The sequence below is a fragment of the Telmatherina bonti genome (assembly GCF_933228915.1).
Source record: "Telmatherina bonti genome assembly, chromosome: 21".
Classification (NCBI taxonomy): Eukaryota; Metazoa; Chordata; class Actinopteri; order Atheriniformes; family Telmatherinidae; genus Telmatherina; species Telmatherina bonti.
The window spans coordinates 23,023,853-23,095,941 of record NC_136630.1 but is presented as its reverse complement, the minus strand read 5'-3'; positions in this window follow the sequence as shown (position 1 = coordinate 23,095,941).

Sequence of the window (72,089 nt, the reverse complement as noted above, 5' to 3'; positions counted from 1 at the left end):
TACAGCAACCAGAGTTGTTGCTGAATAAAATATGTGCATGAGCTGCTCATACCTCATTGTAAGAAGTTGGAAAAGTGAACAGAAACACTATCCGCTCAGGTTGAGCCGAAAAAGCCGCAGAGGAGTACCATTTCCCTCCGAAGATATGGCTTGTGCAAACAGCCCTCACTTTAACAATAACAATGGTCTCACCCAGCCAGGCCAAGCTAACTAATGACAGATCCACACCTTAATGCTGAGCAGTTGTTTGGGTTTAGCTTGTGTGTATGTGTGTGTGTGTGCACAAGGGGGTGGTTTTGGGGGTGGAAGGGGAATGGTGGTTGTCAGCGGGTGGCTCGTGCCACTGGAAAACTCTTTCCTCCCTGGACAGACAGCAGCACCCACAATTCAAGCAAAGACATGAGAGCGAAAAGCTCTGACACAGCGAAACGCAACTCTGAGCAGCACAGGACGTCCAACTATAACGCAGCACATTTTTACAGCTTATTGAATTGTGCGGAAGGCAGGTTGGGGGCAGACGCCTAAAACCATTCCTCCTGTGTTTTTGATTTTTCCTCCTCTTGTATTAGAAACAGCTTGTTTCTTGGCCAGCATGCCTTCATTTCCTCTGACTCCCTCTTTGTCTTTACACTTGTGATTGATTAGAACTGGTAGGAAGAAGGTTCTAATGATTTGATGTGCTTACCAGGATTATTTGGTGTCAGACGAAGGTCAATTTCACATGTATATCTGTAACTCTTGGAAGATGACTTATTAGGATGGAAGTTTTATACAGGCCAAACAGAGTGGAGTTCATTTCAACCAGAGCAGGCTACTACCTGAAATCCCAAATGCATATCACATACAGAACATGTTTCTATCATACTTCAGCCATGTGGAGTTGGGAAATAAAGTCAATTTCCCATTAAATCGAACTGGGAACGTGTTCAGCCTTTAGACTGTGCTGGTGCAAAGTGTGTCTCTGCTGTTACTGGTTAAATATGTTTAAATTATGTGATTGATGAGAAGATTGTTGATTATGATCCTTAACAAGCACCTCTGTAAGTTTCCATAAAACTATTCTTCAGCATGTCCAGTGACAGCTGTTACTCCTGAAACTTTGGTTGTATCTCAGGCCTTGGCAACATGCACAGCTCACTTTGGAATTTCAGTTCTCTTGTTTTAATGGTTCCACTGCAATTTAAACAGAAGTTCTGGCACCCAGAGAAGATGCAGTTCTGCAATCCAAACAGTTTCCTAAACTAGTTGCAAGTTTGAGGCTCATAAGCTAATAGGCAGTGGGCCTAGTTAAGACATTGGAGTGTTAAACATAGACTGCTTTGTTGTCACCTCACACTCAATCACTGCAACAAGGATGTGTGATATTTAGATCTGTCTTGAATTCCATTGTTGAAAGGTCAATGACAAACTCCATATATGAGTATTACATAGAACTGCTGTCTTTCAATCTTTGAATTAACTTTACTTGGGCTTAGTAACAGTTAGACATGACAATTTCCATAGCAACATGATGTAAAATTGTAAAAGTGGTAAAATTCACCCCACCTTTGACAGCAGCATTTCTTTAAATACTGTATATTTAGATATATACCTGAAATTGCTGCATCTAAATGGTGATGACAAAGGAGCTTCTGTAGCTGACAGAGCAGAGCAGGATGCAGTTAGAAGTTGTACTTGAGAAAAACTTGATTTATTGTGGTGCTAATGATTTTAATGTGATGTGTTGTCCCTTATAAAAGGCAAGCTAGCAGATGAGTCTGCAGATTTGATGTTGCTGTGGGGCAGTGGTCACCAACTCCTGTCTTAGAGGTCTACCATCACGTGTTTCTCTGCCCCAACACACCTGATTCAAATCAATGGTTCACTAACATGGTGGTGCAGAAGTTGTCGGAAAACCTTGTTGTTGGAACCAGGTGTGTTGTACGAGGGAAACACACTGCACAACCTGAACACAACCTGCAGGATGGTGGATACAGAGAACCACTGCTGTAGAGTTCGACAGCTGCTTTTATACATAGTTGAAATTTGTCTTGATTTTGCCAATTATGTTCTACATTTTTCCAAATGACACTTAGTTCATTATTTGCTTTGAATACTTATTTTCAAGGAGAGTCTTCCGTGCATTAATTTTGTCAAGCCAATATTTGAGAATCTTCTGTTGGATTTTAAAGCACAAAACTTTAAAAAACTGGAAACTGAAAAAGAATTGAAAGCAAATCTGCACCACTAAATTTAGACAGATTTTTCAGTTATGACAAAAGCTTATTCAGCATCCATCTTGCACCCTATCTTTTCTCTGAGCTCTCTCCATCCAGTAAAAGTATGTCTAATGTAGACTGTATTATCTTTTGCTCTGTCACTTTGTCTTTTTCCCTCTTTCTGTTTCTATTGTCTTTCTTGTTTTCTTGTGTTTCTTGGCTGAAAAAGCCATGGTGCACATCCAAAATGACTCATGCTGATATCTAGCTGCTGGCATAATAATGGTTATTATAATGGCAAGTGTATCATTAATGGTCTGATACACTTGCCATATGCCAGATGAGACACCAACAGAGTTTGGGATGTTTAAAGTTTCTCCCAGCACAAATGTTTACATTTTGAATGTGACTGCATGTTTAAAAAAAACTTGAAAGAAAACATAAGATTGGTTGTTTAAAATAGAAAAATAAACTGTAGATTGTTTGAAATATGGTGGTCTCTCACTGGTAGACATTCAGCTTCTTAAGCTTTTCATGTTGAAGAAGTTACAGAAGTTTTGTCTTCTGTCCAAATGATAGAAAATCTGAATTAACTTGTGTATCTTGTCCATTTGGATTCGTGTCACACAGTCCTGACTTACTAGCAACCAGAGTTATGAAGAATTTTAGCATTCTGTTGGTTAGAATAAACAAGCCCCCCTTTAGCATTCCAGGCAGAAGTCAATGCTACCTTGCTGCTTTGCTTCACCACTGCGGTAATGCTTGGCTACACGTACAAAATGCTGTTTACACTGGTTGTTTACTGTGTTAATAAAGAGTGCCAGGCAGGCGTTGTTTATAGCTTTTGTAAGACGACCTGTGTGTGTCAACTCTGGGAAGCTACACTGCAGTCACATGCTGGCTCCAAGAAAGTCCAGGAAGAAAGAAATAAAAAAAAAAAAAGAAAATCTCAAAGGTTTTGTTTTTGGTCAACAGAAAGTTAACACTTTTAACTATGATTGTAAAATCGGACTCTTTGACGATCCAGTTATAATTTTCAGACAAACAATTTACATCGTTTCACTGGGTGTTAAATTATGCTAACCTGTTTACACGGAGCTGCTAATTCCTTTACATACAGTTGCACATGTAACTGCTAGAATGTTTGCACTTTCTGTTTGCACACTGCCAACCTTTTTGCACAACTAAGATTAAGACTAAGACTAAATATTTCATAGTGTACATTCTTTAAAGAGTGTTTATTTCTATTGTATTTTGCATGCTTCTCTTTATCTTATTCATCTATTTTATATTTTGATTTTATACTTGTTTTTCTACTCTCCTGGCATCCAGTGCACATGACAATAAAAGCTTTGAATCTTTGAATCTTGAATCTATATTCAGTTGACATAACCATTGGTATGGTTTAATACTATGTGCATCATTTAAAGTTTTTATTCACACATTTCTCTTTTCATTCGGATCAGCCTTTGTGCACAATAGTTGAAAAACATCAAACTGAAAAGACATTGCTAAATTTAAAATGTAGTTATTACTTAAAAAGCATCACATCTGGTTCTTTGGGTATTAATGAGGGCCTCTCACTTCTGTCATTTATCCAGTTTCTGGTTCTGCAGGAAATCTTAGATTCTTCCTCCAGGGTCTCCCTGCTTGGAAACACAGAGATGTTCATTTAATGAATTGGTGATGATATCTGTGCTTTCGCTGGCTCGCTGCAGCACCTACATGCCACTCAGGCCTCCATCCTGCCTTAACCACAGCCATCCGGATTATGAGACCACTTTTAACGAAAGGAAGACATCGGGAAGTTTAATGACATAAATAGTCAAAGCTCAGTTTCCTGACAGAAGATAAAGTTTGCATACAAGATACAACGGCAGGTTCAGTTCTGCGGGGTCTCCCCACAGACACAGATACTTATAGACACTGTTTAAACTGATGTTATTGGCTATTTTTCCAGTGGAAGAAACATGGTAGTGTCATGGCTGAAGAATGCAAGTCAGATATTTGTAATGTAACACTCACATTCAGTATGTTTGTAGATTTGTTATGATTGGTATGAAATGCGTCAGGATTTGAATCTTTATTAGTTTTCTGAGTTTCTAGCTCTTGGAGTAACAGTTACTGTGCTGTAACTACTGAAGACACCCACGTTGAGACCTCTATGCTTGTGAAAGCACTAAAATCTTTTCTGTTTTACTGTTGTACCTTGTTTACTATGTGTTTGCCTGTGGTGATGCTGAATGTGCATTGTTGAACATGACATTCACAGCTTAGTTTTATCAGTTTTGTCAGCCAAGTTGTCCTAGTTGGGTGATTGTGTTAGAATCTCTCTGTTATTTTTTTTTCCTCTTTTCTCCTTGAAGGGTCACCACAACAAATCATTAGTTCTAATTATCGTGTCCCAGTAAATGTTCCGGTTTAAAAACACGTCAAAAAACGTCTTTGGCAAACACTGCATTAACAGCAATGTTAGATTGAAGAAAGTATTTCTGTATACTTTCCTGTGGAAGTGCAACTGCAAATCTGCACAAGTATAGTTAATATAATTTAGCTTATAACTTTTTTTTCTATATATTCATTTTACAGATTGTCTTATTTGAACTTATTCTGCGTCTCTGAAAGTTTCCGTAAGACAAGTCCTCGTGTTGTCTCTCAACATTTTCACTTCCATTTAAGGAAGTAAAGATTGGATGTGCTGGAGACTACAAACCAAAACAATTTGAATACAAATACGTCACTTGTGGGCACGTGTTTTTGGAACAAGAACACTTTAAAATGAGATATTTGTGTGTTTTTGTTGTATGTGTTGTGATGTAAATTGGTGCAGCTGTGGTGCCATGTTCAAGCTTGATTTGCAACATCTGGTCCCATCCCTCGATGAGCGTTTTCATTGTCAAAGTCTTCCAACTTTCTGATCATTTAATTCCAAACTGAGCTTCTCTGAGCAGAGTTTATCTCACAAATCTCTGTGATTGTGTCCATGAGGCGTAACCTTGGTCCAAATAAGACTCAGATGGAAGCCAGGAGCCAGCAGTCTCTCATTATCTTTACTATAGCTTTTGAATCAAGGATTGGCTTATAAAGTTTTATTTGAACTCTTATACTCTGTGGGAGGTCTGATGGGGTCTTAAATAAGTCTTGCACAGTAAATGACCAAATTTAAATAAATTTCTGTATATGACCAAATATTTTCCATTGTGCTGAAGAGGTAATGAGATATTGTTGTTGTGATTTTGGCTCGAAAGTCCCATCCATAAATGAACACCAGCCATGTTCAGTCTGTTTTACCTTACTGTTATCTCAAAGATTTCTTCCTGCTGTTTGCATTGTGTCCCAATAAAGTCATATTTCTTTTTGTTTTTAAATTCTGTACTGTCTTTGCCCTGCAACCCCCCTGCTGTGCAAGTACTTCATTTGGTAATCAGAAGTTGCTTTGTCTGTTTTTTTTTTGTTTTTTTTTTACAATACCTTGGCACGTTTTGCAGACAGTAAAAGAGATGTGTAGAGAAGAAGGTGCAGTCAGAGGTCATGCTAATGCACAATGCTAATGGATTCAGCTCTTTGGGTTAAAGGCAGAAGTTGGTTGAACTAAGTGCAAGCCATTGCGGTCAACATATTTCTAACCCTTTTAAGGCCTGACCCATGTGAAAGAAGACAAGAAAAGTCCAAAGGTTTTATCATGAAGTGATGTCAAATGTTTCAGAAAATGAAAGTATCAACAATGTCATGTTAGGCTTCATATGGTTGAGTTAAAAAGCATAAAAAATATGAATTGACAAAAGCATAATCTGACACACTAGAAAATTGTGTTTTTACATATTTGGTTTACTTTGTCTTTAGAGAAAAAAAATAAGAACAAACTTAAGTTAAATGGGATAAATGATAAATGCCAGACCCTGTAACTTAAAAGTAAAAAGAAAAAAAAAATGGTAGAAATGGTGAAAATGTTGTTTTTTCGGCTCACTTTGGTTTCAGTACATGGCGAGCTGCTGCTTCGGGGACACTTTTACTGGTCAGCCTCAGTTCAGCATTTCCTGCATGCCAATTAAATTTAGATCCAGTGACCATATCCATAATCTAGACAAATAGTCTGTGATTCCACAGGGTCTTAATTACAGAGGATGGCACGCTCTTTTATTAAGCTGCCTCAATTTGTGATTTTTGGTGGAAAAGATGGTTGTATTTTTACATCAAACCATTGCCAAGTGCTACTTTAAAGCCTACTCTGTGCAACTCAGGAACCTAACTAAACCCCGTTTTTTTTCAGCTTTCTTGAACTTGCAGCCATGAGCTGAGCTGTTCATCGCACCACTGAAGCTCATAATTAAAAATCTCCAGTTACTTCCTCCTTACCTCCACTGACCCCGGCCTCGTGGACCAGCCATACCCAAGTCCAGTGAGCTGCGTCCGGGGAGCCATGGGAGGAACTTGGCCCTGGGTGCTGGATGGAGACTGGACGTCACTGGGAAGTGACGGGGGATGTTGACTCAAGGGTGTCGAGGGTGGGTGGATGCAACCGCTGAAGAAGAGCATGCCAGATACACTCACCATGCCAGAGTGCCTATGGTGCCTGTGAGCTAGGCGTGTATTCTGTGTTATGTGGCTTTATATATCTAGAGAAAATTGCAGAGGTTTTAGTGAAAGCATAGAGGGAAAGAAAACAAAAAATGGAGACAAACAGACGAGATTGAGAAGACAACTTGGCAAAACAGAGACAGGAACACACTGAGAGTGATCGTGTTTCTGTCTCTGGGGTTGTTATTAAAGCAGCATCTTGCAGCTAGGAATGCAGGAATGCCCGCTGACGTCTTTCTCATCAGGTTGGGAGACGGAGACAAGGCGGAGAAAGTGTCAGTTGGTTTCAGGAAGCAACTGATACTGCAGAGCCTTTTGAGGATTCAAATATTGCCACTCAACGGAAAGAGAGGCAGACAGAGGTATAACTTTCACGAAGAATGAAACAGAGTCACAGTGAGGCAGTGACAGAGACGCAGACAAACCTATTTGAATTAAACTGTGATAGAATAACGCCTAAATCCGTCATGGCGAATGGGCCCAGGCTAAAGGTAACACTGGTCCCCCTGTCATTGGGACCCCCTCTTTGAGTACCAGCCCACTGTGGTGAGTGAGTGGTGGAAGACCAGAAGGCCATACGTACAGTACACACTCTGTCTGCCTCATAGGGCCATTCATCTGTGTGGTTTGGCAGGTCAAGCGGCGATGTAGGTGGCTTTGAGAGAAGATAGGAGACCCATGTGCAGAGACCTTAAGTATTCTACCATTAGGAGGCCTTAAACACTGATTCTGTGTGTCCAGAAAGTGAAAGTGTTGGTTTATTGCAGTTAATCCTTCACTACTACCCTTCATTTGACATTGTGTTGAGGCTCATTTATATGCTCTCTAATAAGGAAATCAAAGCCAAAGCTTCTCCTAACTAAGCAGAAAAGCGCCTCCTATCAGGAGACCTAGCATGCAATGAAGGGGAAGCGTGTGGTCCAGAACGGTGGCACTGTTCAAATACATACCCCCCCCCCCCCCCTTTCCCCCCAGCCAAACATATATCAGCACAGTTTCATATCAAAGATCTTTATTTTGGCCATTTCTGCTGTTTGCTGGGAACTGGCACTTTTTTTAAAAATCAGTTCATTTGTACGTAGCATTAATGCACAGGGAAAACATAAGCTAAAACCTTTTGACGTCTGTTGGGATAACATGGGCTTATGGGAAGCTTAGACAACTTTCCGTAACACAACACAGAAGTCTTCAACTGAAAACGGCCTTCATGGGACCCACAGTAGCTAACTGGAAGTCGTAAAAGTTAAAAAAAAAATTATCTCAGAAGAAAGGTCAGTTTGTAGCTGCAGATATACATTCAGGAAACTTTAATAGATACACATTGCAACCAGGTTGGAACCCCCTTACTCCCCTTTTGCCTTCGGAACTTAATTTATTCTTTATGGTATGCATTCAGCCCTGCGCTGGACTGGCGAGCTGTCCAGGGTGTAACCCGCCTTTCACCCAAAAGACTGCTGGGATAGGCTCCAGCTTCCCCGCGACCCTTCATGGGATTAAGCGGTTAGGAACATGAATGAATGAATGAATGAATAGTATGAATTCAAAAAAGTGTTGGAAGCATTTTCTTTTTGATATCACAGCATTACACAGTTGCAGCAGATTAATCATCATGCATCCATGATGAGAATCTCCCGTTCTACCACATCCCAAAGCTGCTTTGTTGTACTGAGATCTGGTGGCTTTGGAGGCCGTTGGAGAAAACTGGTTGGAGATGATTTGAGCTTTTCGACAGGGTGTATTATGCTGCTTCAAGTAGCCTTTAAAAATGGTACACTGTGGTCATAATGGTCAGCAAGAATACTCCGATAGACTGTGGTATTTAGAGGATTTATTAGTAGAGAAGAGGGTGGGTGCTGCTTCTTATTTATGGCCTCATTAGGCAACAAACTGGCATGGTGAGGTGTTGCCAATAATAGCAGCTAAGCAAACACACATTCTGCAAAAACAAAATATATTTCCAGATCTCTTCTTGTTGTTGTCATTATGCTCATGTTAGTAAGTTTACAGATTAAACATATCTCCCCATCTTACTTTACAAAACCCTGCTGTTTAAACAATGCAACAGTCAACCAAAGGACACAAAGTGGGCCAAGAAAATATCCCCCATACCAATAAACCATCAGCAGCAGCCTGAACTGTTGACTGAAGATGGGATAAATCCATGCTTTCATCTTGTTTTCATCAAATTCTGACCATACCATCTGAGTGATTCAGCTGAAATGGAGACTGATCAGACCAATGTAGCCTCAGTTTCCTGTTCTCAGGAGTAGCACCCGGTGTGATCTTCTTCTGCTGTAGGTAATTGGCTTCAAGGTTGAATGTGTCTGTGTGTTCAGATATGATATTCTGCACATCCTGGTTGGAACCAGTGCCGATTTGACTTCCTGTTGCTTTTCAATCATCACCAACCAGTCTGGCCATTCTCCTCTCATCTCTGACTTCTGCTTACTGATATTTTCTTTCTTTCAGACAATTCTCTGTAAACCACAGAGATGGTTGAGTGTGAAAATCCAAGGAGATCAGCAGATTTTGGAATACCAACAAGCATACCATGTTCAAGGTCACCTAAAAGATCTTTCTTCCTCATTCTGACACTGACATTGAACTTCCAATGATTGGCCCTTTAGCTTTTTCCTCTTTACTAGCAGATGACTAGGTAAAAATTTGGATGAAAATTAAACTTTATGGTCAAATCCACCTTCACAACGCCACAGGCTCCACATACGATAGTGTGTTGGTATTGTTTATGACATGTTTTGCCATAAAACTCTTACTTTTTAGTTTCCTTAAAATAACTGCATGGCTACATAGTGTTTATTTAGTTTTTTGTAAAGTATTTCATTTTACATTATAATGTATAACATGGTTTATAAAGTAGAATAATGGTTAACTTTATGTAACGTTAACCATGCAACATGATGTCCGCTTCTGTGTCAATTTCTCAAACCACTTGTCCAAAACAGCAGTCCGTGCAGTATTAGGCTTCAAAACTGTGAAGTAATGATTTCACAGGTTTTATAATTGCTGGATAGGCTCCAGCTTCCATGTAACTGAATTAAAATAAGCAGTATTGAAAAAAATGTTTTCATAGATTTTGAGTATTAAGATGTGTAATTGTTGACAAAAAATGGCTTTCAGACCTTAACTATGTACTTTTGAACATCTAAACCTAACCAGTTAAACCATATATCCACAACCATGATGAGTGTGGGTGAAGAAGAATAGTTTGAAAAAAAAATAGGAAAGGAGCAGAGAAAAGACTTCAACCAGTACTTGGTCAGCTGAGGAGCATATGTTCAGCACCAAATATATTCAGATCATATTTTGATGGTATTTAAAAATGACCATTTGTGGATGAAGTAATTAGAATTCCTCTTTATCTGAACTGACTACTTCAGTCTTTGGACAGACTTTCCTTTTTTTTTGATCGGCCATGCTTTTTTAATGGGTTTGTTTCTCTCTTCTTTTATGCTTGAACTTAATGTTTGCTTGGACTACGGTAACTTAAAATCAGTTTTCTGCATGCCACACTCATCTCATGTCCTATGTCAGGATCCAGTTCCTGGGTGCCTCGTCTGCCCCTCCCTTGTGTGCGGTCTCCTCCTCCCAGCTTCATTATTGCCTCATATGTTTTACCTGTGTGTTCTCTCCCTTGTGAGTATTTAGGTGCCTGGCTGTTTCTGTTTCTTTGCCAGATCGTTTTGTGTCCTTACTGCGCGATCCAGGCCTTTTTCTATGATGTTTTTCTCCAGAGTCCTTGTTTTGTCCTGAACCTTGGTTTCTTTTTGTTATTAAAAGAACTGTTGGAGCTTACTTCCTGTCCAGCATGTGTGTCCACCACCAGACCTGACATCCTACAAATGTGGCCATATCAGAACTCAGCTTACACACTGTTCTAACAGGATATGATCATTTAAAAAATCGCCATTATATCATTTTTGATAAGTAATAGGGTAAAAAAAAAAAATCAGCAGCATTTACACCATTTTCTTTTGCAAAGAATTGTCTTTTTTACACATTGCAAAATAAATTCTTGTTACTTGCTATTCCTGATTTGAGCATATGGATCATTTTTATTGTCCTTGGAGAATTAAAGACACTAATTTATTAAATAGTTTTTCACCTTCAATACTACTTGTTTCAGTCGTATGTATTTTTTGTGCCGTGGTCAGTGTAGTAGTAATATAGCATAGTACGAGGTGGGAAGCGTGAGGGGAGGCCTGAACAGTAGCTGCTTCTGTACTGATCAGACTTTGAAATGCACTTTTTTTTTCTTATTAGAGGACTTCTTACTATTTATTTCCAGTGTTTGCCCGTTTTCCTTCTGAAAATAAAGTTATGAAACCTATTAACCTGGCGGTTAAGAAGCATTGCCCTGATGTTGCTTCAGGCCCATGTGTGGCTTGTCCTCCTCTCCTGCCTGTGTACACTGAGGCTGTGCCAGAGCGGCGCTGCTCTGCTCGCCGATGAGCCTTTCCATTCTGCACTGCGCCGTCCCGCACTGCGATGCTGGCTCCTCGCTAGGTGCCAAGTGATTTTTATCACTGAGAAAACTGACTCCTTCCAATCTCAGCCCTCTTAGGAGCATATGAATACACTTTACACTCACGCAAAGGAAAACAGGTAACTTGAGCCGAGGATTGGGGCAAGAGCCGAGCCTCCAAGTAGAAAGGCAGCAGTGTGTCAGCATGTGTGTGCAGCGTGGCATCTGAGTGAGCGAGCGCTTGGACTTGTTCACACTCTGAGATGTTCTATGAACAGAGGCGTGTCTGCACTGTATATAGGCTTCAGCTTTAATGCTGCACAGACAGCTGCCACCTTGTTTTGGCACAAGAAGCAAGTGGACAAACCAAAGGCGAAGTTGATGATTGCATCTATGAGTGTTGCCACGAGAAGTCTTTTCCCTGTTGTCATCCAAAACAGTTATGTACGTTTTACAAAAAATAGTCTGTAGCAATTCCACATTTCTTTAGTTTGCTTCCAGTCTTCATGATTTTTTGTAATGATCATCGAATCCTTCTCGTGGATTTCACTGCTTTTTTTTTTTTTTTTACTCATTTTAAGTCCAGTTCCTGTACCTAATAATTTTTTAACATGTATGTTTCTCATTTTAAACCAACATCAAGTTATGAATCATGCAAGCATTGGAAAAGGCTTGTAAGTCAAAACATGGACCAGTTTCAGAATGCTTACCAAAAAAAGAAAAAAAAAAAAAAAAAAAGCCAAAATGAAGTTATAACTTTAGTAACTTTATAACTGGCAGACTGTTTATTCAAATGCATGTAAAAAGCATATAGTAAGAAAAGAAATTACTTTATTCTTCTAACACAGTCACATACAAATACTGCTTTGCAAGTTACTTAGCTTAGTCAGAGCTAAGTAACTTGGATATTTAGGATACTACTTGAGTTTCCTTTTCTGCTCCAAAATCTTGATTAACTGTGTTGACATATAGTCCCTTAATACTCACTTAAAAATAAAGATGACATGCTTTCTTCACATAACTTTAAAACAAACTCATTGCCAACAAAGAGCTAAATTAGCCCTGCTAAGACAATGTTAAAAAACCCTTTGCAATTAGTAGCTGTACTTGCACAGGGACATTTTTTTTCTTGAAGTGTGTAGCCAAATGCCAATATTCATAGGGCATCACAAGTTCAGAAACTATATTAAAATCTATTTCACAATGATCTAGTGATCAAGTGATCTAGTGGCCAACACACTAGCTCTGTCATTGGACACATTAGGATTCTGTACCAAGATGATGGCCTACAATCATACGCTGCAAACCAAAAATACTGGCGATCATGTCCATCCCACTGTCTCCAGTGTGCTTGCTCAGGATGGGAGATTGAGTTGGAACCTCCAACTCAATCTGTTGGTTTCCTTATATAGGCTATTATAAATTGGCTTTCATTGTGGGTTTTTTTTTTTTCTGTCTGTAAAGCTACTTGAGATGGCATTGCTGTGATTTGACGCGATATAAATAAAATTGAATTGAACTGAATTGAAAATCCACACACAAATGAATAGGCAAAAAATATATCATCATGAATATATAAAAACATATATAAAAAATATATCCAAAAATCTTGTCCTATGAGTTGATGTAAAGTTTCATTTTGAGTGCCCTAAAACAGTGTTTGCATTTGGACGGAAAGTGAAAACGTATAGAAAAACATCCATTTGTTAAAATATTTTTATACATAGACATAGTATGTCAGTCCTCACCACCTTTAAATCTCGGCTGACAACAACAGTGACATTTCTCTCTGGCATGACAGCAGATAAGCGGGCTATGAGGAGGAGGGTGAGGTCAGCAGAAAGACCATTAAGGGTAAAACTGCCATCTGTTGAGTACCTGGACCATCAACATTGTTTGAAAGGAACTCATTGGGGACCCATCTCACCCCAGCCTGCCTGTTCGCTTTGCTGGCCTCAGGCAGAGGATACCACAGCCTGAGGTGGAAGTCATTGTGGTTCTGTGAGAGCTACTTTCCAACCACCGTCAGACTGTTGAACACTGTAAAATGATAGATATGTGGGGTTCCTGCTTTGCTTAATCTGCTTTAACTGTCAGAAATCATGGTTGTTCATACTGTTTGTGTGTTGTTTTTCTTTTTTATCTGTAATTTCACTCTGAAGTGGTGTTTAAATAACAAAAATCTTGACTCTTATATGGACAAGCCTGAGTTTCAGTCTATCAATATACAAACTAGTTTTAGTGAAAACAATGTTACATGGTCATTTCTTCCTTTTGAGTTGAAACTACATCTATAGATCAAAGTCTTCTTAGTTCTTTTTTGTTTGTTTGTTTATTTTCTCAGAAACTAAGCTTATACATGTATTTTCTATTACAACAATTTAGCTTGTGTAAATAGGATTTAATGTATTTACAGATAGGAACTTTGATTTGTGTCCCTTCCGTTTTTCTGCTACAGTAGTATTAAAAGAAAAAAAAAAAACTCTTGGCAGGTTGTACAACTGAGACTATTGTTACATTTGTATACCACAACAGTCCAAATAAACACATCCAGGGGTGATTTCCATGTTTGTTTCAATCACCTTTTTCTGAAAAGAAGGTTTCTGGAAGGAGGTCGTGCCTAAAACATGGAAATTTCTTGTCCTTGAACACCAACCTAAAGTCAACCACCATGGTTCCTAACCTGATCCTGCCATACAGGCATGGTGATATCCTCTCCTCATCAGTCTCTGTTTATTTCACTTCATATTTTCTTTTTATTTTTTTACACTAATAAAGTAACCTCCCAGTTATTTGCCTCAAATTTCTGCTCCACTCCATCCTCCCCACTTTTCTTTCACCAGCGGTGTTTATTTTAGATTTTTGCAGGAAAAACCTACAGTAAAATGAAAACAAGGGTAGCGTCACACTCATAATATTTGGAGTGGAGGGAAATTTATTTTCTTTTTATTAAATGCTGATTAATATGCAGTGTTGGGGAGGCTAATACTGTGGGTTTTATTTCCCCAGTATCCTGTGCTGTGCCTGTGAGAGCTGGAGATATGAGAGTCTGGTTTGCATTAAAAGAAATAAACTCCTTTTTTTGCTGTTGCACTTTTTTTTTGTCTGTCTCCCCTTCTCGTTTTTTGGTTTTCCTGCACCTGTAACTGTTAAGGCATGGTGTATGTTGGGGCCGTTGTTAATGTGAATCCATGGGATGCCCAACTCAAATTGTACATCACCTGTATTCAACACTGAGTATGCATCTTTGAGGCTGAAAATAGTGTGATAAACTTCTATTTTTCCATAAGAACCCAGTGAATCTTAGTGTGAAGGGAAGGTTTAAGCTTTCTGCTTCCTTTTGTAAAAGTACATGGGCAGAATAGTCAGCTTGGATACAAATGGCTGTTTTCTTCCAGGGTAATTTGCTTGATTAATGATTGGAAGAAGCCAACTGGCGGCAAATATTTGTTATTCCTCATCTGAAAACCATTTATCATGAATAGTAGAACCACACAGTCATGTTACAAAGATATGTTGTGATTATACTTTCTTTAATTAAGAAAAAAAGAAAGAAAGAAAACGAAGGTTTCAACCTGACTCTGGCATCCATTGCTACCCTGTTAGTCATGTCCGTATATCTGGCTTGGCAAATGACGGCCTAAATCTGCCTCATATGATGTACAAAAAGCTGCTTGCTTCATTACTTTATGATAAGAGATCAGTCCAAAGATGATATAATGAGAACATAGTTGAAAACCTGGATACTCTAAACATGACTAATTCTGAAGTATCAGATTCAGAGCAATGGTAAAATAAAATGAGATCAGACTAAACTGTCTTATTGGCAGTTTGGGAAGAGTCCTCTGCTCATGCAATGGCAGACTGAACCAATTTTTGTAAACTAATACCATTAGTCATTATGCTATGCTCATAGCGACCCATCCAGATCATCTGAAGTGTGTCGAACATTAAGATCACTTGCTGCAATCGTAATGAAGCATTTGCCAAATGATACAACAAAAGTGTTTTCCAGAAGTTAGTGGAAACCAAAACAGCTCATCTGTCAGAGTATATTGATACTTCATTCATGATACATATGTAACTTATTTCCTGTCGAGCAGTCAAGTTAGAAGTTGGAAATTCATGCTAGCTTTGCTGTAAAAAGTCCATTCTCAACAGCCTTAAATTTTACATGCCATCAAGAAAATTAGGATAGGTACTATTTACCTGTTTTTCCTATTAAAAAGTGCGACATCAGTGTCTTGAACATGACCAAATAAATTTGGTAATTTTGGTAGAAAAAAAAGGTCAAACAAGGAGCAGCTTTTTACATTTTTTCCCAAACCTTAAAGATGCACCATGTGACTATCTGACTGTAAAACTCTGCATTGCAGATTTGTTGCATGGCACAAAGGCATGTATTATACATGTGTGTCGACCCAGCAACGTCCTGAGACTGAAAACACTTCACAGCTTTTCATCCTGGATCACCACTGGATGTTACAGATTGGTTCCGCTTCACACACCGCGTCAAACGCTAGCAACTAAATGCAAACACATCGGCCATTTTGAATTACAACCGTGGCTGATTCATCAGAAAAATGGAAAAAGACATTACTTGAACAAAAGAATAAGACAAGAGTAACCACAGAACTCAGTTGATTAAGTATTAACGAGTAAAATTGCTTGTAAAACATTTTCTAAAAGTTTTCTGTGTTTGTTAGTTTCCAGGTTTATTACTGAATGTTTCATGTTCCATCCATCCATCCATCCACCCATCCATCCATCCAACCTCTATGACTGCTTTTCCAACACAGGGTCATGGGGAGGTTGGAATCTATTTCAGCAGGTGAGGTCAGGGACAGTGAGAGATGGGGTACTTTGCATGTTTTGTTACATGGTAATACTCACTAATTGTTGAGTATCATCAAGATCAAAAGACGACAATAGAATACAACATGTATCAGTGGAGGCTACTGTACTTGTTGATGCTAGTATTAAGCATAATATTTGAAAAAGAAAAATCAGATAAGTTCAGCGAACCAGTTGATGTTAGTCTCTGCTGCAAAGAGATTTTCTAAAACAATTCTTCAAATACTTACATGAAGATTTTGGGGGATTTTTTAGGCAAAAAATTGAATGAATGCTAGAGCAGATTCTTAATACCACATTTCTTGTCACTATTCTTTAACTTTCTTTAACTTAATTTTGTTTAAATTATTTTATTAATAAACTACTAAAATATTGCATTTTCCTTATGATATGAAGTATGTTTTATTCAATTTCAATTATTTATGGAAAAAACTGCAGGAGATTCACACACAAAGAATCCACCAATGTCTCTTGGCTTGCATGCAAGATGGGGACCCTTGTAAGAAGGTAAGTATGACTCACATGTGCTGCTAAGCAGGTCGACCCGTCACGTGAGAGGCTGTCCTGGAACAACTCTGTAACCATATAACTTGCTGTTTAAACAGGCCTCTGAGAGATGCCCTCTCATTTCCTGCTGGAAAAGCTGATCAATCACACCTCTCATCACCCTAAAGGCAGCGAGGAATGGAGATGCTGGTGGACTGGTTCAGGATGGAGAGAGAAAGGTGAGATGAGGGAAGAAATTACAGCATTCTGAGCTTTTTTTTTTTTTTTTTTTTATTGCATCAGGTTAGCACACTGTGGTATCTTTTTTATTTAGAATATGTTGGAATATGTTGGAAAAGTGATATGTAGCATTTCTTTCTTCCAAGAATAATGAATTGTATCAGACTGCGGTGTTCAAAGATTGCCTAGGATTTCACCAAACTGCCCAGAAAGGCAAATTGTCAGCTTCAGAACCAGATATCTTCAGAGCAAAATAGTGGTATAATAGAAACATTAAATCAAAGAAAATGAAAAGAGAACAATAAGAAGACAGGACTGGAGCAGATTTCCAGCTTTAAAGAGCGCTCGCCCCCTCCCAACCCAATTTGTCTCTCAGTGTTATACAAGGGTAAGATTAATTGTGAGACATTACATCCATCTATCCGTTCCCAAACAGGGTTCTCCTGCTCTTAGAGGTGCTCCCTTTGCTCCCCAACCCCTCCCATCACTTAAAACAACACATTGTGCCAGCAGTTCTTGATTTCCACTGTTTCAACACCATGTCGTTTTTCAAGCGAGGCCTATCAGAAGCGTTTAGCTTGAACGCAGCACAGACCTGGTAGCCAGCTTGCGCCTGCTTTCACTGACTCAGACTGCGCTCAGCTCCAATTTGTCCAGACATGGGCCAGTGTGTGCGACTACATGTGAGGGTTCACTCTGATAGCCAAGTGGTGTGTGGATGAAGCACAACTGAGTGTTGCACTACACAATAAGAAGTAGTTAAGCTATCACTGTTCAGGTATTTGAGATGTACTAATCCGGATTTTAAAGTTATTATAGTGGAGCGACTTCACCAGCAGAAATATCTTCCAGAAATTGATGGAGACCAACACATAGCTAGTAGTGCAGTATATGATGAAACCTAATGCCTAATGCACTAAATGCCTACAAAAGCAACTATAAATGGAAAATACATACAATCACCTCCCATGAAGAATGTCCCTGGTTCAAAACTTGGCTCAGTATGCAGTTTCACAAAATTATTCAGCTCGTACTATTTCAGCTAATTAGTTTCGGTTTTTCTATTTTAGGTGAAACTTGTATTGTTACTCCTGTCTGATAATCTCAGACAGGTTTCATCGTTTGTTTTCCAAGGTGAGTTGAGTGAAACTAGAGGTTGTTCAGCATTATTGAGCAAGACTCCGTTTCCATGTAGTCAGGGGGGAAAAGGATCTTTATGTAAATAAAGAGGGAATGAGTTTGGTGCCTTTAGAAAGACGACAAATATTTAAGCGAGATCATTGCACTGTAAAAAAAAATCTGTGTGATTCAGAAAGCAACCGCTCTGCTTAATTGAAGACAAATCAAAATAAAGTCAAGTGTAAAAATGCTGTCATGTAAGACAAATACAAAAAATGGATCATTAACATTTGTGTGTCTTGCTTGTGATGCTTACTTTTGCAATGATGGGAAAGGTGCAGATAATGACAAATCTTCAGTCTCATCTGCACATGCACCTGTTAGAGGAATAGGTCACCATCCAGCAGCTATATCTGTCTAGTTGTTTCATGATTAAGTAATTCTCTTGCAGTGAAGTCCGTGTTTTGTACACTTGCAGACAATTTTGAGCTCCTTGATTTGAATTAAAATAATGATTTTACTCAAAATCACAAGCCTAAAATCTTACGAAAGACTTTTCGTCTGGACTGAAACACTTGACGCTGCCATGTAAACTTGTCCCGTCTAGTTGAAAAGAAAAAGAAAATGAATCGGTGGTGGAGGTGGGGTGGCTCTGTGAAATGGATCCCTATTATAGCTCCATGTATTATAGCAGACTTTAGTTTTATGAGCTTTTAACAAGTTTCCCAGGGGTTGCAATAATTTCTGTGGTTTATTTTCGGAACATTGACTTTTTCTTTTCCTTAAATGATCAGCATGGGCTCTTTAGCTTTCCAGCTTGCCTTTCCTCCATCTCGATCCAGTTTCACACCCTTTCACTGAGGCACTTTGCTGTAGTTGTTCCTCACGCTGGTTGAAGCCAACGTCAATCTTTGAATTTCCACAAGCAACTTTCCAGCTCACCTATTACGGGTACTGGCCCTTGATTGACAATCAGCGTTTAAAGAGCAATAATAAGCAAAAGTATGGATGGTGATGTAGGACAAAACCAAAAGCTGGGCTCTACATGAAGGTTTCTGGTTGTCAAACACATTGTGGTATCGCCTACTGGAAACAAAGCATAATTCTTCTGTCTGCATGTCTGGCTGTCACTTCAGGGGGCCTGAAAGACTGCAAAAACGTTGCCTACATATGTGGTAAAACAAATGAAAGAAATAATTCATGGTGTAAAACACAACTTCCATCCTTTTGAACCAATCACAAGTGCTTGCGTTTTGTCTTGACCGTTAATCAACAGTTTTTGTCTGATATCTTACTATTTTCATTTCCTGTATTTCCATTTCCACCTGTTATAGTTTTCCCCCTTGTTTCTTCAGTCTTCTCTCTCTTCCATCCTGCATATTTTTACATTCCGAGAACTCCTCCCCTCCGTCTGTCCCTCCATCCATCCACACAATGCGTCATGTCGTTATTGTGTGAGTCTGAGCAGTTTTTCTGACAGCTAGTGTAACGCTACACCTCTGACCTGAGAGAGTCAGCAGTCTGTAGTTTTAGTAAGAGAAACATTTCTCAGAACTGCTGTGCAGAGTTTTTCAAAGAGCAAAAGAGCCCCATGGCAGAGATGGAAACCAAACGAGGAGCTTTGGTCAGCATACATGGTTGATATACGGCTCAAGGAAAACCTGTTATTGGTATGTTTGCCAACATGTACAACATGTGCCTATGCCTCAAAGGTGTAGCAGTTGCAGTGGTAATGTTTGACATGGCCTGCTGTTATAGGGCAGCATTCAGGTGACGTGATGCAAACTTTGCAATGCATTGTTTTAATGTCCAAAGACATGCATGTTAGGTTAATTGGTTACTCAAAATTGCCCCTAGGAGTGAGTGTGAGCGTGAGTGGTTGTTTGTCTCTGTGTGGCCCTGCGATGGAATGGCGAGCTGTCCAGGGTGTACTCTGCCTTTCGTTGGGATAGGCTCCAGCTTCCCCGCGACCCTGAATTGGATTAAGTGGTTTAGAAAATGAATGAATGAGTGTTTTAATGTCTACCCCCGGCAACACACCACTGACTGTGTTGGTTTGGTTGTGAATTGAACTCGTGTGACAGTTCATGATGTAATCCGACCCTCTGTCATTTTAAGTGATTTTATTCCCTCAAGACCCAGCAATGTATTCTGGAAAAAAAAAATGTACAAAGACAAACCCAGAATAAATAAAGAATTTCTCCACAATAATAATGTTCATATGAGACCTAAGAGAAAGCATTCCTAATATCAAAACAACAAAAAAGTGCTTGTTTTATGCCTGAGTACTTCGCAGTAAATAGTTTGTTGTATTGTGACATTTATTGTTTTTTCTCCATATATTTGACGGAGAACAACATTTTATTTGTAGATTGTAGACTTTTGTGACAGTTTCACTTCCTGTAAGACAAATGTAGACCTCAAAGTTTCATATAATATCATTTGTGAACCTGTAAGGACTGAAAGGAGAACGAAGACAAAGGCAGTAAAGTAAACATTATATTCTCTATCCTAAATTTTAAAATGTTTTTTAATTTATTTTGTAGTCTTTTGAGTGAATTTCCACTGAATTTGCTTTTATTGCCTGTGACAGTTATGAAAATAAGAAAATGATTTGATATATAAATGCAAAGGATAAAACCATTTGAGGAGAGTTTTCCTGCATAAATAATGCATTCAATGTACTTCAACATACTTTAAATAGAATGATCAGACTTTTAAAGATAGTTAGATAGTGATTCTTCTTTTCCAAATATGGTATATGGTATATATATATATTTCATATACTGTACATTTACTCATTTTTAATATGTAAGTATATGAATAATAAAAAAAAAAGTTATGTCATATTTTGTTATCACGGGGCCTCAAATTGAAATCTTGAAGCAGTGCAGTCTTGTTTCCTCTGTCATATATTCACATATATGTCAATCTGAAGTCTGATATTATTACTGATATGTTTGCAGAAATCCTATTTCTGGTTGGTTTTCCTATACAATTTGCCTGAAGTAAAAATTTATGAGAGGTGCTTCAATTTGTGTCAGGGAGCTGAATAAAGAAAGTAGCAAACTGGCTTGCAAAATGTACCTTGACCAGCTGTTTGTACTCAATTTACTCCAAATCAGAGGTGCCCCAAGTTAGTCCTCGTGGGCCGCTGTCCTGCAGCTTTTTGCTGTGTCCCTGTTCCAACACACCTGGTTGACATTACATAGATCCAACAGCCAATGAAGTTCTACAAGCTAACTGATTAATTTGAGTCAGGTGTGTTGGAGCAGGGATGCATGGAAAACCTGCAGGATTGTGTGGCCCTCAAGGATCGGAGATGGACACCCCTGTTCTACAACTAACCCAAATGAAATTTCTTTTTAATTCAGTTTGATTAAAGAAAAAAAAAAAAAAATATATATTCTTATGTTGGAGCTTCCTTTACAAATGCAACAGTCCTCTTATCTGAAGAGGCTGAACTGAGCACTTTCTATCCACTTTCTTTACCTGTGTAGGGTAATCAGAGGGTTGGAGCCTTTACCTGTAGGTATCAGGCTAAAAGTAGGGTTCATTCATGACAAGTTACCAGTATTTTGCAGAGATGACATTTTGAATAAACAGCCATTCCCACCTGGGAGGAAAATTTAGAGTGCCTATTTTGTTTGTTAAATTTAGGGAAAAAAAATAAACAACTAGAAAAGTATTTGGAGAACGCAAACCTTCGCCAAGGGCCACAGTTCTAAAACATTCCTTGATCCAAACAGTGATCCAGATCACCACCAAAATCAAATCAATTATTCTTTTTCACATTTCCACCAACTCCTTAAAATTTCATTAAAATCCATCCAGAACTTTTGAGTTATCTTGAACAAAAACAAACAAACAAACAGATGAACGCAGATTAAAACATAACCTTCTTGGTGGAGGTAACTAGCAAAGCACTCGGAGAGCGCAAACCTCTGCCATGGGCCACAGTTCTCGCCATATTCTAATTCTTTGTTCTCTTCCTATGATGATATTTCCAAAGGCCCCCTTTTTTTAATATTCTGAATCATAGTATCGGGAATGATTCCTTTACCTGGCTCCGTCTTCAATATATTTTACCACCTTTTAGAAACTTGTCCTTAGCTTGGCCATTTTCATTGGCGTTATTGCGCAGAAATATTGAAAATGGTCCGTTGTCAAAGAATCATTTTAAAAAAGACCTGGATCTAAATGGTGATCCAGATCACCACCAAAAATTAGTTTGGTTCTTCCTTATCACATTTCCAACAACCCCCGAAAATTTCATGAAAATCCGTCCGTAGCTTTATGAGTTATCTTGAACACAAACTAACAAACAGATAAATGCCAGTAAAAACAAAACCTCCTTGGCAGAGGTAATAAAAAAGAGGGTTTTTTTTTAAACTAAATTGCAGAGAACAAGTAAAAATAAAAGCTGGTGCACTGTGACTTTTATAGTTATTGTTAGTTCCTGTTTTATGCTGACAGTCTTGAATGATGGCAAATTAAATTCAAATCTCTGCCTGAAAAATATCCTCACTTTCAGCCAGTAACAGCAATGCAAATAAAAGAAAAAAAATGCTTCACTTTAGGCTCTATGGATACAAGGTTTTTAAATGGACAGCATATATTTGTCTCATCAGACCGACTTGAGATTTGACGAAGTTTGAAAACTTCTTTTTAAATCAGTAAAAGCTTGACACAGTACAGATGTCGGAATGGAGCAGGAAGTTAATGGATAAATTTGATGATTGATTAAGAATCAATATTCTTTCTACATGTTACAGAAAAATAAAAACTCCTTTTTCTTTAAATGAACTTAACAGATCACCACATTTTCATTGTTTGCTGTCATGGTAACTAGGTTTGGATGATTACGGGATCTCAGCGTAACTCTCCCCAAAAAGCTTGATGTATGCTTTTAAAAGATGGATTGTCAGCAAAGTTATAAATAACACATTAACCACATCGATATTTTATACCTCCTTCCCTACCCAAAGCTTCTACTTTAGATGTTTGCATTCCCCTCAGAGAATAATGAGTCAGCATTCTGCAAACGAGTCACACAATATTATCCCCTCGTACGTTTGTCCCCATCGACCGGCCAAGGCCTTCTCATGAAATAAATTAAATAAACCTGCTGCTGTGCTCCTTTAAGCCACCGGAGCTGGTGGCTTTATCAGAATCTGGAAAGACAGGATGTGCAGTGTGTGTGTGTGTGTGTGTGTGTGTGTGTGTGTGTGTGTGTGTGTGTTTGTGTGGGATATATGTTCCCAGTGACGACCCCTGCAGTGCACTCTGGCTAAGGCTTGTCACCTCTATGCCAATCAGATTTATCTTATCATGGGCCAGACTGACACTCAAGCCAATCAAGAGTCCCAATTCATTTCCTGAAAGGAAATAGTGGCGGCGATGTTGCGGATGTGCGGTGGTTCACTTGTGAGTGTGTACTGGCAGCTAGCATAGGGTGGAGTTGAGGGCTATAGTGAAATGATTAATTTCAAGTAACTATGTCTGCATAGTGGCCAAGAACTGCTGAATCATGTAGCAATAAATCAGGGAAAAAAAATACACGACTTATCCAAAAACCTCTTTCTATCTAAGGATAACAACCTGAACCATCAAGTGTGTAATGAGGTATTTTTTCAACAACTAAAGCTGAGACTCTGTAAAAACTAAAGTTGCAGTACTGATTGGTGTATGAATGAACTGCAGATCACTCTTTGAGTGCTTGTTTGCTCATTGTTAATGGTCAGGATTTATTTTTTAAGCACACAAGCACAGTTTTAATCCAATGTGTGTGTGTGTGTGTGTGTGTAAGTGTGTATTAAACTAATACAATTTTACTAAGCAGTCATTACATGATACAGTATCAGGATTCAATGTACAATGCTATGCATTTATAAAAGTACATGAACAGAAATTATACCATGGTCTGGGTGAATACTCAATTCTGATTGGTTGAAGGTTGTCCGTTAAAAAGTGATGTAGGACACCAGTCAAAAAAAGTTCTGTCAAATAGCTGAATAATTATAAATGATTGCGCTGGCTCAAATGCCAGTTGGTGACCGTAGCAACAGATATGATAAATTAACAAAACAGAAAGCAGAAAGAATATCTGGAAGGACTATGTCAAACAGCGTCCCATGGTTACTAATGAAAGTATCTTATCTGCCAGTTTTTAAGTTATTTTATTTTTTCAGGTTAATTTAGACCATTGCTTGAACAATAACTAAAGTAGAAAAGAAAGAAAGGAAAAAAGTCTCCGGATACCTCCCCATCTCAGTACTGTATTAGGTTGATGTTCTACTGAGATTGTTAGTTTAAATCAGTCACTGTAGATAAAATAACTATCATATTGTTTCAACGTATTAAATAATATTTTATTAGTTAGTTTGTGATGAAGCTCCAGATCTCGTGCGTGTGTTTCTCTGCATTGATGCTCCAGCGGTTACGCCAGTTTAACAGTGATCTTCAAGAATTAAAAAGGTCTGTGCTGTTCGCATTTAGATTTTTCCACGGCCGAATTTTTCTTATGCTGTTCTAGAAACCAACTATTGCATGTTCTCCCTGATTTCCGTCATATCGTGAAGTAATATGCATTTTCAGAAAATCACCATAGTTTTATTGGAATCCGTTCAACACTCTTGTCTTTCACAGTGTGTTCAGACCAAACGTGTTTTGAGCGTCAAAACGCTCAATACGCTGAACGCTTGACGCCGGTCTCTAAACTGTCACTTTTGTGTCCGATGCCCAAAACGCTCCTGCCACGTTTGCCACTTGTCTGGAGCGAGCAGTAAGCGCAGCGGAAAAGAGAGGGGGAAAGGCAGAGCTTTCCTTCTGGTCAGTTTGAATGATGGCTGATTCAGTAGAGAGAGCGGCATGGTTTAATTCAATAAATTAAGTTAGAGAACGTTGTCGTAGGGCATAGGGCGTCTCAGCCCCGTGTCTGGGTTCACCACAAATCCTACAGGAGCTGCGAGGTGATTGCTCTGATTGGTTGACGCCCCGCGTCTAGCGGCCAAAGTTCAGATTTTCCATCTCTGGCTTTTGAGCTAAAAAAACTTCTTAAATTTTCAGCGTGGAACGCCGACGCTCAAAACGCAACGCGAGAAAACTCGACGCCCCCTTGCTTCCACATAGACTTTACATAGAAACCTGCTGCTCTTGACGCTCAAAACGCGTTTGGTCTGAACACACCGTCAGGGTCATTAACCTGACGGCACGCTGCGCGCACACACTCACTCAGATTCATACACACTGAGCTCCCTGGACCAAGAAGTCTCACACATCCCGCAACACTGTCATATTTCATCATCATTGGTGATTTGTTGCCATAGTATTTGCTGCCGAAGAGGTGCAGGTGCTGCCAATGGCGGTTACATTGGCAACGCCACAACAGGAGACATCGGCCACTTCTTGTTAATAAACATTATTTTAACAGTAAAAACAACATTAGTAATTGGTCTTATATTATTTCCTTTGTGAGTGACCATGGTATAAACAGGATAATGCCCTCCGAGGTGTTCATCATCAGAAATGAATTGACTTTGGATGGTTCACGCCTTTGCGTCATCCATTAATTTCTCATAATGGACACTTCGTTGGGCATTATCCCTTACTTCTGCATCATAAACATCCCTTTACACAATGCTTTTATGAACCGTTAAACTCATGTAATCAGGTGGTAAGACAGATGAACTACAAAATGTTTCCTTCTTACTAGCTAAAACTGCAGAGTCATGGACAAAACAATAATTATGGATTTATAGGTTGTAATGTCACCATGCCATGTTTTTTTTTTGTTTTTTTAATGGGACATCAGTGGCTCAGGATGTCATGTGTTAAGTTGCTTGCGCAAAGAAACTGAACTCAGATTTCCCCCAGTTTGTTCGTAATTAAATGTTTCTCTGGATAAAAGAATCAGCTAAATGATTTCTGAACAGCACAATGAAAGAGTTTTTCCATCTGTTCAAAGTGGATCGGAAATCTGACTAGAACCGGGTCGAAGTATGAGAACTCAGAGTGCAGACCTCCAAAAGCCATTGTGAGTTTTTTTTTCCAATGATTGTGTTTTTTTGTTTTGAGTTAAATGCCTTGATGGCAAAATTACCCCTATCTTCCCATAGTAAGGAATCCTTAAAAAAATACATTTCATTTATTCTTTTATTTGTTCATTCTTAGTTTAATTCAGGGGTTCTGGGAAGCTGGAATCTATCTCAGCAATCATTAGGCGAAAGGCAGGGTACACTCTAGACAGGTTGCCAGTCTATCACAGGGCCTCCCAACATTTTCTCACTTATTTTTTATTCCATTTCTGAGATTTCCTGATGAATAACTTTTTGACTTATGTTTCTAACAGACAGGATGACAAACACCACCAAATATATGACAACCGCCTTGTCAGGGGTAGCAAAAGAAACTTAGAAATAATGAATTATACTAGTAATATACATTTTCCCCTGTAATTCAGTTATTTATTTTCAAAAGTTACTTTTTATGACAACTAACTGTTGTAAAGGATATACTCCAAAAACTGGTCGACCTTTCTGTTTGCAAAGTATAACTAGCATAAAGACCCTGCAAACAAATTTTTTTATCACAAGTTCAGAGTAGCCACAATGTTACAAATAGAGGAAAGACACTTTGAAAAACTAGACATTTAGTTCCATAGGTATAATTTTTATTTATCTAGCAATAACTGCTTGGTTTTAAAGTGACTCTGAAGAATTAGCCATTTACTGATCTAGTGTAAGCTAGCGTTAGCTTTGTCTATATTACTGTGGCAATGTCACTGTGTTACCCCATTTTATGCAAGATAGTAAGTATAGTTTTAGTCAAGGATTACAGTGAGAACGATGCTAATTTTATGTTAGCCTATCAAAATACAATCTAAGCTAACATGAACCAAAGGGGGTTTTAAAACATGTGACAAATAAACTTTCTGTATCAGATAATTTACATCCCAAAAGATTTACAGACAACAGTTTTGACTGAGAAAGTTCCCCTAATGTCACTGAATGTTCCTTGTCTAAAAAAAAATTGCAGAGAAACCCAATGTTCGTTGAACACAGCTGTCACAGATTCCCCACTGGGATTTGTGGAACAAGACATGCTCAAATGGTAGCCATGTCTTCCTTGTAAAGGGATCTGTAAATTTGGGTTGGCCCGTTTCATCAATTTTTTATAAATTACTGTAGGTTTAAATGATCCTCTTGGCGAGACTGATATTAATTTGTAAGTTTGTAGTATGCTAGTACTCTGTTCTTTTTTTTCTCTGTGTAAAAGGTGCTTGGGCCATGCAAGAACTGAGGTTTTAACCCCTGGTTTATTTGACTTCCTTTCTTGTAATTCTCATTTTTCCATTTGGTCTCTCATTAGCTGTGGTCCCTCTAATGCCAGTCTGCATGCACATGAGTCCAGAAATGCAGCACACAGCAGAAGTTGGAGCTGAATGAAATACAGACAGGCAGTAACAACCTGGACACAGCATATCTACTATGCTGTGCCAAACTTTCTTTGCCAAGAGCTAATTATTTCCATATTATAAAAAAAAATTACAATAATTTCTGTCACTATCTCTCTGTTACTTTTTCATTTCTCTCATTTTCACCTTTTTCTTTTGGCAGTGTCAATTATTTTTCTTGTGTAGAATCAATAAAAAAATTAATTATTTCATGCACTGACATGGTAGGTGTGATATCTGTTAGTTGTAACAAAGACGAGTTACTGGCTGGGCTTTCCATTTTCTCTCTCTTTCACACACTACCCATTTCTCCATGTGTCAGTGTTTCTCTTCCTACCCACAGTCTGTACAAGCTATTCTGTCAAAAATAACTGTTTTACTGTACATTAGGGCACATTTGAGAAAATTCAGACATTCAGCGTGGATATACTGAATGGGCAATTTCATATTCAGAGTGCTCCTATATTAGTTTAGGTTTTTAGGGTTTGGTGTGAGTTTATTTTTCCTCTCCTGTGGTGAGAAGCAAATGGCATGGAGCAGTTCCCCCCGGCCCATTTGTGCGGTTCTGTTTCTGTACCATAAATAAAAGGGGAAATAAAGACTGAAACAGAGTCTGCTCTGGTACCAGATGTCTAGGCCCTTTAGTTCTTCAGAAAAAAAAAGCAGGTGATGGAAGAGAATATTTAAATGAATTCCAGCCTAACAACGACTCAGTTGTGGCTCTTTTCCCCCTCTGGTTCTGGACTAGCTAGAGCTCTGGTTTGTGGGTCATCATCTGGAGTATTCCACGAAACCATGTGCTGGAAGAATGACCGAAACCCCTCCACTCCTGCTGAAAGAGCCTGATGCCAAAGCAGGTGTCTGGGCTCTGGTTTCATAGCTTTTTGGGTTTTTCAGACAAGTCACATTTTCTGGTTGATTGAGCTCGGTTCTGGATTAAATTCCAGGACCGTGTGCTAGATTAAATTCTGAGACTTGGTCTGAGGTCTGCGGGTTGAGCTGTTGAAGGAGACTTTGCCTATATGCATTTTAGTCCGCCAAAAAAATCCTAAATCTCAAACATGTAGACATTTCTGTTTTACTGCAGGTGAAGATGCTGAGATGCATAACGGACAGCGGGAGGACTACAAGAAGAAGGAAAAAAGTAGAGGCATGTCAGCAGTTTTGCACAAGGAACCATGAGCAGACAACTGACAGAAAAGAGAAAGACAAATTATGTGGACATGATTCAGCAATTTAGCCAAATAATGGGTGATGAATGGTTGCGAGAAAAAAAATGAGGAGAAGTTATGAGTCAGCATTTAGATGGAGAAAAGGGGTAAGAAAAGGGATGAAGGGGCTAGATTAGTGAAGATGGTGGAAATCAAAGCCTGTTGTCAAATAATTTCTGGCGATGTGTCAAAAGAAGTATTACAAATGTGGAAATGACTGGAGGGTATAAAGACTTGTAATAACAGTGGGTTAAAAGAAATGGACTTCTAGCTGCACTTAGCTTAGCACAAAGGGTGTGGCTAATCAGAGGCCTGCTATAGTGCTTTATTAAAATCCTATAGGGTCAACGTCCATAGAAAACACAAAGGTAAGCACAAGCTGTTTGTGTGGGGCAGTGTGATGGTTTTCGGCAGAATCTCTCTCACTAGAAAAAACAAAGCTTGTCATCACTGGAAGCAATCTAAGTGCAGAGACATATCTTGATTAGATTCTGCAACCAATGGCAATCACATACCTCCAAAGTTTGAGACCAAAAGATGTCTTCCTAGGTGACAATGGTCACATTACAAGGAGAGGTTTATCACGACTTCTGAAATTTGAGAAGGAAGATGATTGAATGACTAGCAGTCCTTACCTCAATCACATTGAACATTTCTGAGAACAGATTAGGCATACTATTCATTGTTAAATTACCAGCACAGCCATATTGACCACCTTGCAACAAATGCTAGTTGAAGACTGGGATGTTATCCTGCAGCAGTGTGTTACCAAGCTGGAAACACAAGAAAGAGATGCCAAGCTGTTAAAGTGCCCAAAGTTGGTCCTCGAGCATCAATGTCCCACAGGTTTTCAATGTATCCCTGTTCCAACTCACTTCGTTTTCATTAAATGTATCCAACAGCCAATGAAGTTCTACACAATGAGTGATTAGTTCGAATCAGGTGTGTTGGAACAGGGACACATGGAAAACCTCTTGGATTGTGGCCCTCAAAGACCGGAACTGGACACCCTGTTCTATATCCTACTGAGGTTCCATTTGAAAAAAAAAAAAAAAAATTAGTTTGTATTGTTTCTTGAAATGTCAATCCATTCCATTCCATCCATTCCAATAATTAACACCAACAAGGACCCTATAAATCTTTAACCATTACTAAGCGAAATAAACAGGCTTTCCAATAACATTTATGACAAATACACATTGTTACAGCAAGTAACAATGGCTTTCAGTGGATTTGAAAATGCCTTGTTGGTTTATTCTGCCAAAACAAATGTGAAATGCCTAAAACTTACTATTTAATTCAATTCAATTCAACTTTATTTGTATAGCGCCACTTCACAACAATGTTGTCACAGGGCACTTTACATACACGAATCAGCAGACACATCATTTCGAGCCAATTCATACATATCCTATCATAGAAACCAACTGATTGCATCAAGTCATGACTTCGATCCAATCCCCCATCCTGAGCATGCATGCGGCAACAGTGGGAAGGAAAAAACTCCCCTTTAACAGGAAGAAAACCTCCGGCAGAACCTGGCTCAGGGAGGGCAGCCATCTGCCTCGACTGGTTGGGATGGAGATGACAGGAAAGACTGAACAACATGTACAATTGCACTTAATCAGGAAGACCTGCGGAAAAAAGGAGAAATAAGTTAGAGAAGGCAATATTGGGATATATTTACACATTGATATATTAGAGTAATAGAGCGAGGTACTTCTCAGTGCATCAGGTAACATCCCCATTGCTACATAAGTAAAGGTTGGCTAGACTACCCATAACTACAAGAGCAATGAGCATAACCTGGATAGTTGGGTCCCGTACATGCAGGCTCCAACTCAGGCTCCTGCTCATATCCTAACTATAAGAATCATGAAAAAGGAAGGTTTTCAGCTCAATCTTAAAGGTATGGAGGGAGTCTGCCTCCCGAACCTACCTGGTGGGAGCTGGTTCCATAAGAGAGAAGCCTGATAGCTAAAGGCCCTTCCTCCCATAATACTCTTTGAGACTCTAGGAACCACCAGCAAACCTGCAGTCTGAGAGCGCAGTGCTCTATTTAGAATATATGGAACTATAAGATCTCTTATGTACAATGGAGCTTGGTCATGGAGAGCTTTATATGTGAGGAGAAGAATTTTAAACTTTATCCTGGATTTAACAGGGAGCCAGTGAAGAGAGGCTAAAACTGGTGAAATATGATCTCTCCTGCTAGTCCTCATCAGAACCCTCGCTGCAGCATTTTGGATCAGCTGGAGACTTTTCAGGGCATATTTGGGACAACCCATAAATAAGGAATTGCAGTAATCTAGTCTGGAAGTGATAAAGGCATGGACTAATTTTTCTGCATCTTTCTGAGACAAGATGCCCCTAATTTTGCAATATTACGCAGATGGAACAAGGCGGTTCGAGAAACCTGTTTTAAATGTGAGCTAAAAGACAAGTCCTGGTCAATAATGACTCCAAGATTTCTCACAGTGGTACTGGAGGCCGGATTAATGCCATCCAGATTAATTACATAACTGGATAATGTTGTTCTAAGTTTTTTTTAGGCCCGAAGATAACAACCTCTGTCTTGTCTGAGTTTAAAAGGAGAAAATTCAGAGTCATCCAGGTCTTGATGTCTGTAAGACATCTTTGTAATCTAAGAAACTGATTGGTTTCATCTGGCTTCATGGAAAGGTAGATCTGAGTGTCATCCGCATAGCAATTAAAATTTATACCATGCTGCCTGATGATATTTCCTAAGGGAAGCATGTGTAATGTGAAAAAAGTTGGTCCAAGTACAGAACCCTGAGGAACTCCATGACTTGCCCTTATGTGTGAGGAAGACTCATTTACATTTACAAACTGAAATCTATCAGACAAATATGACTGGAACCAGTCTAATGCGGTCCCTTTAATCGCAATAACATGTTCCAGCCTCTGTAGCAGAATATTGTGATCAATAGTGTAGAATGCAGCACTGAGATCTAAAAGAATGAGTACAGAAAGAAGTCCTTTATCTGAGGCCATGAGAAGATCATCACTGACTTTCACCAGTGCTGTCTCTGTACTATGATGAGCTCTAAATCCTGACTGAAACTCTTCAAACAGATTGTTATTGCTCAGATAGGCGCATAGTTGGGTTGAAACTGTTTTCTCAAGAATTTTAGACAAGAATGGGAGATGATATATATTGGTCTATAATTAGCTAAAACGCCTAGATCCAGAGTTGGTTTTTTAAGCAACGGTTTAATTACAGCTGTCTTAAAATATTGAGGTACATACCGTTCTGTTTACTTGTTGTGATTTCAAAATCAATATAAAAATTTTGTGATATCAAAACTACTGGATTCCCTTGTTGGGAGTAATTTATTGATCCGTATCTAATTGAAAATGGACACAAAAGATTGTGGCATTCGTAGGTTGTAGAAATAAGTGGACTGTTAATGTGTTCTGTGGGTATTGCTACACTGTTTAAAGGAAAGAGGAGAGTGAGAATGATAGTCTGAAAAAGTTGGCAGTGCGCCCCCTGCTGTGTCGGACACCGTGAATGTAAATAACTAATATAACCGTCAATCAGTTACGAGCTCTGGTCCTCATCTGCTCTAGTCCTGTCTGCCAAATGACACAATATGCTGGGACACCGAAGGGAGAAACAGATCCAGAACAAACACATTAACGCAGCTTCATCACCCATGTCCTCTGAAGCTTTTACAGAAATCACAGATTTTCTCATCTTTTCTTTCCTGTTACAATTTTATCTGAAGTACCATTTTTTTAAGTCTGGCAAGCCAATGTATTCGCGCTTTGCCTTGACTGCACTCTTGTCCTTAGTTGACCTCTATATAATCTTCCAAAGGTTTTAGTATTAAAATGTTGTTGACGAGCTGAACTTTTTGAATAAATTACCCTTTTTTTTAAATAGAGATTTCCATACATATTTCATAGTCAGAGTCTTGCACAATTCACATTCTGTAAATTATAGTAAGTCAATGAGAATATTATGTTGAAGTACGGAAAGTTTTTTTTTTTTAAAAAAGAATAATCAAGATGCAACGTAATATTCACCAACTATACATGTGATATTTTTAATCATTTTTATTTTTTCAGTTGCTTAAATGTTCTTTTTCCCTGCCACTTGTTGCTTTTGCTGCCTTCACTTTAGATTTTTACTCCAAATATACCAAAAAGGCCTCTGCACAAGTTTGTCATTTCAACAGATTTTGTACCACCAACAGAGGACTTGAGGTGCAGCAGTGTCACGTTGGGTGACAACTTCTTATAATGTGTCACCTACTGTTGGATTGCCATATGGCCTGGAGGGATGCTTAGGATGTCGGCAGAGATGTTGGGGATCTATCAAAAGTTTGGGTTTAATATGAGAGTTTGAAAAGTTGTCAGCTTGAAAAGTTTAGACATTTTGGGGCTTTAGATGTATAGAGTTGTGGTGCAGGCCAGAAAGAAAGCAAACAACCTTTAATTCTGTCTTTTGTATTGAATTCTTTCCTTTCTGCTAAGCAATTTGAGCAACTGAAAATTCTTACTCGTGGGTTTTAAAGTTGCGTTTATACTTTTATGGATTTGAAATTTAACCACTGCATGAAAACACAACCATGAAGTAGGCAAATGTTTGTCATTTCTTCTTAAGCTACATATTTTACTTTTATTTACATTTACTGAATGACTGTCAGAACAGAACAAAGGAATCATGCTTTGGGGCTCTGATCCGGTGGCTCTCAAAATCACGTTTTCCTAATTTGTGTCAGCAGGGAATGTGAACGCTGTCCTAATTATGCCCATAGCAGCATTTTTTTCAGCATCCATTTCCTTTTTAGGTCATTGGGTAGTATTTGGGAATAGATGGAGGGCACCTCAACACTACATACATGAAAACGAGTGCTTGGCCACCCATGCATTGCTTGTTTGACATTTTAGCAAAAGTCAAAGGTTTAGTTAATTTTAATCATTTTTTTCTTATCACATAAAACAATTTTCTTGAGGTCTCAGCGAAAAGCCTGTAAGTCTTTGGTCACAATATGATAAGATACAGTCTAACACTTCTCACATCACACTGGATACATATAGTTTTGGAGACATTTTGTGAATCTCCCCTCCCCTCTTTTCCACATTTTTTCATTAAGACTTGTCCTACATTTTTAAGCTACCAGGCATTATAGATATGCAGAAAAGTTATAACCCTTAAAGTGTATTATAACCCTGTCTAAAATTACACAGTAAACAGTCTGAGAGCTCATACTAGCAAACATGGCAAGATAAGGTCAGACTATCAAACACCTTCTGATAAAAAAAATACTCAGTCTTGCATATAACTGGCCCATATTGTTGAGACACTGCCCTGAATAAGTCAAAATAAGTCACTTCAGCCATTCAAACGTATGCTGTCAAGGATAAAAAAAAAGTTTTTTTTCTTTTCCTCATCTTTCACATCGGCCCTAATAATTTCACAGTTCTTTCTCACTTATAGAGAATGAAATTACCTGGGAGATTAGCACCTTTTGTTACTTGAAGTGGAACTATTTTGTGCATTTCAGGCTCATTTATTTTTATTTCTGAGACCAGAAGGGCTGGGATTGATCGAGTTATTGTCACAAATGGCTTTATTTACTTCAGACCGACCCTCTCCGTAGGCTGTCAGATCAGCCTGCGGACAAAACGAGTGGATTGAGACTCTTCCGCATTAAGCCCCGCCTCCTGCCACTGCACTACATCGGGAGCGCGCACCGCAACTGCTTTTGCCGTCATTGTAACATCTCATAAACAGAAGGATTAGGCTAATATGAACTAAATAAAAAAAGAAACTACAATGTCAACACATAGCATACAGCCCTACATGTTGGAACCTGAATCAGACCCTGAAAACGAAGTGGAAAACAGCAACCCACAGCAACGAATGCAGCAGGTTGTCTCTCCTTGGTAAACTCACCAGCCATCGTTGGAAATAACTTTATCCCACGTTTTCCACCCGCCTGATGTATTTGTACATGCCCTTGTTAACCAGTAGAAGGTAACCAATCACCGAACCTTATCCCCTGGGACGTCACAAGGATTTCCAAGTAGAAAAAACTCTCTAAAACGGCGCGTTTTTCGTCACCATGGAAACCGAACAGAGAGAGTGCTGGAACTCAAACTCAAACTCAAACATGCGTTTAGGTGATAAAAAACAGTGTCGTTCACATGTCTGATGAGGATTCAACACTGTAACACTGTGGAAAGCTCAGAAAACCTGAAAAACCATAATAGCACCCCTTTAAGTGTTATGATTATGAATCAAAAACCTGTTTAAATCAGGAATCGATTTTCAATCAAATTGTCATCCCAAAAATTGGAATCAAATTGAATCGTGTGTTGTTGTTTGATTCACATCCCTCATAGTTACAATAAAGCCTAATATCTGAGGTGCCAATGAAAATCCTCATTTTCACTGTCTCTTCATGCATGCTTAGGATAGGGATTGGATCGAATTCAAAACTTGATGTACTTGTATGGTTTTTCCTTATGGGGCTATCATTATAAACTGGCTTGAACTGATACATCTGTAAAGTGCCCAGAGATGACACTATTGTGAAGTGCCGCTATGCAAATAAAGCTGAATTGAGCTGAACTGAAATAAAAACCAAAACAGAAATTGTGTGCAACAGAAAGAAGCATTGCATGGTGAAACAAAACATGGAACTTTGATGTTTTCAGGGTTTGTGCTGTTGCACATGGCGACTGGTTGGCAGATTTATCCTCAGCCTGTGTCCCTGGAAGTGTGGCTGGTATTTTATCACTGTGGCTTATGCACTGGCAGTCTTCACCTCACATGAGGCTTAATATGAACTGTGAAACACAGATGATATGTGTGTGTGTGTGTGTGTGTTTGAGCACTTCACACAGGTAGGTCCTGCTGTGTCTAGGTTTAAGGCAACTCCCAATTTAGTAAAAAGCAACAAAGTTTTAATCGTCTGGTCCGGAGGGTTAAAACCATGGACGCTTGGGTACAGCTATGTTTAGCGATCTCAGAGCTTGCTGAAAATAAACCAATCTCTGTGCTGTTTTGGGATGTGTGTTTTTCTTTGTTTCTGACACTGCACATTCCTTTCAGATAACAGGTTTTAGCCGGTTGTGTGTATTGTGTTACAGATCCCCCCATGTCCAGGAACTGCTGCTGCCTGTGCACACTAAAATATTTCATTCCAAACCCTTCCCAGCCAGTCTGGAAATTAAACAATATGTGATATGCTGGCTAAGCATTTCACATGTACTGGAAATTATGTCATCTAAAATGACAGTTCTCACATTTCTGTTGAGGCTTGACTGTGGAGATTTTTACTCTGATTAAAACAGCTACATTTTTCAGTTTGGTAGAAAATAAAACAAAGTTCTGAACACTGAAACTGTCCAAAAGAATTCCTTCTGTTCTTTTTTTCTTCAATATTTTTCAAGCAGTGTTGAAGGTTTGAATTGCCTGTTTTTCCTGGGGTTACCTTTGTAATGTGACAGAATCAGTTTAATTCTGTTCAGTTTAGCTTCATTTATATATCATTAATTTACCACAGTCATCTCAAAAATTATTTTAATGATACCTTTCAATTCATTCATTCTAACTATAGTAAAAAAAAAAAAAAGAAAAGATATGATCCACATTGCTTTAGCTTATAATAACGTTTCATAAAAGACAACAAGTTGAGCAATTGATTAGCAATTGGCTGCATCAAAATATTTCTCATGCTGTCCAGATCATGCATGGAGCAGTCAGTGACTGTGGAGGGAAATAACTCTTGAAAAATTAAAGAGAAAAAAAAAAGTAAAGAATCCTTCTCTCAGAAATAGTTTCAGAAAAGGTGGCCATCTGTCTCCAAAAGGTTAGAGGTGAGGACAAAGACAGAGGGGTCAATTGGACTAATAGTTAATTATTCTGGAAATGTAAAATTATATTTTATATTCAGAATGTGTAATTATATAATCAGATTTTAATTAGATGTTCTTGTCGTTACACATATTTAAATACAGGGTAACAAAATGCAATTTAGCATCTAATTAGAAGTGCAAAGAACAGCAAGTGCAATATAAACAATGTGAACAATATTTACAGATAACAGCAGTTATGTACAGTAGAATGGGTTCAACTTCATAGTCTAAAGAGAATATACTGAAGTACTATGAACAAGTAAAAGTGGGCTTAATGTATCAATAGTATACAGCAAATATCCAGATATATTGTGGACATTTATACAAATGGGCTTTGCCAATATACAGATGGGCAAGTAAAGAAATTTTGTACTCTTTTGTACTTATTTACTGTCATTTTGTCAATAATAGACTCAATGTATCTCTATGTAATGCTTTTTATTATTTGTAATGCTTTTTATTATTTGTAAAGTGAATACTGGAATAATACATTTTACATGTCATATTTGTCACATGTCGGTTTATATTCCTCTTTGTAGCATATAACAGGTTTTTGCAATTTCATTTGCTGACTTCCCTGATTTATTTTCATCAATTATGTCCAAAAAACATACATTTTCTTACTCAGTCAATTCTAATAGTTACACTATCAAATGAAATTTCGATGTTGGTACATCCACTACTGAACACCAAGACATACGGGGTGTTCATAAAGGGTCATTCCAACTTTTCTCCAAAAAGCCAATGAATAGATCATTTCCTGGAAATTGTTACAAAAGGAGGAGCAGATATTGAAGTCTGTTTTTGTTGACTTTTTGTACACCTCTAAATCTGTTTTCCTCTGATGTTCTTGGTCATCTAGCCTCCCTTATCCTGTCTCCATAAACTTCTTGTGCGATGCACAAACTGAGTGACATCATGGTGAATCTCTTCCATAATTATTCCTGTAGTTTTGTTGACTGTCTATATCCACTTTTGTTTCAATGAACCACATTATGCATTTTCTTGAGGAGCAGTCAATTTTAAGGGTTTCTGTAAAAGAAAACTTGGAGTACATCAGTAATATGTTATTCAAAACTTTGATTACCACTGTATACATGGAAGCAATTTGACTAATACATGTCATAACTTGTCTATGTAACACTTGTTTTTAAATTGTAAAGAGACTTTATGGACACCGTAGAAGTTTTATGAAGCTTCAGGGAGAGTTTATTTATGCCAAATCCCTCTTTGATAACTTCAATTTCTTTTCATACTACCTTTCAGTTCTTTCCATACTACATACTTTCATACCTTCACATGCTCCATGTCATGGGTTCTCAGTCCTGGTCCTTGAGAGCTGGTATTCAACAGGTTTTAGAAGATGTTTTCTGCTACAATACATCTGAATCAAATAATTGGCTAATTTAGTTAGTTATTTAGACTTTAGTTAGCATCTTGTTGATGTGTTTTTCAACATACTCTGCACCTGTCCCACAGACATTTAGTCTCACTACCTGATCTTGCATTCTGCTTCTTTGCTCTCATCAGCCAGTAAAATCAGTTTGATATTAACTATTTTCTTATCTCTTTTTCTGTCACTTTCTTTCTGTTCCTCACTTCCTCAAATAATGTGTTGTTGCATTTCTTTGCTGAATTCACCATGGACCATGTCCAAAACAACCAGTTGCTGGTGTGTAATTGGTGTCATACAGCATAACACAGCTGTCACGTAATGCTCCAGACTGAAGTGCAGTACAGATTCTCAGCCTTGAGACACAGTTGGGTAACAAAGGTGCCTGGAAGTTACAGCTGAGTTTCATTTTAACTTTAGACTGAGTTGTACTTTATGCACCGCAACACACACCACTAACTGGATATCAATACACTGGCTGTTTTTAACTCACACTGTGGGTGATTCTTCAATCTAAAGCAAGATGACATTATTGGAAGAAGAAGAGAGGAACAGAAAGAGACAGAGCATTAGATAAAGTCAGCAATGGACTGACTTTTACTGGCTAGAGAGAACTCAGAGTACAGGTAGGATGCACGACTGATGTCAAATTAGTCATCATTAGGTAGACTACTTTCTATAACATCCTTTAAACAACATTCATTTTACCTTTAACCAAATATCCATTATTAATACCTTTTGATCCCAGATTTGTTTTTCAGTTCATGTAGGTTTGATGCTTTGGAAAGGTTCTTTTTTTTGTGAGCTGCAGATCTTAGATTCTATTAAGTTATTTTTTAACCTTTTTGGTTAGTTTTAAGGTTGATGTCAAAATCCCTGCAGCTTCTAATTAAAAAGCTAAATAAATTTGAATGATTCCATATTAAATCAGGTTGAATGTGATCTCACACAGAAGCTGATGATTTCCTCATTTATAGTGTAAAAGAAATTTAAAAGGTGGTATTTCTCCTTATCTTTTTCATGTCTATTTCAGGTCAGTGACACTGTCTCCCTGCCACCACCCCTACAAACACATACATAAAATCACATGTCTCCTTACACCATATTGCTTTAAGTGGCATTCCCTGTGGCTGCAGAGGCCACCCAGGCAGAATAAGTCGGAGACAAGCGATAGAGCCGGGATGTCTCTGTCCGTGCTGGCTACAGGATATGATAAGTCAGCAGTGAGGAACTCAACTGGGGGAATACACCTTGTATACGTTTGCAAGTTTATAGTGACGGTTCTTTAGTTTTCAGCGAATGCTCTGTGGCAGTTGTTAACCTCTTATGGTCTATGGGACTAAATTTAACACCCCAGAGTGCAGACTGTGTGCAAGCTTTGGACCAAAGCTGTTTTAACACTTCTCCTCCTTCAGAAAATCCCACTTGATTTCCACTCAATAAAATTCTGTTGATATAACAACAGTCAGCGGAGCCAACTTTACCCTGACTCCACATTCAGGTCATCAAGACTCAACTCCACAGTGGGCTGTAGTCATTAATCCATACTGTTGGAGGTCTGCACGAAAATGGGATTAGTCTTGTGGCGTGTGCATGCAACCTCCCTAATCTCACTTTTTTTCTTTTTCATATGTTTCTTTCTCTGCTTACAGATCTGTGTGTGCTCGTGTTTACCTAGCTGTAATTGGAGCACAGGTAGGCACAGAGCATGTCATTTTGTCCTAATCTCCTCTTGGGCAATTCATCCAAAAACAGGCCCATGCAGACCCTGCCTGACCCCTGCTCCATGGCTGCAATTACAAAAGGCACTTGACACACATACACACAATCACACACTGCCAAACCTGTCCAAATTCATCCTGTGCAAGACAGATACCAGGACCGCCGTGAGCGCGCGTTTCCAGAGGAGATGTGACCTTAATTGCTTAAGTCTTAAATTATCTTTAATTGTGCTCACTGTGTTGCTTTATGGTAATGGGAGGGGAGGGTGTGTTGGCGGGTTCACGCTGAGCTATAGTTACAGCAGGAAACAGGGCAGTGAAAGGCCATGTAGTCTGACTCCAGCTGAGTCCACACACACAGACACACACATGCACATAGCAGTACAGCCACACGGATATGTCATTTACTTGCCATGGCGTTGAAGATGAAGAGCATTTTCTCTACAGACTGTAAAAACCACCAGAGGAGTTGTAGCACCCACATACACCTCAAAATGTTGGAGAGCCCAGACCAAAGCCAGAACCAAACCCTTCCTTCTCTATAACAGAAAATTCATTCAATCATTATCCGAACTACTTAGTCCGAATAAGGAGCCTATCCCAGCAGTCTTTGGATGAAAGGCGGGGTTACATCCTGGACAGGTCGTCAGTCCATATCAGGGCTCCATAACAGAATAATCCTGTAGATATCTATTTCTTGCCAAACCTTGGTCATCCATTTGAAGGAGAACTACATCTGCCCCAACCAGGGTGGCATCTACCTGAAGTTCAAAAGCCCAGTCAAAATGTGCCACCATTAACACTGCAGATGAAGACAACAGAGACTTCACATTTTCGAAAGCTTGTTGACAGGCTGAGGACCAAACAAACTTAGCTCTCACCTTCAACAGCTCAGACAAAGGGAAAACTACTGTGGAGAAATTATAGCAGAACCCTTGATAATACCCCACTAGACCCAAAAACCTCCTTTTTTGTTGTTGGTTAAGGAAAACCCCCAATAGCTTCCACTTTTGCATTGTCAGGTTTCACACCACACTGTCCCACAACCCGACCAAGATAGGTAACAGTGTCCTGGGCAAACTCACTCTTAGCCCGATTAATAGTAAGTTTGCCTCTGTCACCACAAAAGGACCAGTGTACATTGCCTGAAAAGGGGAAACAACAGGCAGCAAAGCAAGCACTCGATCGCCAGGCTGAAACTCTTGGTGCTCAACTTTATGGTCATACAAATGTTTAATTTTATCTAGAGCCATGCCCAAGCTCGTTAACCAAACTGCATGCCACAAACAACCTTTGCTTGAAGCCATTAACAGGATCTACCAAATTTCTTGGAGGATTCCCCTATACCCAGCCATTCTTCAGAACAGGTAAAGGACCCCGAATAGAATGTCCAAACACAAGTTACTTGGAACTGAAACCTGTGTTCTCCTGTACAACCTCCCTCGCAGCCAACAGTAACCATGGCAGTCCTTCCTCCCAGTCTCTGTCCAACTCGGTGCAATATGCATGCAGAAGAGACTTTAAAGTTTGATGGAAATGCTCAACGCCCCTCCCTGAGCCATCACCTTATCGTGGTGGAGGGGTTTGTGCGTCCTGAAGATCCTAGCAGCTATGTAGTCTGGGGCTTTATGCCCCTGGTAGGGTCACCCATGGCAAACAGGTGTTCCCTTACCTGGACGTGGGTTACCGGGACCCCCCTCTGGAGCCAGGCCTGGAGGTGGAGGAGCGAGTGTCTGGTGGCCGGGCTTTCGCCAATGGGGCCCGGTCGGGCTCAGCCCGAAAGGGTTACACGGGCCCCACCTCCCGTGGGCTCACCATCGAATGTCACCTCTCTGGTGGGGAAGGAGCCTGAGCTTGTGTGTGAGGTTGAGCGGTTCCGGCTAGATATAGTTGAACTCACCTCGACGCATGGCTTGGGCTCTGGAACCAGTACCCTCGAGAGTGGCTGGACTTTCTTCCACTCTGGAGTGGCTCATGGGGACAGGCGCCAAGCAGGTGTGGGCATTCTCATCAGCCCCCAGCTTGGTGCCTGCACATTGGGGTTTACCACAGTGGATGAAAGGGTAGTTTCAGATCCTGACTGTTGTCTGTGCTTATGCGCCGAACAGCAGTTCAGAGTACCCACCCTTTCTGGAGTCCTTGGAGAGAGTGCTGGAGGGTGCTCCTTCTGGGGACTCCATGGTTCTGCTGGGGGACTTCAATGCTCACGTGGGCAGTGACAGTGAGACCTGGAGGGGAGTGATTGGGAGGCATGGTCTCTCTGAACCCCTCTGAACCCAAATGGTGTTTTGTTATTGGACTTCTGTGCTCGTCATGGATTGTCCATAACGAACACCATGTTCCAACATAAGAGTGTCCACATGTACACCTGGCATCAGGATTCCCTGGGCCGCAGTTCGATGATCGATTTTGTAGTTGTATCGTCGGACCTGCGGCCACATGCCCTGGACACTCGGGTGAAGAGGGGGGCAGAGCTGTCAACTGATCACCACCTGGTGGTGAGTTGGCTCAGATGGTGGAGGAGGAAGCCGGTCAGATCTGACAGGCCCAAACATGTTGTGAGGGTCTGCTGGGAACGTCTGGCTGAGTCCTCCGTCAGAGCGAGCTTCAATTCCCACCTTCAGCAGAGCTTCAACCATGTCCCGAGTGAGGCAGGGGACATTGAGTCCGAATGGGCTGTGTTCCATGCCTCTATTGTTGAGGCGGCCAGCCGGAGCTGTGACTGTAAGGTCGTTGGTGCGTGTCGTGGCGGTTATCCCAGGGGGGACTCTGAACTGCTGTTTGGTGCATAGGCACAGGCAACAGTCAGGACTCGTCCTCCCACCTGAAGGTGGAGGGAAGCTACCCTCTCGTCCACTTGGGTAGACCCCAATGTACAGGCAACAAGGAGAATGCCCACAACCGCTCTGTGCCTCTCACCGTGAGCAACTCCACAGTAGAAAAAGGTCCAGCCCCCCTCGAGGGAACTGGTTCCAGATCCCAAGCTGTGCGTCGAGGTGAGTCCGTTATATCTAGTCAGAACCGCTCAACCTCACGCACAAGCTCTGGCTCCTACCCCGCCAGAGAGGTGACGTTCCACATCCTAGAGCCAGCTTCTGCAGCCGAGGATTGACTGCCAGGGTCCCCCCCACCCCCCTCCTTGCTGCCACCCAACTCACATTGCCACCAACCCCCATGGTTCCTCCCGCAGATGGTGAGGGGCCCATGTAACCCTTTTGGGTTAAGCCCGACCAGGCCCCACGGGCAAAGGTCCGGCCACCAGGCGCTCGCTCTCAGAGAGGGGCCCCAGTGACCCGCATCCTGGCAAGGGAACGCTGCCAGAGCCCTGCAAAATGAGCTCCAGCAGGCCACAAATGTGCATGTGTCTGCTCACACAGTCAAAAACAGAATCCATGAAGGTGATATGAGGGCCCGATGTCCACAGGTGGGGGTTGTGCTTATAGCCCAACACCATGCAGGACATTTGGCATTTGCCAGAGAACACCAAGATTGCCAAATTTGCTACTGGCGTCCCGTACTCTTCACAGATGAAAGCAGGTTCACACTGGGCACATGTGACAGACGTGACAGAGTCTGGAAATGCCATGGAGAACTTTCTGCTGCCTGCAACATCCTCCAGCATGACCAGTTTGGTAGTAGGTCAGTAATGGTGTGAGGTGGCATTTCTTTGGAGGACATCCCTCCATGTGCTTGCCAGAGGGAGTCTGACTCCCATTGATGATTATGAGACCATATGCTGGTGTGGTTGGCCCTGGGCTCCTCCTAATGCAAGACAATGCTAGACCTCATGTGGCTGGAGTGTGTCAGCAGTTCCTGCAACACGAAGGCATTGATGTTATGGACTGGCCCGCCCGTTCCCCAGAAAAACCTGAATCCAATTGAGCACATCTGGGACATCATGTCTCGCTCCATCCACCAATGGCAAGTTGCACCACAGACTGTCCAGGAGTTGGCGGATGCTTTAGTCCAGGTCTGGGAGGAGATCCCTCAGGAGAACATCTTCTGCCTCATCAGGAGCATGTCCAGGAGTTGTAGGGAGGTCAAACAGGCACGCGGAGACCACACACTACTGAGCCTCATTTTGACTTGTTTAAAGGACATTACATCAAAGTTGAATCAGCCTGTAGTGTGTTTTTCACTTTAATTTTGAGTATAACTCCAAGTTCAGACCTCCATGCATTGATACATTTGATTTTCATTGATAATTTTTGTGTGATTTTGTTTTTAGCACATTCAACTGTGGAAAGAAAAAAAGTATTTAATAAAAATATTTCATTTATTCAGATCTACAAAGTGTTACTTTAGTGTTTATATTATTTCTTAGAGCAGTGTATTTTTTTATTTTCTTCAACAACTTTTTAAATGTCAGGGTCTGTTGGTCCAGTCTATTGTCATTCATATTAATTTTTTTCCAGGGTCAACACAAACAAACACAATGTGGAATCACCATGTTTTTGGACTGTGGGAAGAAACCTGAGGTCCCGGAAATAAAACCTTAATATGAGGTGGCCCCTCTCTAACCACCATAACTGTCTTGCAGAAATATGCAACCCTGGGAATGTAATGTCTGGAGTCTGGGGTTTCAGGCCATAAACCAAGTAACAAAATGTCATTTTGAACATTTTCACCATATATTGTTTTGCAACAAAAGTAATGTGTACATGGTGCCTTTGTCAGGTGATATAACATCATAAATCTGGATTCAGAAATGTGAACTGATGAGTAACATTGGCTGCATGTTTTTTTTTTTCCAAAAAAATACTGCTTCATCAGACCTCAGAGCAGTTTATGGCTTGTGCAGCTTGTATTAAGCATGTTTGGTGCTTGAGGTATGACGATCACAATCTTTTTTTTTTTTTCATGTTACTGAGTTTTTGCTAACTAATTTACCTCATCAATTTCTAGATGTTTATGTTTTATTTCAATTTCCATGATGGCCTCCTCCATAAATATGAATAGTTTGAGAAAGTTGAACCCTTGAACTGGCCTGTTTGTATTTAAAAACTTGTGTTTATACTTTTGTGTTGTATTTTTGGGGCTTTTATAAGGCTGGATGCCTGAGCTCTCCAACCATTTTGTTCTGATTATCTCTTTCTCGATGTATTAAGAGTAATGTGGCTATTTGAGGACAATAATTTATCCAGGCTCTAATAGATGTTTAGTAAATGAAATTCAGAGCTCTGCAGGGAGGAAGAACTAAGTGCTGGAGGACAGCCAGTCTGAGCTGACTTCTTTACCAGCCATTATCTTCTGGATTTTATGGATTTCTTCCACAGGTTCATGGCTAGATTGATAACTGTCACTTTTACAGTTTCTGGTTTCTATAAAAAATGAAAAACGTCTCTGTTGTTGTTTTCGTTGATTTTATTTCCCCCATTTTGCCCACCTTGCTGACTTCAGATCAACCGTATGACTGGGTGAGTATCGACTTGCAGATTTTTTGTGGAGCTTAAGAATTTTGCATAAAGTATGTTTAAAATACCCAGCTGGATTTGAAGTAAAATATATATAATTAATAATATTAATGGACCAAATAAAAAAAAAAAAAAGATAATATGCAGAAATAAATGTTTTTTTTTTTTTTTGTTTTGTTTTGTTTTACCTAAAACATGTTTTTAGGCCTGTGTGGATGAGAATGAGGGTCATTGTCTGTATCGTTCATCTGAATAACATTTTAAACACGTTTCCTGCAGCTAAATTTGTCCCTGCCTTAAAAGTAAAAGACAGCAGTGTGTTCAGTCCTTCTACTGAGATTTAACATGACCAAGACTTCTTTTTTTCAACAGCAGCCTGTCACAAATTAAATCTGCTCTAAATGAACTCCAACCCCTATTGAGACTGAAGTGGGAGAGGGGAGTTTAGCCTTTGTTTGAATCACATGAGCAACAGAATTGCTGCGAACTTTCAGTCAGCAAAGGAAATCAAACTCTTTATCTAAGCAGCTGCATTACACAGGATACAGTCTGAGTAGCAAATGGGAAGTGTTTTGAGCCACAGAGTTACTGCTGTGTGATAGCATTCCTCCTCAGTTAGAATAAAGTCCTTGTTCCTCACTGCTGCATTATCACACAGGTGGGTGTATTTATAGCAGCTGCCTGCCTGACAATCCCTCAGTGTCAACACATCAGCATAATACTCGCCCAGCTCTGCCCCCATCCTTCATCGTGTCTTTTTATTTCGGAGGCTGGTGCAACGCTGGGTGACGACAGAGAGAGGTCAGAGCTTCACTGCCATTAAACTGTCAGAGGTCACAGACAAGGCCGGGACCTGATGTGGTGTGTGATGTAAACACTTTTTCATCAATGACTCTGGAAATATGAGAGGATGGATATTAGTTTTACAATGCGAGTACTGCTGAAAGCAGTCTTCTCTGCAGAGATTGGAACTTGTAAATCTCAAAGGTACACAATAAAGAATGAAAGAGTCAATATAGATATTCAGCACATCTGTGCAAAATCATTCTTGAAATCCATCTGGGTGAATTATATATGGGTTGCTTCTGCAAAACGTTTGGGCTACTGGCAGCCCAAAACAAAGGCCAAAAAGCCCAATAAGCTGCTGACCAGTAGCCAACCAGGCACCTGGTCAGCAGCACCTGTGAGCAGGAACCCTCCTACAGCGGTAGGTAGGTGTATGATCCTATTGTGCTGCATTTGAGTAATTTAGATAGGCTCTATGGCAGTTGTCTCCAACTCCGGTCTTCGTAAACTACCATCCTTCAGGTTTGAGTGTGACACACTAAACCCAAGTCAATGGCTAACATGCAGGTGCAGAAGGTGACTTTATAAGTATTAACTAAAAATTATTGTAAGAATATTATAATATGATATATTCTATATCATAATAATATTATATATAATATGATATGTAAAGGCAATAAAATAATGAAAATGTAAGACTACACAACATGTAGAATCAGTGCAATAATCTGCATTAAACAAGTAAAATATAATAACAAAACTTTATCACCACTAGCGGCATCATCAGGATATCGTGGCACCTGATAGGCCACCATAATCATGTGACAGAGAATAAATACATTGTAGCAGGGCTTCGTGTGCAATGTGTTGCCTAAAACCCTCAGGAATGAAAAAAAATGCTGATACTTTGTGTCAGTATAGTTGTATCAATATTTAAAAAAAAGTATTGAATTCAATATATTAAATATGCATGTATTTACTTAAGAGTATCAATTTGCCCATCTATACTCTTATTTGTTCACCTTCAGAATAATGTCATATCAGCAATTCCTCCTGTAAACAGTGTGTCACTTTCAATTTCACCGGTAAAGAATTTCTTATTAAATGGATCCATCAGAGTCAAGATGTATCTAGAAAATGTTTGGAAAAGTGTTAAACGCTGTTCAACGTAAGCCCAACTTGGTTAAAGGAAAAATCAAATCCATCTTCAAATGTTACAAATATGAAAAACTGTTTATTTTACTTGAACACTGTGGAAGCTTTCCAGAAGCATTAGTTACAACCACACTGCATACCTGGAGGCCGTAAGTCCAGCAATGACAGCGAAACCGACTTCAGGGAATATTTGCTGAAATAGTTTATATTGACAAACATAAACTATATGGGTGGGAGAGGCACTTAATGCAAAATATAACACGTTGCCAGGTACATTTCTGTGGCTTTCCGAGATCTGTGTGTCTGCGTGCGCATGTTGACACACTTGTAGCTGGATATTTAACAGGTTTGGCACAAGTCCTTCGCTTATGTGTGGTCTCTCTGTAAACATGTCCCCGCTGGAAACATGCATGCACGATGGTCAGTGTACACACAGCAGCCATGCACATAGCTCATTTACTGAAAACATGGCAGCGTTGCGCACCAACACAACATATATATGCTTTCCTCATCATACTCTATTGATTGAACATACATACAGGAAATCTCAGGTATGCAGAAGAATAAAAAGTACTGCTTAAAATATGAGCCAGAGTTACTGATTGCTGTTTTATTCATAAGTCGGTAATTACTGCTGTTTTAGATTTTGTAAAGTCTTAGTTGATTATTATTGATGTTCGAAAGGAGTTAGCCGCTTTGCCACACAAAAGCCACATATGTGACCCTTTTCTTTGCTGGTTACATCTTCAGGAGTGGATCTTGGCTTTGCCCGCTGTCAACTTTTACATTAGGATATCCTGTTGGTCTCCTTTCAGTGCTCTAACTTCCTCTAGCCAGGACAGAAATAGGTTTGACTTTTCCAACCAATGGGACTGAAAGCTGCCAGTCTATTTCCATGTATCACCACTGATCTGATGTAGAAGGAACGTCTTCACATTGAATGTTTTATCAGGGTTTCGTGATGTTGTTGATCAGAAAAAATGACTAACATGGAGATTTTATATTCCATTCTGACAAAACACAGTGTCTTTATCTGCTCCGTTCCACCAGCACTGACTCCAACACCATGTTTCCCTTTGGGGGAGTAAACCCCCTTTTTTTTCTACTCCTTCACTTCATTTAAATTTATAAGAATCATCTAAATGGAAATCTCTTTTTTTTCCCCCCCTTTTCTGCCTCCTCTTTCTGGTGGGGGGAGTTTTATGGCTAGAAAAACAGAATTTGTGGTTTTGACGGTCGAGGTTTGATGCAAACGGCTTTGGAACCTTTTATGCAACCTGGCGTCCAGGAGACTAAAGAAAATATTTTGCTTTCCACCCTTTTGAGCCTTTTAGCCTCTGCTCGGGGAAAAGGAGAGAGGGGCTCAAAAAAAAAAAAAAAAAAAGAAAGTGGCGGAAAAAAAACTCACTCTGAGGTCAAATGTCCTTAGTGGGATGGCTGCCAGATCTGCTCACACTTATACCTCACACAGCACATGCTACAGATGCACAACACAGACAACTTTTTCATGCAGTGGAAAAAAGAACAAAAACAAAGATGACAGAACATTGTAAGTGCATGAATGTGCACAAAAATTAGTTTTATGTTTGGTTGTGTGTATGATGTATGGAACAAACTTATCCAAACATTAAAAGTCTCTGAGATATAGCATGAACGGAGAGATGGTCAGATAACTGCAAAGATGGTGGATGAAGTGTGTGTGTGTGTGTGTGTGTGTGTGTGTGAGGGAAACAGAAAAAGGACAAAGAAACGTGCAGGCTTTCATCACAATCCTGTCTTTGTGTGCATGCGAACATGTTACGCCTCCACAGCACTTTACGCTCATTGAGAAGCCTAATCTGTGATTAACAATGATGTCATACACACACCCATGCAAGCATGCATGTACAGTAAGCGAACATGCACTTGGAAGCCGCAGCCTCCTGTGTGCAATTAGGATGCAGTGTGGGGCCGCTTAATGTAAAGTCCATTACTTGAGATCGGAGCCTGATTGCATTGAGAGGTCATTTTTATATAGGTGGCTCCCGCTGGAAGCACTCGACCACACAGAGGACACACTCCCCAATGGCTCCTGGCATGGAGAGTGACCTGGGTGGTGTGTAGGCCAGACACATGTGCACTGGACTGGTGGTCCTTAAGCTCTCTGCACAGAGGACTTTTCTTTTTTATTTTTTAGACTACTGTATTTGATGTTCTTCGGCTGTTTCTGGACTGCAAGAAAAAAACTAAATATTGATTTAGATCCTAAATTAAGGAGTTTGATAAATATCCTTTGAAGGATTTTTGGGCTCTTGATCATATTATTATTATTATTATTATTATTATTATTATTATTATTATTATTATTATCATTCAACAATGGATTTAAGAGAAAGGGACTAGACAGAGGAGAAATGACATGCAACAAAATGCCCGTAACTCTAGTCTGAGTCAGATCCAATGATGTGCTGAGGCCTCTTGACATGGGTCAACCATTTCAGCAACAAACCACCCCAAGAACATGATAAATATGAATTCAGATTCTCCAAAAAACCAAAACTATTATCCTACTTGACTGTACAGAAACAGAGATGCAGACAGCTAATAAAATACTGCCTAACCCTGTAAAGCCCTGCATATGACATGGACTAAATTACATCATTCGACCATTTTACTAAATGTCTATTTCATCAACTAAATGTTTTCGTCATAGTTGTTATCAGCAGCTAAAGAAAACGCGATGAATCAAAATCAAAGAAATCACAATCGAAGAAAATAGTTTACGTGGAATAAAAACAATGCCCGAATAGATGCACAAATTTGTTAAGGAATGAAAGTGAGAAGAAATAGCCTGTGGCTAAACAGGTAATCATTTGAGTTTAAATGACACTTAATTTTATCTTCCCACAGGATAATAGTACAGTTAACTCCCACTCGCTGTCATGAAATTAATACAATACAAATGTTTATACTGTAAGTAAAATGACTGACATGTGTACACAAGTTCATATTTGATGTGAAGCTAAAGAACAGGATACTTTATAAAAATTGAAAGGAACATAACAACTTTGAAGCAACATTTTTACTTTGGACATCTGAAATCTCTGCACAAAAAAAAAAAAAAAAAAAAAAAATGCTAAAGGCTGGAAACTTGCAAAATTTACTGTCAGTAACCCTATTAATGAAATTACAATTTTTTTTTTTTTTTTACTAGATTACTATTTACATGACAAATGAAAGAATTGAATTAGAAAATTACTCCTTAAGAACCGTTTTTTTCTCGGAGAATATCAATTAACCACCAGGAGGCAGATGATGTGTCAAACAGGACAATACAATATATATGCTGTGATAAGGTTAAATGTTAAAAAGATAAGTTGGAAAAAAGGAACCGATAGTTTTGTACTTTAATGTACTTTCTGCATGACTTCTTGTGCCACTTCCTGTCATGTGGCTTCTTCGTTTTCTCTGTAGTAATGCCTCATAGAATAAAGATTACAGCAAGTTCAATTTGCCTCAAGTACCAGTATAAATGGTTACATTTCTGTACATTCACCACAGGTCTCATTCAGTTACCAACCTAACAGTTTCATTTCTCATTTTTATTGGTAAATAATTGTCAGCTTTAAGGAAATATGTGTATAAATACTATTTATTTTCATATCGTTGTCATGAGTTCACATGCTAATTATTCTGCTTTCTACAAAGTTCATTTTCATGTGATAAGTTCATTTATCTTACCTCAAGAAATGAAGTAATTTATACCATCTCAATAGTTTTCTAAATATTGGAGAACAGTATGTAAAAATAAATAAAGTCAAAATCAATCAGAGTAAAGTTTAGAGTCGTGCATGGTCAGTTTTGAGAACTTATTTATTTATTTACCCTGTAAACTTATCAAAATTTGATTTTTGTTTCATCACTGTTTTAAGAACATATTTAAGCCTTTACTTGAGATAACACACAAGACAGTGACATATATAAATATGAAAAAAATAAATGACTAGTTTGTATGAATCTCTTTCAGTATGGAAGCACATGGCTTCTGATACTGCAGCTGTGAAGCTTCATAGCTCTTGCACCACTCAAGCAAGTGAGGTCTTTTCAGTGCTTATCTGTCAAAGGGATTCTTTTCTGGGGGGAAGGAGCCTTCCTGGAACTTGGCGATTTGGATCATGGCCAGCTTCCAGTGACATCTCTCTCATTTAGACACAGGAGAATCCCAGCTGGGGGGCCTGTGGTGATTTTTCACCTGACACTCCATCCAAACACATCTTGCAGTAGGAACATGGTGTGAAGTTTTCTCAGGCTGCCGCAGGTCCTGCTGATGGAGAGCTCAGTAAGATGACCCAGCAACCAGCTGGAGCTGCAAACAGATGAGGTGTGCAGCACTGTGTATGTGGCGACGAGTGTGTGTTGATCCATGACTTCATAATTACCAGCTCCTCTCTGGGGAATATCAAGACTGCTGCTAGTGACCTAAGCAGTGACCTCATCAGTGACATCACAGCCAAACGGCTCGGAGCCAAAACAGGAAGCTATGATTGAGTACATGCTGGAGCACATGTGTATGTGTGTGTTAATAGCATCTGTGTGTGGGCTTACATTTATATTCACATAGGTGTGTGTATGCATATTTAGACTCTTTGGGTCATGGGCTTCGGCAGGTCAGTGTAGCACCCTTATGTCACTGTGTGCATGTTTAAATGCTCCTACAGCAGTAAGTTTGGACAAGTTTCAACAGAAGGCCTGACTTTGGGTAGAGATTTTTTTTAAAAAAATAATCTTAGTTATATTGTGAGACAGTGGACTCTGAGGGTGGGGACCAAAATAATTTTGCGTTGCTCCCCTTCTGTAGTTCTGCTTCTCTTGCTTGTTGTAGATGTTTGGTCTCAGGTTACAGCATGTTTTATCCAGTTTCAACTTACAATATACAATACTGCATGAATTAGCCTCTAAGGAAAAAATCACCACTGTCTAAACTTTGGTGCCTCTTTTGTCTTGTGATTATTAGCCAGTTGACCATTTCCATTTAACAAAAAGTCTTCTGTAATCATTTGTCTTCAAATTCTACATCACAGTATCCTTTACATTGTTTGTCATAAAATACTGTACACTGAGGATTTAGACTAATGGGTAGCATTCAGGAGGATTATTTTTGCACGTATTGTGCAAAAGCATTAAATTGATGGGATAAAATGCAGACAATTGAATATCTTTTAATGTGTTTCATGACGATAAAAAGCTTTAAAGTCAGTGATCAAAGGTAGATAGACAATCTCAGCTTGGGAAATTTAGTTGTTGCAGCATCCGTTATAATATATATATTGGCAGTTACTTATTATGGGACAAATGGTACTAACTGGAAGTCTTGGTATTTTTGAATAGGGTTGTGAGGTTTGATTGAGTTGGGGAAGGGAAAGCTCAGTTCTTTAACCTGGTGCTTGTCTTCATTTTCTCACCAGTAAAGTGCTGTTGTGCCAAGGAGCATGTGTCAGTCGAAAAATAGTTGAACTTGAACAACATAATAAACTACAAAAATATCGGTCAGGATCTAAGACAACGTCATTTCTAACATTAGGTGTAAAATGAAATTTGTGCCTGGAGCTGCACTCCAGCTTCATACTGTAGGCCTATACTACCACACAAACCAACTGGAATATAGACACTCATTTTACAATTAATACAATTCCCGGATACAAAACATGGATGTGAGTATCAATCCACCAATAAAATTTAGTCAATACTATCACATATTTAAAATGGTTCCTTATATTCGTCCTTGAAAAATAATCACATCAGTAGGAGCACCCTTTCAAAGTTTCTGCTCCACTATGGTTTAGAAGAAATATTAAAAAGCATGGGGTGCACCATGACAAGGGTCCGTACAGGGTCATACAATGTTAAAACCAATTTGATCAGTACATGTAGGAATCCTATAATATATATCTTTATGTTCTCCCTGGTCCTTGACCTACATGAGACAAGTTTTTTTTATATGGATGAGTTACAGCTCTGTATTTTAAAATATTTTGACTGGCCTTAGTATCCCAGATTGTCCAATTAATTGATTCACAATCATCTACTTGGCAAAGGGATTGTCCCATCCCAGTATCAAATATTTTCCATTCATATTTTTGGTGGTTTGTGGCATAATTTGCCTCACCAGTTCTTATAGAGACTTGCATACAAACAAAACTAGTTCCAACTGGTTTCCCAAAAAAAATAGTTAATCAGAAATTTTGTGCTTGAGCTCAGAAAAAGAGTTGTCATGTGAAGAGGTGTTTTGGATGTTGTGTGAAGTGGGGGCTGGCTGTCACCCACCTGAGGGGATGAGCTCAGCCCAGCAGGAAGCGGTCACGCCTCTAATGTGTCCCACTGCTCCTGTTGACCTCTTGGGTCTTCACTGTGCTCAAACAGCGGCCCTTTGAATTTTGCTTTGAGCAATGGAACTGCCAGGGGGATTGGGTCATACAGTTGAGGTCAGGGGTCAAAAGTCAGTGCTCCAGCAGCGAGGTGCTGATTAAACATTGCCTTCATCTCTGTCTGATCCCATTCTCTTAGCTGGACATAAAGAGAGGATGGCTCTGAGAGGAGGGGAGCTTGACACACACTTGCATAGCGTGACTGAATTGGCTGAAAGTTGATAAGGTACAGATCGGAAAGTAACGATTCACACACAGTCCAACCAAATATTAGAACGTCATTTTTCCTCTTTGGTTATTTACACGCGTCTGTGTTTGTCTGTTGTTTGTCTATTGTTTGGTGATAAACAGGAAGTGTTCAGCAGGTTGTGTGTATGCCCACTGTGCTCAAGATACCACCAAGAGAGGGTCAGGGTATACTGCAGTATTCCATCGATTACATCCATTTATCCATCTATCCATCCATCCATCCATCCATCCAAACACCCATCCATTTTCTACCACTTTTCAAGAATTGAGTGACAGAGGCATCTGCCGAAGCAGGGAAGCCTAAACTTTTCCTTAGCTACATTCACCAGCTCACTCAGGGAAACCTGAACCTGACCAGATGCCCAAGCCACCTCATCTGGCTCTTCTCAATGTGGAGGAGCAACAGCTCTACCCTGAGTCCCTCCTGCAGGAACAAACTTCTTGTTTTATCACTAAGGAGGGACCTTGCCACCTGCAGAGGACCCTTTTTCAGCCACGTTTACTCTCAATCTCCTTCTTCTGATTGCTACTCACAGTTCATGAACACAGGCAATGGCATCAATGTAGTTTGACCAGTAAATTAAGAGCTTCACCTTCTGGCTCAGGTCCTTCACTACAACAGGCTAGCGCAGAGTCCACATTACTGCAGATGCTGCACCAATCTGCCTGTTAATCCCACACTCCATTCTTCCCTCACTTGTGTACAAACACTGTGAATTCTTGAACCCCTCCATTTGGGTGAGAACCTCCCTCCTAACCCTGGAACCAGTGCCCTCATGATAAACAAGGTGAACTAGATTTTTATCCCTGGGGTTAAATTTAGTACCATTTCATTTGTGACATTGTAAGTTGATTTATTCAGTGAAAATGTTGCTTTTCTTAAAAACAAAACTGGCAAACTGGAAAAGGTAGAAGACTGGTTAAAACAGGTCGCCAGATTGGTTCACTGGCTGCCAGAACATACATACTTATTTTCAAAAATAATTTGACAAAACAACAGGGAAACATAACAAATTATTCAGGTGTCATCGGGACTCAAAATAATGAATAAAAGAACAATGAAATATCATCATCATATCATCATCATCATCATCATCATAATCAAAGCCACACCCTGTTTTATCCCAATACTAATGGATGGATGGAATTTTTTGAGTTATTGAGAAAAGATCAGATATCCATCAATCCATCCATCTTCTGCCGCTTATCCGGGGTCGGGTTGCAGGGGCAGCAGCTGAAGCAGGGAAACCCAGACTTCCCTCTCCCCAGCCACATTTGCCAACTCTGTGCATGGGGAATCCCAAGGCATTATGACCGAGCTCCTCACCCTATCTCTGAGGGTGAGCCCGTCTACATTGCGGAGGAAACTCATTTCAGCCAACTGTATACGAGATCTCGTTCTTTTGGTCACGACCCACAGCTCAAGACCATAGGTGAGGGAATGAACGTAGATCGGCTGGTAAATTGAGAGCTTTGCCTTCTGGCTCAGCTCCTTCTTCACCACGGCAGACTGGCGCAGAGTCCGCATTACTGCAGACGCCGCACCAATCCATCTGTCGATCTCGTGCTCTCGTGCTCCATCTTGTTCCTTGTGAACAAGACCTCAAGATATTTAAACTCCTCCACTTTAGGCAGGACCTCACTCCCGACCCGGAGAGGGCAAACCACCCTATTCCAGCTGAGGACGATGGTCTCAGATTTGGAGGTGCTCATCCCAGCCACTTCACACTCGGTTGTGAATAGCTCAAGCTAGAGCTGGAGATCACAGCCAGATGAAACCAACAGGACCACGTCATCTGTAAAAAGCAGAGACCCATTCCAGAGGCCACCAAGCCGGATCCCCTCAACACCTCAGCTGCACCTAGAAATTCTGTCCATATAAGTTATGAACAGAATCAGTGATAAAGGGCAGCCTTGGCGGAGTCCAACCCTCACCGGAAACGAATCTGACTTACTACCGGCAATGCGGACCAAGCTCTGACACCTGTCGTACAGGGACCGGACAGCTCGTACAAGGGGGTCCGGTACCCCATACTCCTGGAGTACCCTCCACAGGAGCCCACAGGGGACACGGTCGAATGCCTTCTCCAGGTCCACAAAGCACATGTAGACTGGTTGGGCAAACTCCCATGCCCCCTCCAGGACCCCAAAGAGGGTATAGAGCTGGTCCACTCTTCGGCAATCAGAACCAAAACCACACTGCTCCTCCTCAATCTGAGATTCGACTATCTGATGAACCCTCCTCTCCAGGACCCCCGAATAGACCTTACAAGGGAGGCTGAGGAGTGTGTCCCCTGTAGCTGGAGCACACCCTCTGGTCTCCCTTCTTAAAAAGGTGGACCACCACCCCAGTCTGCCAGTACAGAGGCACTGTCCCCCATGTCCGTGCGATGCTGCAGGGACGTGTCAGCCAGGACAGCCCCCCAGCATCCAGAGCCTTAAGGAACTCCAGGCGGATCTCATCCACCCCCAGGGCCTTGCTGCCATGGAGCTTAGATTTCGTTGCTGTGAATTAGTTGAAGGTTATGTCTGGCTTAGTCATTTCCTGATGTAATATATACTTATTGTCAAAACCGACAGATAAAAGTAAACACTGTTGTGCCATCCTTATTATAATTGCTTCTATGTGACCCTTTCCACCCCGATTGCTGTTTAGTGTAAATTTTGACATTAGTTTATTTACATGGCACAGAATGCGCTGCACATGCCTTTTCAAAATCATTGAGGCTTCATCTGTTTTTTTCTCTTTTCAGCACTTTTGTTTTCTTTCTGCCTTGCCTCCCCACACCTCATTTCTCTTTGCCCTGGCACCTCTGCACTTTTCTCCCTCTCTGTCTGTATATACTCTGGTAGGTTCATATTCTGTCATTCATAGAGGCACTGAGTTCTTGTTGGTTATTAATACGCGAGTTAAATGGCCTGTGACTCTTCCTGGCCTGGCGAGACAGAGATGTATGGTTATAGCTGGTTCTGTTTCTAGCAGACTTTCCCGGCGACAGCCTTAGATGTTACACAGCTTCAGCCCTATTTGCTGGATGTAAAAGGAAGAAGGCAGGGATGGATATCCGTGAGGAGGATCATAAATGTGGTGATATGTATGTGACTGTGAGGTAACCTAAATGAATGTGGCCTTTGCAGTTTTGGTGCAGCTTGTTAAGGTGCATCACTAGTTCAAGCTCAGTTTTAACTGCCGCTTTGCAGAGACACTGTGGTTACAGAGATTTACACTTAGAGTAATTCTGGACTCCAAAGACGACTTATTTGCACCGGCTTTGCATCTTAAGGAACTGTGGTTGTATTTGGCACTGTCACTGTGTCAATTACTGATGTTTCCTGAAGAAAAATTGCAATAATTTAGCTTCCACCTTCAGCAAACTTCAACAAACATTTGAGACAACAAATCATCTGACCACTCTGCTTCCATCCACAGGCCACCTTGGAGAAGCAACTGCCCCCCACTTCATCCAGTGTCCACACACACACACACGCATCCCTGCCTCCTCCTCCCCCTCTCCCATGACGACTCATCACAAAACAAATACTTTGCTTGTTTTCCGTATTCGCAACGATTTTCATTTCCCACAGCAAACCACAAACAGTCACATCAAGTATCAAGATTTTTTTTTTTTTTAAATCCTAATGCAGGAGTGCCTCCCCTCATTAGTCAGCGTCATTCCTGAACCGAAATAGCATTCTGCATCAAAAACCAAATTAAATATAAAGTCAAGTAGTGGCAACACCACCCACGATAAGTGCACACACCAACCTCCTTCGGTAAACACACACAGCTTTTAGACGGGACCTTGGTGGTCCGACTGTGCCCCCTCCCTTGCATTAGGGTCAGGCTGGCATCCGTTTGAAATCCAAAACTGTCCGAAAGGAGGGATACTACGCCCTTTTCAGCCCTGGCTATGAACCAGAGGCCATAAATGTAGCTCCTGACCAGAGGTGGACAAATGGAGGCGGGGGAAGAGATTTTCATTAAATATTCGTTAGGAAGATACATATATGTAAGATATGAGACATTAGGAATGAAGCATTGAAGTGTGGAGAAATGTGGGGAAAAGCTGCAAAACTCAGGCTTGACTTTCCAAACACTGATTTAAGGAAGGTTGTATATCTTATGTGGGACCTTTGTAAAAATAAAAAAAATAAAAAATTGGGTTTATCGGAGAGCCAGCAGAAGAGCCTCCCTGGTAAGCTCCCTCGGCCCATGAAAGAAGCCATTCAAGGCCGCGGGTGGCGACAGGTCTGGCACGCGGCTGGAAAAAAAACGAAAACGACGCTTGATTTGAAGACCGCAAAGCAAAAACAGAGAAGCCAAAAAAGTTTTTCAGCAAACAACTTTTTGTGTGTCTTCCTTGAACCCCCTACTCATTTCAGGATATTCAAGGAGGGAGTTGCTGAGTGTCAAAAAGGCTGAGTCATCATTATTTTGAGGCCCCAAATGTCTTTTATGCATTGACACAAACTCAATAGGAAACAGCTATCATGATTTAAATTTAGATTAAAAGAGAACATTTCTTAACAATTTGCTCTTCTTTTGCTTTTACTTCCTACCACAAGCTGGAGACAGCAGGCTCCTAACTTTATCTGTCACTCAACATTTAGACGGCAGTTCCCTAAATATGGCAGACTTGGAGCAATAATGGGGGCCATGACCATGTCGCTAAGCATGTGTGTGGGGTGTGTGTCTGTGTGTGTATCTGTGTGTGTGTGTGTGTGCGTGTGTGAGGGGGGGTGACACCTGTGAAAGACAAAAAGACAAAGATTGCCTTGTATCCCAGCTGCAGGATGACACTGAGGCTCAGCAGAGCCCCAGCTGCCTTCATATTCAATCACAGTGCCCACGAAAGGAGACAAGAGAAATGGTTGTCATGACAACACAAGGTGTCCCTCAGGCTAGCAGAATCTCGCATTCGGTGCAGGTTATTCTTAGTCAAGAGATTTTTCTGTCAAATATCTGTGTGTAATTTGTAAATGTAATCTTTAATCTGCTGTTTAATCTGTCATGATGGAAACTAAAGCTCTTGAAGCTCCACCCCGTCTGCTAATGTCCTGTTTTCTCCAGTCCTTTATCTGTCCTGTGCAGGGATTGATACAAGTCATGTCAAGACAAAAGAAGTGTCAAAGTAAGCTTCAGACCAGAACCCCCACTCATCTCCATCACTGATCTCCACAAACAAGCTCCTTATAGTCCTGGTTGCTTATAGTCAAACAGCTGTGTGTTTGTGTTTATGTGTGTTTGTGTTTATGTGTGTGTGTGTGTGCGTGCGCTTGCACTTTAGTATTGTGTTTAAGATGTTTGACTTATTTTTACTTTAAAATTGAGTGTAAATGGTTGAGCCTTTAGTTTAAGAGAGAAAGAAAAAGTTGAAATATTCACATTTGTTTTCTGGCTGAGTTTCAAAGAGTTCAACAGATTCCATATGAAGGAGTCACGTGCGGAGTCAAGAAAGGTACCGTGGACTTTTCATGTAAATATACAACCAACACAATACCACAAATTATGTTTATGTTCACTGTTACTCACCATAACACATATCTCTGAACTTTAACACACAAATTCAGTCTGTTTCACTCTTTACAATCATACAAAGCTGATTTTGGATTTTAAATTCACGCATTTACATCCTTATTTGCTCGCTTGTAGTTTTCTAGCATTTGGAAGGAGGGAGAGCTATGCATGAAAATTACTGCTCCAGATAATGATGTTTGGATCACTTAGCTGATTCTACATTTCTACCGAGACTTTGCACCATTTCTGGTAAATACACTACAGGAAATAATATTTTTTAAGAAACATAATCTTGTCCACCATCAGCAATTTTTTTAGATCTCTGATAGCAAGAGGATTTTGCACAGTGTCACTGATGTTCCACTAATGTTAGATGTTACTAATAAAACTGGACATAAGAAGATGGAAATATGTTGCAACTTTAGGATTCTACAGTCAGAATTTGGTGTAAAGATGAAATCAAATGCTGTTCGTGTGATGGTGTGGGGGATATTTTCTTGGTACTGTTTTAGCTCCGTAGTACTCACTAAGCATGGTAGACACACCACAGCCCAGCTGTGTATTGCTTCTGACCATGTCCTTCCCTTCATGACCAGAGTGCATCTTCTTCTGCTGGACACTTTCAGCAGGATAAAGCACCATGTCACAAAGCTAATGTTATCTCCAATGTTTTTCTTGAACGTGACAATGACTTCACTGTACTCCAACGGCCTCAACAGTCACAGATCTCAGTCTAATAGAGCATCTTCAAGTGGAACGAGAGATTATCATCATGGATGAGCCAAGAATTCTGCAGCAACAGTGTGATGGTAACATGTCAATATGGAGCAAAATCAACGAGGAATGTTTCCAAGAACGTGTTAATATATGAGACCTAAAAATTAAGACAGTAGACTTGATTCAGAAAAAAATTATTACAGATAAAATTCAATGCAATCTAAAAGTGTTTTGTAATCTACGGAAACGTAGAGCTGTCATCCTCATGAAAAAAAGGTTGGGCCTTATCACGTTATAACGTGATAGTTTTATTGTAAAAAACGTGACACGTATCACGTTATAACATGATACGTTTTATTGTAAAAACGTGAAACGTATCATGTCATAATGTGATAGTTTATAGTAAAAACATGAAACGTATCATGTCATAATGTGATAGTTTATAGTAAAAACATGAAACGTATCATGTCATAATGTGATAGTTTATAGTAAAAACGTGAAACGTATCATGTCATAATGTGATAGTTTATAGTAAAAACGTGAAACGTATCATGTCATAATGTGATAGTTTATAGTAAAAACGTGAAACGTATCATGTCATAATGTGATAGTTTATAGTAAAAACGTGAAACGTATCATGTCATAATGTGATAGTTTATAGTAAAAACGTGAAACGTATCATGTCATAATGTGATAGTTTATAGTAAAAACGTGAAACGTATCATGTCATAATGTGATAGTTTATAGTAAAAACGTGAAACGTATCATGTCATAATGTGATAGTTTATAGTAAAAACGTGAAACGTATCATGTCATAATGTGATAGTTTATAGTAAAAACGTGAAACGTATCATGTCATAATGTGATAGTTTATAGTAAAAACGTGAAACGTATCATGTCATAATGTGATAGGTTATAGTAAAAAGAAAACATGAAACGTATCACGTTATAACGTGATAAGTTTTTTTTTATTAGGATGACAGCTCTATGCTTTCGTAGTAATCCTACTTTGCCACAGAACTTCGTTTTTCAATATAAATGAAAATAACTTTTTAGCTAGCTGCTTAAACTTGTTCGATTTAAATAACAAACCATTGAACTGTATCATGTATATTACTATATATTCAGTGATAAGTCTTATTTCACTCCGTTTTACTTTGACACACAAGTCTGGAACAAATTTGCTGGTGAAATACTTTTTGTTTTTTTGTGTTTTTCTCCATGGCCTGATTACACTGTATGCAAAGTTTAATGTCATGACAGCTCAGATTCTAGATTGTAAATATTCTTTATACATCCTGCAATTTTTGTTGCATTACTGAGTTCTGTATGCAGTTTTGGTGGAAAAGTTTGGGAAACCTATGAATCTGTATCGTGTGTCGATGTCATTGTTGCTTGTGCTTGTTGTTTTGGCGTCCACAGATTCCAGATGACGTCTCACCAGGTGAGCGTTTAGATCTGGCGTGTTACAGCTGCACTTAATCGTTGCTCCACAGACTTCAGTCCAGTGTTCCTTCCTGCTCATAAAATTCCAAATGATTTCCAGACAGGAGATCTCATGGGGCATTGTAAGCCGTGTCAGAGTTGGGTGTCAAACTTGGTTTGTGTTTACCTTGCGAGGAATGACTGTAGGCATGTATATAGCTTTTATCGCTAGATTTGATCAGGTCGTCAAGCAGGCCGACCGGCTTCACTTAGTGTGACACTGGTGTTGTAATGTTGTAAGCCGTTGGTGTTTTTAGCTGTTTGTGGGATTGTTTTTCTTAAAAAAATTTATTATTTTTTAGCGGGGAGATGACAATGCTTGGTGGAATAATAAAATGTGTGTTATAGTATCTCATTTATATTAGTTTTGAGATGTGTGACAGTAATTTTAGGATAACCACATTTTTCACTGATGGAGACAGTAAATTACTGAAGAATATCATATTCCGTTGTCTTAAGAATTGTAAATTATTCAATAAATAAAAGCAAACACAAAGATTTTAATGTTCACAATGGTTAAAACCTTTCTTCACAATGACTAGTGGAACCATGTTTGTCCAAAGCTACTGTGATTGTATTTGTTATCTTAATCAACCGCTAGGTGTTGTGAATTGACAGTACTTCAAAGAAATCTACAACTGAATGACTCAAGCTGTGGACTGTCTTGGTAATTTCATACATTTCTGCTTCTTCAAAGCATGTTTGTAGTTAATGCCTTTCAGCAATTTACTCTGCAATGGCTGCAATGACAACTTTAGCTCAGTAGCATCTGCATTAAATAACTGTGTAGGTGATGTTGGACCTTTTAAAACCAAAGTATCTTTAGATTTTGGAAAAAAGTTATTCAGTGATTTTGCTTCAGATTTGCTTTCTGAACATTTTCTGTTCATTTTCACTTCTTAGCATCTCATATATACAGCTGCTGGGCTGCATACATGTTGAGTGATGTATCAGTGAAAAAGGTTCCCAATGCAAACAGGTGTTTGGAACCCAGTTTAGGCTTTTTAAACCAGTGCTGCTATATATGACAAATTCATGTCATAGTACTTAGAAAGTGAAAACCTTATTTCTTGCCAAGAACTGTGGCCATAATTCTGGATTTAGAAGCTTGAATGTCACAATTATCCCATATCTCCAAATAGTTACGTTTTTTTTTTTTTAAATTCTGGATCCAGGCATTGATCTAGATCACAGCAAAAATCTGATTGTGTTTCTTATTCCCTTTCTAAGATGACATGAAAATTTAATCAAAATCTATTCATAACATTTGGAGTTATGTTGCTAACAGACAAACAAACACACAAACCAAAGCCACCAAATACATGACCTCTGAGTAAGCAGAGTTAGCAAATTGAAAAGGATTTTTTGACATGAGCAGTAGTCTATATGTCTTGGGACTTGATATGTAGAGTACTCGTAAATAATTTTTTAGGATCAGTGGTGTCTTAATGTCAAAGCTAAAGCTAAAAGTTACTAAGAAGCAGATAGTGAAATGAACAAACACTATGTAATAACTTTTTTCTTTCAGAATGTCGCTTGTGCATCAGACAGTTGCTGACATTAAGTTTCTCAAGCAAAGAATCTCCACAGTCCATTCCTAAATGCCGCGGCAACATGATACGTTAAAAAAAAACTGATGAGGTGTAAAAAGTCGCCAATCACAACACAACAGTTTTAAGGATGGAGTTGTTTTAAGCAGCAAAAAAAGTGTTTTCAAATTTTAGAATTGGGTTCCAGTTTGTGAAAGGAAATCTTTACACTTAAGCTGAACTTTTAAAGTGTAACTTTAAAGTGTAACTGATTCCTGCTTTCCCTACCACACGCTGTGTTTGTGGCCAGCTAAGCACTCATGAGACATAGGAAGTGGACAATATGTTGTAAAGAACTGGAGAAAGGTAAGAAAAATGCTGTTTAGCTAACTGATGCAGGAAAAAGACAAATTAAAACATGCTAACTGCAATTTAAAGAGGTTTTTTGGACAACTGCTTTGAATATTTGATCGTTTGTTATGTAAAGCAAATACAAGCCTAGTCAAATATGCCTGCACAAATATGAGTTTAATCCAACTAAATAAAAATAATGTATTCCTTTTGCATTTTTCTTAATGTGCATGCATTTTGATTCATTGCAGACACTGAATTTTTGTAAAGTCTATCCATGGCACTATGTCAACATTTACAATACACCGGTCGAGTCTAAATAACACCAGACAGCTATTCTCGAATGTTACTCAGAAAAAAAACAAAAAACGGTTGGAGCATAAAACTAAAAGAAAGCATTTACAAATTGTACCTTGTTGCAGCAAATCTTTACATTTTTCCAAGCAATTCTTCTTTGTACTGGAACCAAAATACAGTAAAATTTCTGCTTTCTTTCTGCACAACTGCAGTGCATGCAACATCTCTGCACCTTCTAATTTACTGCTGAATGCTGCTCTGTCACCCAGATGTATGAAAGTCAAACAGGAAAATGCGAGGCAAGTTGATGGAAGGCCTCCATGCTAAAAAGCTAAATTACAACACTTCATCACAAAGTAACTGCTGGAACATTCCAAACATCACAGATTAGCAAGAACTAACATCATAAGCACATCCACCGAGCAATTTTTCCTTTACACTGCATTATTTGACCTTTCATGTGTGACCTGAATAAACGTCATGCCGCTTGCAGGTTTACTGTTGCATTTTGGCAAGTTGTAAGACAGAAAGAAAATGAATATATTCATACAAGAGCAACACTGACAATGAAAGTGGGTGCTTGAGAGTGATAAAACAGGAAGACAGCTTGAACGATCCATTAAGACCAACCATTTCTGTTTGGAAAGTTCTCCCTGGCAGCAAATTTGTCCCAATCATCAAGCTCTAATGTAATCATTTTATGAGGCCAAGGCATAATGAATATAGTGTTTAGGTGTGCAGATCCAGTCCTGGCTTCAGGTCCTCTAGAGGGAAGTGTACATTTCTGTGGCATCCTGTATTTATTTGAAATACCCTCTGTCTGGTCTCGTAACACAGACACGGGCAAGTGGGCATAGAAACCTTTTTCTATTCCATCCATTTTCATGATGCGGTCGCACATTAATGGCTCTCTCTATGTGTTTTCAAGAAATAAAACAGTAAAGGTTGTTCTGCTCTGCCTTCACTCAATTCATGTAAACTTTTAGGGAAAAACAGACCATAATTTGTTTCCATTTTTAGGTTAAGATACACAGTTTGTCTCCATTTCACTGCAAAGGTACAGTATAGAGTATATTTAAGGTGAATGCATTGCAAGTGTTGTTGGCTTGCTGGTTTTCTTATGAAATATGCCCTGTGTACATATCTTTCCAATCAACACACAGCCCGTGTGTGTGTGTGTATACGCTTTTGGGGTTTTGTTTAAAAGAATGTCTAAGCTCTTTAAGCACCAGTTTTACCAAATGTGGCTAGTAAAACAAAAAAAGTTTTGACTAAAACCACAAGCTAAAAGGGAACATTTTCTTAATGTGTAATTCTGGCCATATAAAAAGACTTATTTAGATTGTATCTTTTGAATTAGGAAGTTTTGTGCAATATGTATGAAGCTGGACAAAGTACGGACTTAGCTTAGTAAAATCCAGGTAGCCTGCTTTGAATAAATGTAAATTTACCTTTTCTTGCATCTTTAACCAACACTGTGCCTTATTAAAAAGAAGAAAAAAAAGATGGCTCAACATAAATCATAACATAGAGGATCACACATAAAAATGTAAATAGCCATACGGGTCAAATAATTGGTAAAAGTATAGCAAGTTTTCAAATTAAAAATGTTAAATAAGTTTTGTGTTTATATTATTTAATATGACTCCAAACTTCCATGCCTAATGGAAGGATATATGACTCATTTAGGCACTTCCACCCTAAAGCAAAACGTATTTCTTATTGTTTAATTTAAACAAAGCCACAATGTCATTTAATCCTCTGATGCATGAATGATTAAAAATAAAAAATAAAAAACTGCCACGTTTTCACATTCTATATTTTACTTATATGTACATGCAAAGAAGTGATTTTCTTTGTCTTTAATATAATGTATATATTTTATCTATTTTACTCACTTCTAGAAATATTTATAAACTAGTCATGGTTATACAATAGAACTATTTTATTAACATTCACTGGTATTTTCTTGTCTTGTTTATCACTGAGGTAAAGCTGGTAATTACATGTGTATACACGTGTATATATAAAATTTTGTACTATATTTGTTTATTCTGCAGTTAGTGGCAGTGTATTGTGTAACTTCCTAATTTCAATTGAAATGGCCAAACTTCAAATGCACCATCCTCACTTATGAATATACTAGAACACTGCCTTTAAATAGGTGTCCACTGTAGTAGACAGGATGCATCAAAGGGTTAAGTTGGATGGGTTGGAAGTTGGTACTGTGATACTGTTTTTTTCAACCATGATATGCTCATTTTACATCCAGATATGCCAATTGTTTCTTCAGTTTCAGGTTATATTCAGCCTTTGTTACATCTTAGTTGGATTCAGGCAATAACAATACTTATGGATTGGAGATCAAAATGCTCTCTGAAGATTAGAAAAAAAAAAAAACAGTCATGGTTAATGCAAATGTTAAAATGAATCCTTCCTACTAGACTCTTCAATAGGCATCTTCATGAGGACCATTTTACTCGTTGCATTGGTGACAAGTCAACGTGCATGTTGTTCCATATTGCAATCATTAGTCACTTCTTGATGAAATTTAGGAAATAAGTAAGGATTAAACAATGGGGAGCTGTGAATTAGATGGTCATAAAGCATGACGCGGAGTCTAGAGCACCACAACGCGCAACGTCTAATGCAGGGATCTCAGATGTTTAATCTGCTTATACCATGGTGCCACTCAGTAAACATCTTATTACAAATTTGTATTTTTTTTTTTTTTACAATACTTGCTAAATATGCTAAAGTATAGGAACTATTTCATGATGCCCCTGATGTACTTTTTATGCCAAACAACCGCTGTGACGTTACAGCTCGTTTCTTTCATTCACCTGTTAAAAGTCAGCTGATTCGAATCAGTTGATTAACGTGTTGCTATGGTGAAGCACCGCAACGGAGGGATATCACAATGATTCAACTCACTGAAATTGTGCGTATATACAAAAATAATGTAGCCAGTTGACATTAGAATCATCACTGACCACATTGTCATTTAATGTTAGGCCTAGGGATCAAAAATACATTGTTAGAGCTTTTAAACAAACATTTCTGCTAATCACATGAATTGTGCTGCAAAGAGGCCATTTAGACTTTTCAATTACAGTTGTACTTTAAACTACTGTACTAACTACTTAATAACTAATATAGGTGAAGCACAAAGTAAAACAAAAATTAAGTGACAGCAAAATTGGTCTTGATATCATTTTTGAATGTGTCACAAACTCATTCTCATTGGTGAGATTCATATGCAACTCCACTGCCAAACCACTCAAATGCCCACGTTAGACTTCTTTGCTTTTTTGTTGTATTCCTTTTTGTAGTAGTATTTGTATCCATTACCATGAAAAAAAGGATTTAGTCTCCCATGACACCTTGCTTCACTTTTAGATGTTTGACAGTTTTAGACTTATTAGACTCTTTTGAAAAGTAGATTTAGTTGTTAGCAGTTTTCACAAAACTGACGGGGGCTAAAATGTAAAAACATTCTCCTTCAAATCCTTCAGCTCTCACATATGTGGGTGATGGCGTAACTACAGCCATCTTTCTTTTTTTTTTATAGTCACATTTTAAACAATGTTAGAACTGCTGTATAGGACAGTGTAGAAAGTAATAGTTCCCAGTGGTAGAAGATTGTATGCTAAGTCAGCCTCTTCTTGGCTCCACTATCATATCTGACACATAAAGAGCAGCATTTTATGTAATGAAAAAAGTAAGTGTGGATAGATTAAACTGCAGTTAGTAGCATTTTATTAGGTTAAACAAAAGTCAAATGCACACAAAATATAGAGAATATTTAACAGACCTGAACTAAAGACAATATAAAACTTGTCTACAAGTTTAGGTCTGCATGTGTTTCAGAGAAATGCGAATACCACAGGCAGGCTAATAAGAGGACCAACAAACACTGCACAGCTCCTCTAAGCCTGCAGCAGGATGGTGCCTCCACACTATGGACTCCAGCTGATGTAAAACGAAACCTTCCTTCCCCTTCTTTCATCACTTTCTTGTGTTTGTACAGACATTTGTGCCTTTGTGCCTATGCAGGCATTTGCGCATCAACGCATGTGAGCAAAAAATGAGCAAGCGCCTGCATACAGATAGGGTTCAGGGTTTATTTACAATGCCCGAGTGCAGACTTTAATCCTTTGGCTCAAGTTTGTTTTTGACTTTATGCTTCTCTGCATGTTCCAAAAGTCCAAGCCAAAAGTAGTTGCGTTCCATTTTTCATATAATTTTGAAAATGTGACATAATGTGTTTCTTCACAGGTCTTACTGTCACATGGAAAAGGAAGGAAACCCTGACCGATTGTAAAGTTTTAGGCTATCCAGAGCTAAATTATTCTGATCCTTGCCAAGTCTGCTCAGAGGAATGTAGTACTTGTAGGATTAAAAAAAAAAAAAGTACTTAATGAATTATATATGAAAGAAAAGGAAGAAACTGAGGAAGTCCTGCCCTAAACGTCTCTAAGATATTGTTTGCATGTTTTGTGTGATGAATGAATACTGTATAAGCTGCTAAATGTAGACATTATCAGAATTGGCTAACATTCCTTCCTGGCTGTTGCTGAGGCAACAGTGTTGTTTTTGACCTGATGATGTGTTTAAATTCTTCATCTTTCTGACTGATATTGTCTGCTCCTCCATGGTGAAGCACACAGCTCTGCAGGGTTTCTGCATGTCTGTGATTGGTCAGAAGCTGCAAACACCACCTTTCTATGTGAGAGCACACTGATTCTTATTGGAAAACTCAGAGTAGAGTTATTTTTGATAAACCAGCTTCTGCGTAGCGCTTATCCATACCATGAATGTTAATAAGTTACAGAGCAAACAACACAGATACATAGGGTATGTTAACTAGGCTTTATCATAGCCCAAATGAGGGATCTTTGCTAGTGTTAGGGTTAGGGTTTGATTATGTTTATAGCATGACGTGTGCTGCATTTATATTTTGGCAAAAAAGCCTTAACAATAACAGATTAAGTAAAATTCTCCAAACTGAACATTTACCAAGACACTATACATGTTGCTTAAAGTGGAACTATTATGTGCATTTCAGGCTAATTTAGTTTTATTTCTGAGCCCAGAAGGGCTGGAATTGATCAGGTAATTGTCACAAATGGCTTTATTTACTTCAGACCGACCCTCTCCGTAGGCTGTCAGATCAGCCTGCAGACAAAACGAGTGGATTGAGACTCTTCCGCATTAAGCCCCGCCTCCCGCCACTGCACTACATCGGGAGCGCGCACCGCAACTGCTTTAACCGTCATTGTAACATCTTATAAACAGAAGAATTAGGCGAATATAAACTCAACAAAAAAAACAAACTACAATGTAAACACATAGCATACAGCCCTACATGTTGGAACCTGAATCAGACCCTGAAAACGAAGTGGAAAACAGCAACCCACAGCAACGAATGCAGCAGGATGTCTCTCTTTGGTAAACTCACCAGCCATCGTTGGAAATAACTTTATCCCACGTTTTCCACCCGCCTGATGTATGTGTACATGCCCTTGTTAACCAGTAGAAGGTAACCAATCACCGAACCTTATCCCCCGGGACGTCACAAGGATTTCCAAGTAGAAAAAACTCTCTAAAACGGCGCGTTTTTCGTCACCATGGAAACCGAACGGAGAGAGTGCTGGAACTCAAACTCAAACTCAAACATGTGTTTAGGTGATAAAAAACAGTGCCGTTCACATGTCTGATGAGGATTCAACACTGTAACACTGTAGAAAGCTCAGAAAACTCCAAATACCATCATAACACCCCTTTAAGGTGATTTTACAAGATATTACAACGCAAGTTGCATTTTGGTTTAAGTTTGTTAATCTTGTTGTATTTACACCATTTAAAGACCCAGTAAGGTCATCCTGATATGTAAAGCTTCAGAACTGAATAAGTGCTTTATGTTTTTTTCTTATTACTGCACAGAACTTGAGCACAATGCAAGATGTGGTTGCTTTCATGGATTTGGCCAGTGGATGTGAGCTAAACCAAACATGAGACACCTTCCGATTTAAAGAGAAGTAACGAAGTTTAAAGCTCACCATCTGCTTGTGTGACTTACAGCCTAACAGAGTAGAAGTTAATGGCCTCTCTGTCAGCTAAGACAAAGACTGAACATAGTCCCTCTGCACCCAGACATCTTCACCCTTTCATCTCCATCTGTCCTAATTTAGCAGTTTCTAAAACGCTCAATCACACACACATACACAATTTTCGCCTCTAAAGCACACATGGTTGCAATAACCAGCTGTGTCTGTTTAGGGTAAATGCCACCTGGTTAGATGAAATGGACAACAGGTGACCTGCAATCTGAGTTTATCACACAGAGACACATGTAAGGAGATCCAACCGGTACCTAGGCATACAGTCAGCAGCTTGCATGAGTCTGTGAGGGTGCATTCCCATTGTACCTTCTTCTGTGTCGAATCACTTTCATTTATGGGCGTGGCGGATCGTGCGAAACTCATTGAGCCACTCTCTGCCAGCAGGATTCATCTTGATTGGTGCTGACACCTGGCAGGCGCTCTGGCATTTTCACGAATGGGAGAACATCGACATGCAACTTCCTTCTGCGGTTTGGACCGCTCCCCGAACGTCTTTCCATTACCTTCCAGTGCCACACAGATGTTTTGGTTGACATCTGTACTGTAACTCGTGAAGATTTTGGTTCAGTGGTCTTGTTGTGCTGCGGGTGGCTGTTTGGCAAGACTGCACAGATTTACAGGATTGTTTATTTGAGATCAGATTGCCATCTGTCTGATGCCATGGAACATCTGAAAGGCATCGAGTAGATGCAACTGGATCTGTAGGGCCATGCGACGGGCACAGTTAATGTGTGTGCTCTGCGGGTTTATTTATGTGTGCAACAAGTGAGTGAAATCTGGACAACAATGTTATAGTAAATGAGTTTCTTTAAAACAGACTTTAAACTAAACACAAAGAGCTGATGATCAGCATTGTTCACGCATGCATGTAAAGTAACTCCATCAATACATTTTCATTTTTACCTCTGCAAGGAAATTTGCTTTTACTGATGAGAGTGAGAGTGTCCTGAACAGCTTGAGCCTCTGTTTGCCTGTCAGGTTAATTAAAACAACACTTCCTGAGTAATAGAAGTCTCGATGATGACTGTTTTCCTGTAAACCGTGGTTTATAAGATCTCTGGAAATTGATGAATACTGTGGTCTGAGTATTTATATCAGGGAGTTAAGGAGAGTCGAGGTATGATTCACTGCTTGCATAGCCTTAGGATTTTTCTTTAAATCCTTTATTTATTCAGGGAATGTTTGGTGACTTTGTATGCTCTCTTTCAATGTGACTCATGCAGTCCAACATGAAGGCAACGCGTTTTCTTTTTCCAGTTTTTTTGAGGAACGTTAACGTTTTAGTGACAGTTACTGATATTTAAAGTCTAACTTGCTTTATATATTGAACACCAGGTCAAAATAATTGTTGTTAAAGTTTTTGTTTTTGTGTTTTTACGCTTGCCTTGTGTGTGAGTGTTTTGTTTGTTTTGTGTGTGCGAACGTGAAAGATTTTCCAAGTTATAAACCCCAAGGTCCACACCAGAGGGAGATATTGTGTCCCACAGAAGACACTGATCCTGAGACGCCTTGTTCAGGCTTTCCTTCCATTATGTAGCTGCGTCATCATGTGCACTCTAAAATTTAGCAAGTTGAATTTGCTTGTAAGAAAAGTATGCAAACATGCCTCAAAATAAAGATTTTTTTTTTCAAAATTGAAATTTGACAAAATTTAATACTGTCTAATTCAAGCAGATGAGTTTAAAGTTATAAAGTGCCAACTTTTGGCAATATCTCAAAATTGTCTGTGATATGTTGCATACATGCTGAAACTTCAGTGAAAAATGTATTATGCTTGATAACATATCAAACTTTATGATTTAGTGCTCAATATTTAGCTCTTTTCAATGTTACATGTATCTCCCGACCACAGTTATCAGACATGAAAAATCATGCATGTTGTAGACTTTCAGATTACGGGTTCTACAGTCAATTGGCAGACGTTTTTATCCAAAGCAATTTACATGTGATAAGTGACATGGGCGTCGCCTGGCCTGGGCATTTCCAGCTCATGCCGAACATTTCTAATCAAGCCCCGAAGGATTTTTCAGCCCAGAACAAATAAGCTTATATTAACTAATCCACCTTATGACATTAATAAGAAGATAGTTTTGTAATTTCCTGGCTTCAGTGAATGCAACACAGGTACAACAATGTGACCAATCACAGAAGAATTTTAATGAAGCTCCGTGTTTCGTTGGCTGACAGCCCAATGTGTTATACCAAATCTGAACTCTGCTATTATTTTGAATTTGAGCGCCACCATCAGCGGTTAAAATACACATCAGACAATTTATTTAAAGACGAGGAGCAGCACTTCGCGGCCAGTGGACAGCTAGTCTCTGGGCAACACATGAAGCAGGTAAACAGACAAGTCATTTAAACCCTGTATGTCTTCAAAGTGAAATGAACACGAGGCAGGTCATTTGAAGATTAAGCCAGTTATA